Here is a 72,089-nt window from a genome sequence, read left to right as displayed (position 1 = left end):
AAAACACCCCAAACATCTAGGACAGACTCCTAATTCTAGGGGAAGATCTTTTTGAAAAAATATTTTGGAGAAGTTTTGTATTTTTGAAAGGTTTGAAAAGTTTATTTTTAAAGGTTTGGCTGGACTTGGGATGTGGATCCCTAGCTGCACTACGTACCCTGTGGAAAGGGATCAAGCCAACGTAGTTCGGAATCAGAACTTCCTAGCCCTTATGATAATATGACAGACTCCTAAACTGACGGACCGACTCCTATGCTAAAGACTAACTCTCTAACTAAGGATAAAAACTCCTATGCTAAGGATAGACTCATATACGAAATGACTTACTCCTAGTGCTAATGGACTGATTCCTAAACTGGTGACCCTAAGAGGAGGGGTTATCTATACAAAGCATGTCTTCTAGAGAAAAGGAAGATAGGGAAATATGCTAATGAGACTGGGCAAGTCTCCTAAAAGAGAGGTGGGCTCCAAGTGCCCTTATCATTGCTCATGCAATGATACGAGGAGAGGCAACTAATAGACCGAGTTGATCTTCTAGTATAAGATGTTCTATTTGAGACTTAGACAATCTCCTATGGGCAGACTCACCAATGAGACAAGGCATGTCTCAAAAGGGTACAACTTTCTGCACAAGACATAGCTTGTCTTTTTAAAAGAGTTGGGCTCTAGATATCTCCTCCATCGCCTGTGCAATGATAAGGCTCCTAATGTTCAAGGGTATACATCTAAAAAGACTGGGCAAGTCTTCTAAATGAGAGGGGAATGCTATCGAAACTAGGTAAGTCCCCTAAGGATGGACTTGGGCTATTGCCTTCATTGCCCTTGCAATGAATGGATTACCTAAAGTGTAAGGGCACCTAAAAGATCGAGAACTCTCTACCTAAAAAAGAGGGAAGAAGAGAAAATAGGGTACTACCATGACTTGTTATAATATGGGGTAATCTAAACCCACAAATCGTTTAGCAAGAACACAGGAATTGTAGCCACACACATCCTCTTATGGATTTAACAAATAGCAAATGATCTATTCTTCAAAAAAAAAAAAACATATGTCGTCAAACCAATGAGAATATAATATCTCAAATGTCAGGAATCCTGATGGAAGAATACTACACTATGCACACCAACTGCCACTCAAGGTTGCATAAATGAAACACAAAATCACAAGTCAAATATAAGAACAAATGTAAGAATTTCTAGAGACAACAAGTATGACAAATGTAGCTTAAACAAAACGAAAATAGAAAGAATGACACATAGAGGTTATAGAGTTACACTAGAAACTTTGGGTCTAATCCTGTACCAACCATGACTCCAGATAAGCATAATATGAACGACAATTGACAGAAGTAATGAGGTGAGAGTTGATAAATATGATAGATACATTGCCTCACCAAATCAATGCAAATCAAGATACAAAACTGAATTATTTATTGTGCTGTCCAATTATACCCTTAAAAGCTTAATACCATAATGGAATTAGAATCCGTAGACTAGAGAGTTTTCTCCTTTGGAATTGCTTAACAAACAACACCCTGTCATCTTTATCACATGATTATTCCTGTATCTCGGATTTATATCCGTTCTGCTGGCTGTCAGATTGAGGCCTACTTTCTACTGAGGTTTTCTGGTCTATTATCACCGATTAGAGTTTGTTCACTACTTCAGTCTTGGATCCGACTGATGGTTCTTGTTCACCACCTTTTGTGACCATGGTCCATTTCTTGATTCCTTGTCATCCGCTTCATTTAAATCTGTAAACCTAATCGCTCCTTGTGATAGCTGTTAGACCAGGACTTATCCATCAGTAAAGTTTTCGGGTCTAACTATTAGCTATATTCTTTCACCCTCCAGTCCTCTAACTAGGTCGGTAATTTTCCTCGGTCATTATTAATCATGGTCTACGTTCTGCTTCTTTAGTGTACAGTTGTGTTGTTCCTTTGTGCATGTTTTATTTGCTGAGTCAGCTCACAGTTTTTGCCATCATTTTGTACCTATCCTATTGGATGAATCGACTGTTTAGATTAGGACCCATTCCCAGTGGGTATTCCTGGTCTAATTCATTCTATTTACATTCTTTCGATATGGTTGGTGGCATTTCTATTGCCATTATTGTGGCCATAACCTGTCTTTTCATTCTCGGATTGTACAGATTCCTTGTGTATATATGATTCTGTCGGTTGATTAGATTATGATCCATTTCTAGTGGGATATCCTTGGTTTAGTCAATCACATTTCACATTCTTTCAGGTTTACCTGATTGGTGGCCTGTACCTTTCGTTCTCAGGGCCACGGTATATATTACCCTCCGATTGTGTACCCATTCTATTGTAGTGTCATATCCATATTGTGTATATTACCCATTAGGTTAGATCCTGGCTTGTCTGTTTGCTTTGTCTTAGATCTGGTCGATGGCTTACTCGCTGTCTTTATGGCCATGGTCTATAATTACCGATCTCCTTGATCATACAGTTATTGGTATCCATCGTCAGATTTAGATCCGGTCTATGACCTACTATTTTCATTTTGTGGCCATGGTCTACTTCTCTGATCTACTGATCATCTTTGATCATTGATGAAAATCCAGGGTCATTAATCGTATCATTTTCATATAATTGATTGCTAAGTTATCCTTGTCATTTGTCTATGCCAAGTTATCTCTGTTCCCTCATGATCTTTGTCTTATCTGAATGTTAGGTCTGATCATGGCGAACAATTTGTTAGACAAATGGATAGCTGAGACTATTAAATCTTTTCCGCTAAGGTGTGAAGAAAGGTGTAAGGTTGAGCATTTCATCAGTTCGTTTACCCATCAGAATAGTCGCGGTATAAATTGGAAGTTGATATGAAATGCTCTTGCAAGATGTTGAAAATATTGAAATACATGCTATTCAGATTTGTATTTGCGCTTTTTCGTTAAATTTCGGTTAGAATTTGTAAAAGTTATACAATTAAAAGTTGTAGACCTTTTCAAGACCTTCGATTTGACACATTTTAAGCTAAAATCGAGTAAGAAATGAAAAGGTTATGGGGATTTTACAATTTCATCTATTTTCAATGGCTCAAATGAGAAATCTCCTTGATTTTTCTCATTTCTATCATCTTAAGCTTGGAATTTGAGCCTAATATTCATTAATTCAAGTCTAGAAACATATGTAATGCAAATGTTTAGAGCTAGGCTTCTTAGATGTAGATTTTGGCTTTAAAATTTTTTGAAAAACCTCAAAATTACATGCTGTCCAGATTTATTGTCATTTTCATAATTTTTGGTTAAATATAAAAAGAATGGACCACATAGCCATTCTGAGATCTTCAATTTAGCATATTATGGCCCTAATTTGGCCAAAGGATGAGAGAGTTCTGCTCATTTTAAGTTTCAGCCATTCAATTTAAAAATTTATCGCGTCAAGTAACTTCTGGGCTGCTTCTGGGCGAATTCGGCCGGAGCCATAGAAGACAAAGTTGTTCTTCATGAGATTTCCTAAAACTTTGTCAATATGTGCATTTTTTCAGAAATAATGTCTGGTGTGTCAAAAATCACTTTCAAAATTTCTGTTTCTGGTAAAACTGTGTTTGCTGTAACAACAGAATGTCAGCCATTTTTTGGGTACTCCCGGCAAGATTTGGCCGGATTCGAAGAATAAAAAGTTGTTCCTTGGATGATTTTCTAAAATTTTGTCTTTGAGCAAATGTTTTCAAAAATGATGTTTTGAGTGTCAAAACTGAACATAAACTCAGCTAAAACACTAATGTCCTTTTTAATGGAGATGAGCCGGAAATCACCATTTTTCGGCCACTTCCGGCTCGAACAAGACGAAGTTGTTAACTGAGAATGTCACTCATGCTGAGATCTACAATTTTGATTAGTAGGGTTTTTTATGGTTTTGATGTTTGAGGGGTCCGAAATTTAATTCAAAGTTGCATTTTTCACACTATATTACATAACTATGCAATTTCTTGAAAATCATGGACAACATGAGCTCTAATCATTTTTAATGGTTTTTTTTTATGTTTTGAGCTTAGTAGCAAGTCATGAATAATCTTTTGGATGTTTTTCACGATTTACTTGTCATTTTTGGGATATTTTTGTGAAAATTGCATATTTAGTTGTGATTTTGCCTTTTATTGCTTTTCAAGGCTATTTTGGGCTTAAATCATTTTTAATGGTTATAGTTGGATATGATGAACATGCTAACAAGTTTTAAATCATATATTGAGTAATTTACATGAATTGTTTGGCATTTTTTACCCTTTTTAGAAAAAATTGCATGTTTGGTGAAATTTTTTGCCTTTTCTTCCTTCTTAAGGTTGTTTTGAGCTTAGATTAATTCAAATAGATGCTTTTTAATATGCTGAGCATGCTAGCAGATATAAATCATATATAGAGTAATTCTAATGATTTATTTTGAATTTTTGTGCATTTTTAACGAAATTGGCATGTTGTGTTGCGTGCTTTCAATACATTTTCAATACTAAGTGATTGAAATCAATAATATATGCAAACAAACGATTTAATCATGATCAAACCTGAATAAAACATGCTGAAAATATCTAAAAGAAGCTGAAATTAAGCATTAAAAGATGCTAGGACTTTTCTAGAGACGCACCACGAACAAGCTTGCTCCATTCTTCCGGTTCTTAAACTAAATGACAACTTAGCATATGAAACTCATAGGTTCACTTCTAAAACATGTTAAACCTTTCAAATCTGGTGAGTTTCATTCTTAGAGACATGCCATGTCTCATTCCGTCTTTAAGATCCATTGCTTACATCTCTTGCATCTCGGTTGCATTATTGCCTATTTATTACGTCTTTTGCACACATCATCCATTGATTGCCTCACATCTTTCACTCACTTCTTGATTACATCTAATGGGACACCCACTGCCTTAAGCTCATCCTATCTCATCAATTCCTAGAATTCTTTTCTAGCTTAGTTTGTCATTTCTCCGTGAGGGAGCCTACATGTGTTTCACATGTTTGGTGAGTCTTCCAATTTCATGGCAAATGACATGTACTCACACGTTTGCTTTGATTCCACCCTTAGGGGGTATGGTTATCCTTCATTTTGATCATGTTCTCTTGAGTCTCCTCCCCTCCGTGAGGGAACCGATCATGTCAAGGGCAATGAAGGTGTCAACCCAAGCCCATCCTTAGGGGACATGTTCAGTCTAAGTAGCACTCCCTTCTTTATTTAGTAAACTAACTCAGTCTTTTAGATACTTATAGATATTAGAGTCATTTCTCATTATAAGGGCAATAAAAGAGTCATCTAGAGCCCTCCATTTAGGAGACCATTGTGGTCTCATTCGAGAGTTACACTAGGAGACTGCTCGAGTCTCACATGTAGCTACACCCCCAATTAGTTTAAGACTAACTTAGTCTGTTAGTTGTCTATTCCTATTTATCATTGTAAGGGCAATGATAGGGATACTTGGAGCCCACCTTTGTGTCTAGGAGACTTGCTCAGTCTCACTAGTACCCTTGTATATTTTCTTCCAGTAGAGAGTCTTTGACTTTTTGCCCCTCATTTTCTTTAGTAGCGTTATTAGCAAGTCTTTGACTTATTTGCCCTCACCTTGGTAGCGTTATTAGAGAGTCTTTGACTTATTTGCCCTCTCCTTGGTGTTGTTAGCTAGGAGTTTCTCTTTTAGAGTTGTCACTACTCCCCTTGGTTAAAGACTAGCTCAGTCTTATTAGAGCTTACCTACTTGGGATCTTAGATCATTTTCATGTTCCTGGGATACTAGTTTGTTTGTTTAGGGATTTTTCCTTTTAGCCCTCGGGGCGGGTTTGGCCCTAGTGTGCTGCTTTGTTTGTTCCCTTTGTCCCTTGACCAAAAGGGTGAACATTTTAAAACTCAAAAACATTACAAATTTGAAACTTAAAAATATTCAGAAATTTTAAAATCTAAAAAAATATTTGAAATCTTGAAACTCAAAAACAGTGAAAACTGAAAATTTAAAAACATTGAGACATCTTAAAGTTTCTAAATCATAAAAATCTGAAAGTAAAAAGTTTTAGGAGAGTAGATAGGAAAGTTTTTTTCCGAACTACATTGGCTTGATCCTCTCCCACGAGGTACGTAGGCAACTTGGGATCTTTATCCCAAGTCCAGTCAAACCTTCAAAAATAAATCATTGAAACATTTTAAAAACACACAAAAAGCTTTTGAAGCTTCTAAATAAACTTGTTTTCGAAAAGATCTTCCTCTAGAGTTAGGATTTTGTCCTAGATGTGTTGAGTGTTTTGGGTTTGTGTTAGAATTAGGAGTTTGTCCTAGCTAGGAGTCTGTTACGCCTTTGTCCGGTCAGTTGGTGTGAAACTCGATCCCGAGGAAGGCAGGGGACGGATCCCCCTCACATCCTTTAGATCTCCACACGTGAAGGAGGGCTCTACCATGGAACTCTTGAAAGAATGCCCCTCACAGTATGAGTGACGATGTAAAATGAGATACCTCTTGATCCGAAGACAAAAGCCTTGAAACCAAGAAGTACCTAAAATAACTCAGAGTCGCCATCATGGGAAGTCGGCCCTAGAACCCATACAATACTCTATCGCAACGGATAACCAGAGATACAAAAGGCCTGTGCCTGGTGACGAATGAGGAAGGTCCAAAGAGCACCCCATCCGCCCGAGTGTAAGCACTCGGTCTCTTATGCCATTCTCATTAACTTTGAAGAATTTTAGGCGAAAATCAAATGAAATGGGAACAGATATCCCCGAGAAGACGTCTACCTAAACATGCATGTCCCGGGGAGGAAATAATAAATACACACAAATTAAATGAAAGAAGTGTCACCTAAGCATAGTTAGGTTATGAGTGTCATGCCTCATTGGTGTCTAAGTTCTTGTGGACAAACACATGCATACTACATCTAAAGGTATAAGGTATGTACAGGAAAATAAGAAAACACACACCACGACTCGACACCACACTTGATACAACAAATGTGAAATTTGACTCGGACCAAGATGGCATCCCGACTGCTCTACGTATCCCGGCCCCGGGAAGAATAAGAGTCAACGTAGTTCGGTGGCCTTTGTGGAGAGAGAGAGAGAGAGAGAGAGAGAGAGAGAGAGAGTTCAGTGAAATAACTATCTCAGCATAAGGTGCAATAATAGAGCGCGCCAAGACTTATAATTGAAAGCTTAGCGTGGTGGAAAGCTTATAATTCACTCAACTTTGTTGGTTTCACATTCATGCGGATATGCATGTAAAAAGCAAGGTTGAAGGTCTAAAATTGACGGCCGCCTCATGTGGGTATTTCGTGGCACAAGTGCAATTGATCCATATGGAAATGATGATGATGTCCTGGGAGACAGAGGATGAAGGTTGGGACCTATCAAAGTTGATTGAGAGAGAGAGAGAGGACAACTTTGAGGAAGTTTCAAAAACTAATACAAATCAACATAGTCTAATGCAGGTGGGCCCTACATCCTATGTGTAATTAGACTGTATGTCCTAAGGAAAACAATGGGCTAACTAAGTGCATTCTAATCTAGCCATCGGCTCGACTAAGTGTCTAATCGACCACGACTCGAGGCCTCCTAACTCTAGGGACACTCACACGAAACACGCAAAGCATCAACATAACCAGGACATACTCCTAACTTTAAGACACCCCAAACATCTAGGACATACTCCTAAATATAGGGGAAGATCTTTTCGAAAACTGGGTATAAAAGATTTGTTTGAAGAATTGTTGCATTTTGAAAAGATTTGAATGATTTATTTTTGAAGGTTTGAACATATTTATTTTGAGAGGTTTGAAAGATTTTTTAGAAAAGTTTGACTAGACTTGGGATGTCAGTCCCAAGCTGCCTACGTACCCTATGGAAGGGGATCAAGCCAACGTAGTTCGAAACACCTTTTCGAAAAATATTTTTAGTATTTTTTAAGTTTTTTGTATTGATTTCGGATGTTTGTTATTTGATTTTTACGTGTTTTTGTTTATCCGTTTTGATTGAAAAAATGGGGGTTTTGGCTCAGGAGGTCACCGTCCGTCGTCGCTAAACCCGACAAAGTGTTCCCAAAATCGATGGAATTCCGAAGTCGAAGAGGACCTCGAGGAACATGCAAAGACTGACTCGAAAAGAGAAGAGAACCCGAACCCTGAAAGAAGTAATAAACCTAAAGAGGAGTAAACTCTTAAGCCCCGTAAGAAATGGTGAATAGAAGAAGAAGGAAACCCCTCAAGCCCCATAAGAAGTGGTAATTTCGAAGTAATAGGGACCATTAAGTCTCATAAGAAATCCTAGATAGGGAGAAGAGACATGAAGGGCAAGGGATTTGCTGCTGACTTGTTCCACATGAAACAAAGTCAACCAAGCCTATGACAGAAAAATGTACCACAATGATTAACTTGTTCTACAAGGAATGGAGCCAATTAAGCCCCAAATGCACAATCATGTACAACAAGTAAATTTTTTAAACTTTAGGCATTTCGACAAGGCTCTTACCATATGCACTACATCTCAACGGTTGCATTATATTTATCCAAAGATTAATCAAAGTTTTCATTTTTCTCAAATGGCTATCACTGATTCATTCAACTGAATGAGAGAAAGATAAATGAGATTACAGTGCAATCAATGTCTAGATAAAGAAGTCATTCGACTGATCCAGAACAATTTTAATAAACGAAGATCATGATAGGTGAATAGCAATATGAACACAAGTTTTCATGAGAAAAAGAGAAAATGACAGACTTGAGAATAAATGAGCAACGAGGGGATCCAAGCTAAATTCATTCTCTTATCAAAATTTAGTGATGATTTCCTTAGTGACTTAAGGTAATAAGAGAGCCATGGGTTGATTTTAGCAAACATACCAGAACCATTTCAACTCGTATCATCAGATGAACTCAAGATTGGGAATTAGGCCCTAAAAAGAATCAGATTTTGAAATAACTTCTCTATGTGTTCAGAAATTCAGCAATTCTATGATCCAAACTCACCTAAAGGATTCAAAACTAAGAATGAACACGCACGGCACAAAAGCAAGTAGACAGTCATAATCATAAAACTCTGAAAGTGTAACCTCAAAGACCTTACAATCCACTCGGGCTGAGCTTCAACATGAGTATAATCGCAAAGCAAAAATAGTATTGTTTATCATTGCAAACTTTCAACAAATCTCATGACCAGCGTAAAAGAACCAAAACCGGCACCATGTTAGAACAGATAACAATAGGATAATATCGCTAGCTGAACCCATGTACAAAAAGTGAAAATCTCAATCACATTATAAATGCCCAAACACTCTTGAATTCATATATACCATAGAGAGATATGCTAGAAAATATGAAAAATGAAGTCTCAGTTGGTTTGTAGATAACTAATTCCCCAAAATCTATCATAGAATTATCATTTCCCCATCAAGCACAAATCAAGGAAAATATAAATCTTAAAGCTATTAAAAATCCTGACAACAACCCTCTACTTAAGTAGCAACTTTTCACTCTTGGAAGGACCATAAATCGGAAGGACTGTATCATTACAAAATAATAAATGGAAGTTTTAAACACCAAATGAAATTTGCTTTTCTCTGATCCTTATTTTTCTTATAGAAAATCCACTGATAAGATATAGGAAGATTAAATCATACAAGACAAAGAATGAACATCACACAATCATAATCAAAACATGAAGTTCAGATTGTAGTGTTGAGGAGAAATAACAAGGGCTTTACCTTCTTCTTCGACAAGGTTCAATAGAGATAATCGATTTGTGTTTGCCAGAGGAAATGGTGCTCGCCAAAAATGATGGAGGGAAGCTGATGGTGGAGCTCGGACCGATCATAGTGGATTGGAGATAGAAATCAAAGAGGGTTAGTGAATTCCGGTGGGTATAATGAGATAGGTTTGCTGAAATGAATGAGGTTACAGATGGGGGAAAAATGGCATTCAGATCTGGATGGAAGTGATGATTGGAATCCATGGTGGTGGTGGTCGGATTCCGGTGGATAGGGACAAGCAAGGCCTGAGAAAAGGGTTTTAATGGGTGTGGATTTGGTAGGAGGGGTAGGGATGGATTTCAATGGCTGCAAAATGGGAGAGTATCAAAATGGGATTTAATGGTGGCTAGCAATAAAATGAAACAGATTGCAGAGGAGATGAAGATGGTGGTGGTGGAATGAATATGGGTTTAATGGCGGCAAGATCTAGATGAGGTTGATGTAGTGGAGGCAAATGGGGTGAATTTGGTGGCTATGACAAGCTAAATAGTGGTAGAGGAGGTGGTGGCTTGAAGGGATGGTGGTGGCTGGGAGCTTGACCAGAATCCATGGTGGAAATGTCAAGGGTTTGTGAAAAAAATGTAGTGTAAAAGGTGAAGATGCAGAGGTAGAAGATGGTGGTGAAATTGATGGAGAAAAATGATTGAGGCCGACGGTAACGGGTTGGCCGGAGATAGTGATTCAGTCCCCACTTCTCTCCCTTCCTCCCTCAGCCGTCTCTCTCTACTTCTCCTCTTTAGAGTGATGAAACCCCCTTTTTTTTTCTCTGTTCGGAGCAGCCAAATGAATAAAACCCCCTCTAAGCCCTAGTTCAATCGGTCTTAAGGGAAATGACATATTTTGGCCCCCATTTTCCATGGACAGCCCTCTCAAGGTATATGTATGATTACTCTTTTATACTACAAAAGGGTGGCTGGGTTGAAAATGGGGTATAGACCCAAAAAAAATGATAGATCACACCCGTTTCCTCTCTTGGAACAACCCCCCTCATAGTGTATTTAGGGCTGCTCTTTTAGTGGAGGTGTGGTTTGGGCAATAAAAAGGGAAATTAAAGTAAAGGATAAACTTGTACCCCTCCTTCCTTCCTTGGACAGCCCCTAAGTGTATTTTGTGACTACTCTTTGATAAAAAAGGGGGTCTTGGCTAGGGAATATACTCTATTCTCCTTTGGAAATGATATCAGCACAACCATTATTTGATAATTGCACCAACTCATCTGTCTTTACTTCTTTAATTAGCTTGCAAGAGCTACTTTGGGAAATGTGATAACCCTTTAATAGCTCTGTAAATATTAAAACTATGTGAGATAGTGTAAATATCAAAATATGGTGTGCGGAGAATCGTTAAGACTCTGGGGGACTCAAATAGAATGCTAATACCAAAACTCAGGGGTATTTTGGTAGGCTTCTGTTTTTTTTTTTTCTTAAAAATGAGGGAAGAGACCGGGACAACTAGATGAAAGGACCTAATGGGGTTTGGGGGATCATCCGGGTTTCAAAAGACTTAAAAAAAATGATCTACAAAATGGTACTTTCGGGTTCTTTTGCATTTTACGGCTCAATACTTCAGAAATTTTGGGCTTGAGTTTCAGAATTTCGGAATTCGGATTTGATAGTTTATTTGACTTCGGGAATTCAATCGATTTCAGGAATTTATTTTATTTTGGGATTTTGGGGGTCCGGTCAAAATGGGGTGTCTACAGTTGGCGATACTCTTCGCCGACTGATGACTAGAATAGGGTGCGTTAGATAGCCATTGTTTTTTCTAGGACATAGAGCCTAGTTACACATAGGATGTAGGGCCCACCTGCATTAGCTTATGGCTAAACTTGCATCTAGTTAGGACATATAGGGAGTCTCAAAAGCTACAATTCACATGAACTTAAATAATCACTAAATAAGCTTTAATAACAAGTCAAGTCTAGTTGATCGAGTATAAGATAGAAGTCCTAGATGTGTTAAGCATCATAGTTTAGAATAAGCGCGTAAGAACTACGTGGCCTTGATTCCTATAGAGGCGGGGATACGTAGGCGGCTTGGATGGATGTTAGGTTGTCCAAGATTCGAGCCCGAAAAGTATTTAAAGTTTAGGGTTTGTTTCTAGTATTTTGGGATTTGAGTCTGTTATTCTGTACCATTTCTTGCATAGGATCATGCTAGTGTGCTTTCATTCTTTGATTTGATTGATGGTGATTTTTCCTTCACATGTTTTAGTTATAGTCTTTACTTGTTCATCGTATACTTGCTTAGATGTAGCTTCACCATGTTTAGTTGTAGCTCTTATAGTTTTTTATAGTTTTTCTTATTGCTTATACTCATGTTTAGTTATAGCCTTTTACCACTTTCTTTATTATTATTCACATGCTAGATGTAGCTCTTTACTGCTTTACTATTCATCATATCTTATATGACCTGCTTAGCTGTAGCTACGCATTCGCATGTTTATCGCTTTCTAGATGTGTTGAGTTAGAGCTAGATGTGTTGTGTTAGAACTTGGATGTTTATTTTTCTTTATCCCTGACTCATGTATGCTTAGGTAGGTATTTTCTCGGGGATGTTTGTTCCCATTTCACATGATTTTTGCCCAAAACTCTTCAAAGTTAATAAAAAATGGCATAAGAGACCGAGTGCGCTTGGGTGAGTTGGATGCCTAATACCTTCCCAACTCATAATCAGGCACGAACCCTTTCTTCTTTGGTTATCCGTTACAAACAGAGCATTTATTTTTTGTTCCATGGCATATCCATGGATGGCGACTCTTTGTCATTTTAGGTATGTCTTAGTTTCAAGCCTTAGCTCCGGATTAAGAGGTATCTCTTTTATCACCATAGGGCATTTCGTTTCGAGAGTTCCCTTTTCATGTGGAGATCTAAAAGGACCGACTCTCCTTTTCATGTGGAGATCTAAAAGGACCCGTCCCTCGCCGCCTCCTCAGGATCAGGGTCCGCAGGCTACAAGCGAGAAAGTTTCTTCATAATCAATTCCAACATTCTTACTATATCCATTCGCCACTAGCCTAGTTTTGAATTCTTTTACCTTCCATCACGTCACCCACTTCTCTTATAGATTAACTTGCATCTAATTTTATTAATCTCATCGGGTAGATCCACAAGATTCGAAGTTTAGTTGAATACATCGAGCCAATCTCTTATCGTGTGGTGTCAAGTGATTTACTTGTATCAATCTCAGACACTGCGTCCTTGTACGTACTTGAATAATTCTCATACTCTATAAAATTCATAGACTAAACATCTTCTAAGAAGGCTAACCTCTGAAGAGCTCTAATGATCCTAGTACTACAACGAATAGAAGGAGTACTAGTAGTTTCGAAGGTTACATGTTTTTGCCTATCATTGGTCATGTGCGCTTCTCCTATTGAATCATTGGATTGCTCTTCAAGAGCACTTCTATCTCTATTACCATGTTTAAGGGTGTAATCCTCTTCCAACAACATGGCATTCCTACTAATGAAACATTATTGTTCTCCGAGGAGATAAACATAATTTCTCAATGTTTATTTAGAATATCCAATAAAGAAGAATTTCTCAATCCGTGTTTCTAGCTTATATGTGCTTACCTTTTTTAACATTAATAGTGTAGGAAACAAGGATCAAAGCATAAAGCTTTGATACCACTTGTTGAAACAAATATACAAGCAACAAGGGCAACAAGTCTCGCCTTGAACCTTTCTATCAATCCATCTGCTTTGGAAGACTTGCTCTATTCATGAGACTTCTATTTGCCAATTGAGGGGGTATAGAAGAAGCCAAAATCCATAACCATTGTGACTAAAAGAAATTGGATCAGAAAGCCAACTCGGGTCGGGTTGAGGCCAACCCTAACCCAACCCGAGATAGCATTCCCTCAACCCTAACCCAACCTGAGCCTCAGGTTGAGGATTGTCAACCCTAACCCAACCCACCTCCAAATCGGGTTGGGTTGGGATCGGGTTCGTCTATGGCTAGACAGAAAAATACAAGAATGAAAAACATAATCCTGAGAAAATAATGATAAAATTAGAGGTCGGAGGTTGGGTTCAGGTCAGGTTGGGTTTCCAAGTTCTCAACCCTAACCCAACCTGAATTTAAATCGGGTTGACTTTTCCCAACCCAACCCAAAATTGGGTTGAACCCGTCGGGCTTGGGTTGAGCCCAACCCAAGTTGCACCTCTAATCCGACAATATGGTTGGGATTATGTTTGTTACGCCATATAGCAGCAAAAACCAATGCAGGTTCATTATGGAAGAAGCCGCAAGATTTGTATGAGAGAAAGATGGCTGGTAATAAGGTGTCCTTGATTCAAAGGATCGTAAACTTGAAGTTTAAGGACAACGGGTCAGTTGTAGAGCACCTAAATGAGATGCAAAGCATGGTAAATCAGTTGGAAGGTATGAAGATGGTGCTTGAATATGAGCTACAAGCATTGTTATTGCTAAGCTCTATGCTTGATAGTTGGGAGACCCTAGTTGTATCCCTTACCAACTCAGCGCATTATGGTATCGTTACCATGAGCCAAGTTACAAGCAATTTGTTGAATAAAGAAGTTACAAGAAAGTCTTCAGACTCCTCACACTCCCAAGCTTTAGTCGCTAAAGAAGGGGGGAGGGGGTCAAAGAACAAAGAAAATCATAGACATAGCAAATTTAGAGGAAGATCCAAGTTAAAAGTGGATTGACTTGTTTTCATTGCAAGAAGCTTGGACACATGAAGAGGGATTGCCACAAGTTTAAAAGTGAGCAATAATAGAAAGGAAAATAATCAAGGAAGTAGAGACTTAAGAAACTACCACAGTAGTATCGAGTGAAGTTGTGATCTTCTTGATATGTGGTGAAGGCTGCATTTATACAATGTCTGATGGGTCGAATTAGATGATCGACTCAGGAGCCTCCTTCCATGCCACCTCTCATAAGGATTTCTTTGTCACATACAAGTCCGGAGAATTTAGTTCGGTAAGATGAGAGATGTTGGCGTATCAAAGATTGTTCGCACTAGTACGTTTGTATTACCACCAATGTTGGTTGCAAGTTGATACACAAAGATTGTAAGAGACCCTTGTTGGTCTGTTTCTTATAAGTTTATGCAGACCCAATCAGACAACCCATCTCAACTCAAAATCATAATCACATAGATGAAAAGCAGTCAACTTCATTATATTTCTTTTCGAACCATCCTTAATCACTCACAGAGGAAAGGAAATGGAAGCTTTACATTCACAAGCTTCATAAATAACAGGAATAAGACTGGTTGTTGCAACATGGACAACACCTAACTGAGATGAACACCCTTGGAATGTTGATGGAAGGATGATTCAAAAACTTCACTATGGTTGGTGAGCAATGGAAGATGGGCAAGGTAAAAATGCTCACTACATTTGTATGCAAGGAGAAGATGCACTATCCTCTTCTCGGATGGCTTTACTAGCCCAAGATACTCACACGAACAAACTTCATCGAAACTCAGAATGACATAAAAATATAACTTCTTTCCCACTTATCCCCTTCTTATAAAATGATTGCAAGATGCCCTCCCAAAGCCCATGTGAGTGTCCATATCATTTCAGCCCCTTCATGAGAATATCATTTCAGCACCTTCATGAGAATGGCTAAAGGGGCCTTCCTTGAACGAGTGCTTCTTGACTCAAATCAACAAAACCTTCCCACCCACCCATGCATGGGGTGCCAATATCATTCCAATGCACAAATAAAATGACAAAAAGAGCTCTTTGCATGAACAACCTCCCTTGGCCCCACGCCTAAGAGTGATACTCCCACTTTATTGGCCCCAAAAATGAGCTATTTCCACACAAGACGGCCCCACAGATGATGCCCAAACACACAAAAAGGGGCCCCCACACAAAGACAGTACATGGATTGCCCTCACATTAACACCGTACAGTGCGCCCTCTTGTGAATGACAAAACGAGTGGACCATGGACAACGAACCTCGATCAATGTTCCTAAAAAGTAACATTACAAATCCCCCTTCTAGAATTGCTTGCCCCCAAGCAATTGCAAGAGGAATGGTACTAATAAGTCGTTGTATCGTCCTCAATCGAAAGGGAATCTGGGCGGTAAGTTGGGGTCATGCGCTTGATGACGTCCATGAGCATTGAGCAAATACCAACGACAACATTGTTGATTAATGTTGGTGTTCCAAGGGTCCCATGCTCGTTCCTCGAAATTGAGAATTAACAGAGCTTGTAGCACCCTTTATAATGTTGGATGCCAATAAATTTTGACCTGTGCCAACAATGGGATGGGAAACCTCTCTGTCTTGTGAAAATGAATAAAATGATGTCCAGTTCTCTAACAGGGCTGTGAAGAACCGAACTAATTCAATTGAAAACATCTCTGTTTCGAATAGTTGATTCAACACAAGAAGACAAATGTTACAACGATGCATAGTTCTCTTCTCTGATGATTGCTCTATGACGATCCTCTATGTGGTGCTCTGATGCAATGTATGAATGCTCAGATGTATGCCGATGATGATCAATGTTAAATGCAAAGGAAGAGGGTGAGGAAAGAGCTCGGAGACAATTCCAATAATCACTCAAATGGGGTACAGTGGCAGAGGGACTACTCCTCCCAATAGGGGGCTTTCAGTTGTGTGTTTTCCAAATGTAACATTTCACAAATAAAGGGATTAGCTCATATACTCCCTTACCCATAACCTTTCCAATCCAATGGCCAATAACACACCAATATGGTTTTACAAAAGTCCCACAGATTTGGTTCTTTTAATCTCTTGTTTTTGAAATAATTTGAAATCCCAAAGTTTTGTGAGAACTTTTTAGAAAATCAAATTAATATCCTCATTAGAACCAAATCTGATAAGGATTGTCGAGTCGCCACCTAGGGTTGGGCCTAATTGACTATGTAAAAGCTTTAGATCTAACTAAAGCACTAGGTTGTGCTAGGTAGTGGAAGGTGTTAGGCATCACTCACGCCCAGGGAACCCTGCTCTTATGAATCAAATCTACAAATTTTGAAAGAATCTGCTGAAATTTTCCTCTGTTCTGAAATTTCGTACAGGATCATTTCTATTCTGTAATTTCATACAGAATAGAACATCATTTCGTACAAAATTTCGTGCGATTTTGAATTTGAAATATTTCCTGGAAAATTGAATTTTTTAACGGAAATTGATGAATTTTTCATACTAAATTACAAATCCTGAGAATTTTTATATATTTATCTGGGAATTCCAGATACGTTATCTCTTATGATTATTAGGGACTACTAAAACCTAAATTCTACCAGATTACCTACCGGAACTCTTTAAATTTCAAATTACATTGAGTATCCTTTGAGGAACTTGGGAATTATAAAAAGTTTTCTATAACTGTCAAGATGCACCTCTAGATCTCATGGTAATTTGAATTTCAAACTAGAATCTAGCTAAAATATGAAAATATTAAGCTATATCTACTAGATTTGAGAGAAAATCTTGAGAATTAGGGCTAGAAACCCTTAATTCACTAGGTTCTCTCTATATCTAGTTTAACTCAAAACATGTATTGAAAATAAACCAAAATCAATTTAAAAACCAGTTTTGAATAGAACTCAATGAATTGGTGATGTGCTCTGGCGAGAATTCCGGCGAACTTTTGGTGGCGCTCTAATTCCTCAATTTATCTTCACGGCCAATTCGACGAAGAATTCGAATGAGGGGATCGGACAAGGCCTTTAGAACCTTGATCTCCCTCTTAAATCTCTCCGGCGGATTTTTCGATTGGATTCCGATCGGCTCTGGTGAGAGTTCTTTTTCTTTTTCTCACAAAAGGAACGAATTTCCCAAATTTAGGAGGAAAATTGAATTGAAAATCCCAAAAAAATCTAAAAGTACTTTTTCCAAAAGTCCTTGAATGAATAGAGCTAAGGCCTATTTATAGGCACAAATGAGGGGGCAAATCCCGCGCAAATTTCAAAAAGTGGTTACAGATCTGGTTTTCGCACGATTGGGATTTCATATAGATATTTCGTACACTTTGAGGGTGTATGAATACAAATTTCGTACAAACTGAATTCCATCAAACTTATAGAATTTCATACATTTTAGATATGTACAAAATTATTTTCGTACACAATTGTACGAAAATTACATCAAATGTTGACTGGGCTCAGAAATTGGCTAGCTTTCTACTGTTTTGCTAGTTTTTGGTCTCAATCTCAGGGATCTCAGTAGGGCTGGCAACGAGGCAGGTCAGGTCCGGATGTTGCATCCCTCGTCCCCCTCCCCTCTGTGAGGAAGTTTTCCAGTTCCCACCCCTCCCAGCTACGGGGATGGCATGGAATTCCCGTCCTCTCCCTGCGGGGAATATCTAATCCCCTTCCCCTCCCCATCCCCGCCCCATCCCCGCCCTAAAATTGATGTTGGCACTCCCATGTTTTGATATTTTCAGCTAACTCGTCTTTTCTTTTAATTTTTGAACAGTGTCAATGTTAATACTACTATACGAAGAAAAGACAAGCTATATTTGTGCACTTATCAAAATATGGTAGTGCTAGTATCACTAGCCTATAAAAAATATATTCCTGGTTCTAAAAACAAATAGTAAAACACTTGAAAATAATAATAAAATAAATTAATGATTGGATATTGAACGGGACGGGGCAGGGCCAAATCTATCCCCATCCCCTCCCCTCCCCGTCCCAGCTGTGAGGAGTTTTTTAAATCCCCGTCCCCGCTCAAATCAGGGAATCCCAACCCCGGACCGAATCCCCATTTTCAAAGGTGAAATTGCCAGCCCTAGATCTCAGGTGTGCAAGCTCAGGACTATAATTACAAACTGGTTTGGGTCAAATTTGTGCTGAGTTTGGATGATATTTGGGATCAAGCAAAGGTTTTGAGCTGGGAATTCTCCCACTCTTTGTGCCTACAATAGAATTCTCCCACTCTTTGTGTCTACAATAGATAATAATTCTACCATACTGTGAATGCCAAAACTTTCTGGTTCTCATGCTGGAGATACAATATCACAAGGATAAGCATTACTTCCCCAAACATGGATTCATCATTGGAATCATCATCGTGCCAAACTATCGTCAGTCCAATCTTGGAAAAATGGGGTGTCTACAGAGCTCCTCTGGAGGTCACATCTACAGGTGACCCTCCCAATGAGAGGGTAAGCAAGAGAGGGGCATCCAAGGCCATATCCCCATCATGGGGCATGGACTGGATTGGTAAACAATGCACCTTGATTATCTCCACCGCATATGTAGCCACATTGGTGATCTACACCAAAAGGCTTTGCCCCCCATCCATAGTGCCATCCCTATTATCATTGTCATCATCAACAACCTCTTCACACTCGACCTCTAATTTGGAACCAATGATATCAATATGTGTTGGCCTCGGATGTGTTGGCGGAGGTGGTATGAGTGTAGGAGTGCAAGTCAATAGGGGTGGTGTTAGTGTACGAGTGAAAGTCACCAGCGCACTCATTTCGTTCTTTACCGATGTCGTAGTATCCTCCTGAGCTATTGGAAGATGTGGATAAGGGTTGATATATCTATGGAAAGGGATGTAGAAATGGTTCTATCTAAATCAGGGTGTCAGTTACCGCTTTGAAATTGTCACTCCTCCTTGAGTGAGCTGCCAAGGGTAGGCTCGAGTACTTACTCTTACGACAACTTATGAGGAGGTAAAATTAGGTTCCTAACAAGTTTTAACCTTTTGAAAACTTCTAACCCAATTTTGAAGATTAAGAGATCAGAGATGAAAATTAAGCACAACAAGTTAAATCCTAAGTACAATGCAAATGTAGAGCAAGAGAAAAGAGAGAGAGCACCCGAGATTTAAAGTAGTTCGGTCCTCAAAACGCGAGGCCGACTCCACTCCACCAACCAAACTCGTTGATGACTTCACTATTTGATCTTCTTAACTTCTGCGAAGATCGGTGCCGATTACAATTCCAACCGCCTTTAACCTTGGTGGCGATCCTCACCACGGAGAGTGTGCTCCGCTTCTCCGAACACTCACTCGAATACAATGTTCTTGATAAAGAAAGAAAGAACAAAAAATTCCTCACAAGGGTTTACAAACTTTGAATAAGATGTACAAATTTGTGCCTATGATCCAAATCCTAAATCTTGAGGATGAGAGGCATAAACAAGCTTGAATCACTCTTAGGATATTCCAATAGGTTTTAGGGTGTTAGGATTGATGATTGGGAAGATTAGAAAGCCCATATATATAGAAAAACCAAATATGACCGTTTGAGGGGCATAGTCATAATTCTGGCAAAGTCCCAACAACTATATTTTTCTTCCCGTTATAGTGGTCTCGGAGTTCCGAGAAATTCCTCGGAGTTCCGAGAATTTATCTCGAAGTTCCGGGAATACAAACAGACGTTGGGAAAAAGCTACTAGACCAAATCTCGGAGCTCCGAGGATTTCTCGGAGTTCCGAGAAGCCTATATGCAACAGATTTTCAATTCTGTTTATTGGGCTTCCAACTTTACACCAAGTTGGGATTGTTATGAGGGTTCCAAAGTGTTGGAACACCACAAGGACAATCTCTTAAACATTTAGGGTGTGTGAGATTAACTTAATTTATGCCTATAAAAACCTAAACTAGGATTGGATCGTTACATTCTAAAATGACTTCGATCTTCAATTGCGATGCTTCAAGTCTTCATGCATCTTGGATCTCCGATGTCTTTGGCCTTCCTAATGTGGTCCAATGAGAGCTTCTTGGCCTTAATCCAAGCAATCTTGTCTTAGCGCAATTATAATCTACAACTTAGACATTTAAACACATTAGTGATATAAAATCACCTGTGTATTGGAATCATCAAAAGAAGATGGGAATGCCAAGGTGGGAACCATTGGTCTTACAATCTCCCCCTTTTTTATGATGACAAGCACAAGAGATTTTTCAATAAAAGCATGCATATATTTCCTTACACTAGATTTCTCTCCCCCTTTGGCATCAATCAAATAGATTGGGGTAAAAGAAAAACAAAGGGATGAAATTTACAATTTTAAGCTCCCCTTTTTTCAAGGAAAAATACAATCATACAACTCCCCCTATTTAGAGTTTTTATTCAACACAAGAGGGGATATTTAAATAACAAAAAAAAGATATTCAATTTTAAGAGCAAGCCCCTAATCTAAGCACATATGAAGAGAATCATATGGGGGCTTTGGGAACCCAAGCCTTCTTGGTTCCACCACAATCCCTAATTTTAGATGCACATTGCAATTGGTAATGACCATTGATTCCACAATAATGACATCTAACATGAGGGTTAGATAGACTAGTTCTATCATAAAATGCATGATTAGGTCTATGACTAGTCTTCTTCAAGATTATGTCAATAATTTTGTCACCATTTAGGAATCCATGGAGACATAATCTTAACCTTTCATTTTCATTATGAAGATGTGTTATTTGATTTAAAAAATCATTAAATTCATCTTCATAAGATTTGGAAGAGCTTGCCATATTTGAAATTGTGCTAATTGGCAAGATTTCTCATCCAAAATACCCTTAAGGGTTTCAATCTCAAGTTTAAAATTTTCAAGTTGTGCTTGAGATTTAGATATGGAAGAAGATGACTTATTTTTCAAAACATTAAGTTCATTTTCTAATTTTGAAATAGATTTTTTAAGAACTTTATTTTTTGAAATTTGAGAATGCAAGGTAGTGCACAATTCATCATAAGATATGTTTCCACTATCACTACTTGATGAATTACACGGAGGGTTAGAATTTACCTCATCTTCATGGGTGAATGTCATAAAGCAAAGATCATCCTTATTAGCTTCCCCTTCACTTGAGCTCTTTCCCGAGGTGCTAGAAGCATCCCAAGTAGCTACAAGACCCTTGTTCTTCTTCCAATCCCTCTTTCTCTTGTACTTCGAGGAAGATGACTTGAGAAGTGGACACTCCGGTCTCTTATGTCCCGTCTTTTTACAATTGTAACACATTATTCCTCATACTTCATTTTCTTCTTTCTTCTTCTTTTTATCCTTTTTATGCTTCTTTCTCCATAAGCTTTTAAATTTTCTTAACGCTTCTTCCTCATCGCTATCCGCATCACTTGAGGATGATGAGTCCGTCTTGGAGGCCTTTAGAGCTAGAGACCGACTTTCTTTTTCTTTCTCATTCGGCTTCTTCTCTTCTTGACGGCTAGTGAGGAGCATCTCATGAGTGATAAGAGATCCTACAAGCTCCTCCATAGTTAGCACCTTGAGATCCTTTGATTCTTGTATTGCGGTGACCTTTGGATCCCAATGTGGAGGAAGAGACCTAAGCAACTTACTCACAAGCTCATCAGTAGGATAAGATTTACCAAGATTAGCTAATTCATTTGAAATTTTAGAAAATCGGGTGTACATTTCAGAAATACTTTCATTTTGACTCATTCTAAACATTTCATATTTGCTCTTTAACAAGTTTATTTTGGAATCCTCGACTTGTGATGTTCCCTCATGGGTAACGGCAAGAGTATCCCAAATAACCTTGGCGGAATAAAAAAAGAGCTACTCTATTAAACTCCTCCGTAGATAAGGCGCAAAACAAAGAGTTTATAGCTTTGTAATTTAAATTTGCATGTCTTTTCTCTACAACATTCCATTCTTCAAATGGTTTGGAAGGCAAAGTGTATTCATTTTCCACAATATGCCAAAGCTCCACATCTATCGAAAGAAGATAGATGCGCATCCTTGTCTTCCAATGTCCATAGTTGGACCCATCAAAGAAAGGAGGTCTAGTTGTGGAATGGCCTTCCGGAAGTCCGGTTCCATTTGTGTTTGCCATTTCACAATTAGAAAGTTGCCAAAGATCTTATGATCTTTCCCTTGTTAAAATTTTTTTTAAAAATTTACCAAAGATTTTAAGAAAAGAAAATCTTTTAAGAGCCTAGGCTCTGATACCAAGTGAAATTCCAAGGGTAGGCCCGAGTACTTACTCTTACGCCAACTTATGAGGAGGTAAAATTAGGTTCCTAACAAGTTTTAACCTTTTGGAAACTTCTAACCCAATTTTGAAGATTAAGAGATCAGAGATGAAAATTAAGCACAACAAGTTAAATCCTAAGTGCAATGTAAATGTAGAGCAAGAGAAAAGAGAGAGTGCACCCGAGATTTAAAGTGATTCGGTGCTCAAAACGTGAGGCCTACTCCACTCCACCAACCAAACCCGTTGATGGCTTCACTATTTGATCTCTTCGGCGAAGATCGGTGCGGATTACAATTCCAACCGCCTTTAACCTTGGTGGCGATCCTCACCACGAAGAGTGGGCTCCGCTTCTCCAAACACTCGCCTGAATACAATGTTCTTGATAAAGAAAGAAAGAACAAAAAATCCCTCACAAGGGTTTACAAACTTTGAATAAGATTTACAAATTTGAGGTTATGATCCAAATCCTAAATCTAGAGGATGAGAGGCATAAACAAGCTTGAATCACTCTTAGGATATTCCAATAGGTTTTTGAGTGTTAGGATTGATGATTGGGAAGATTAGAAAGCCCATATATATAGAAAAACCAAATATGACCGTTTGAGGGGCATAGTCGTAATTCTGGCAAAGTCCCAACGGCTATATTTTTCTTCCCGTTATAGTGGTCTCGGAGTTCCGAGAAATTTCTCGGAGTTCCGGGAATACAAACAAACGTTGGAAAAAAGCTACTGGACCAAATCTCGGAGCTCCGAGGATTTCTCGGAGTTCCGAGCTCAGTTCTCTGAGAATTCTCTCGGAGTTTCGAGAAGCCTATATGCAGCAGATTTTCAATTCTGTTTATTGGGCTTCCAACTCTACACCAAGTTGGGATTGTTATGAGGGTTCCAAAGTGTTAGAACACCACAAGGACAATCTCTTAAACATTTAGGGTGTGTGAGATTAACTTAATTTATGCCTCTAAACACCTAAACTAGGATTAGATCGTTACATTCTAAAATGACTTCGATCTTCAATTACGATGCTTCAAGTCTTCATGCATCTTGGATCTCCGATGTCTTTGGCCTTCCTAATGTGGTCCAATGAGAGCTTCTTGGCCTTAATCCAAGCAATCTTGTCTTAGCGCAATTATAATCTACAACTTAGACATTCAAACACATTAGTGATATAAAATCACTTGTGTATTGGAATCATCAAAAGAAGATGGGAATGCCAAGGTGGGAACCATTGGGCTTACAGTATCCTCCTGAGCTATTGGAAGATGTGGATAAGGGTTGATATATCTATGGAAAGGGATGTAGAAATGGTTCTATCTAAATCAGGGTGTCAGTTACCTCTTTGAAATTGTCACCCCTCCTTGAGTGAGCTGCCAACCATTCCATAGCTTTGAGTAGGGTGTGCTCAAGGCAAGTAAAGGGTGTATCGATAGCAGCTGCAGAGCATGCTACCAACCGTGCCTCTACATCATCATACTTAGCCCCCGTCCGAAGGGGCTCCATGAGAGCTTCGCAAATCAATCCACTTATGGTGGATGCAGTCCTTCTAATAGCTCTAGCTACCTCACGGGCCACCCAACAAATAGTTGGTGTGCACTTCTGAATCAGTCGTATAGTCCCTCATAGACCAGTCAATGAATTGTTGGTGTGCATATCAAAAGACCTTAATATCTCCTTGTAGTTGTTTCTATACAACACCCGAGATAGTAATATCCAGTGCTTACAGTCATCGCTTGAAGGACTAATGCTTGACACTTCATAAGAGAGTGACACGCTCTATGCTTCAATCAAACCACCCAACAACAGTGGAGTACAGATGCATTGGCTGCCCGTGTTACATAAGTCCCCCTCACAAGTGGTAGGTGCACCACTTGATGCTTTAGCTTGGCATGCTTCGCAGGCTACGCAACAAACATATAGCATACAACCTCATGGGCAGGCCTCAACGCAACATAGACCACCTAACAATGAGGGTGTGCAATCTTTCTAATAAATCCCAGTATGTCACAGACAAACAAACAAGCAATTGGTGTGAGAACCTTTTAGACGTTTCAGAAGACACCCAACAAACACTTGGAGTGCAGGTTGGAGCAAACAAGCCTTGTTGATTGAGGTGTGTTTGTTTGAGGTCTGCCTCTTCCTAGTATAGGTCACATAGCACTTTCTTCAAACACCTGGGGCGCACCTCGATTGAGTGTTGTCCCTTTGTAGAATGGTTCTTGTATACCTTTCTTCAAACACCTGGGAGTGCCACAACTAGAACGTCACTGCAACCCACAACTGGCCGTTCTCACTGGCATATTTTGTCAAATACTTGGGGATGTCATGGATAAAAGCTTTTGCAACACAACAGTTGGACAATCTCACTCGTGCATTTTGTCAAACATTGAGGGGGATTCATTGGCAGGGTATTCCTGCAGCCCAAAACAAGCCAGAACAGTGTACTTGTCTTGGGCCTTTCTTCAAATAGTTGATGGAAGTTGTGTCCGGAGCAATCCGATCACTCAATGCCAATGAGACATGGCTCTGATACCACTGTAAGAGACCCTCGTTGATCTCTTTCTTATAAATTTATGTATACCAATCATATAACCCATCTCAACTCAACATCATAATCACATAGATCAAAAGCATCCACCTTCATTACATTTCTTTCAAACCATCCATAATCACTCACATAGGAAAGGAAATGAAAGCTTTACATTCACAAGCTATATAAATAACAAAAATAAGACTGGTTGTAGCAACATTGACAACACCTAACTGAGATAAACACCCTTGGAATGTTGATGGAAGGACTCAAAAACTTCACTATGGTTGGAGGGCAGTGGGAGATTGTAGACACCCCATTTTGACCGTACCCTAAAATCCTCCATGTTTATGCACAACCTCATCAAACCAATGATTTAGGGCCTCACATTTCACCCTAAGCTAAGTTAGGGTCCTACCAAGGTCCCTGAGAAATTTCGTCGAAATCCGAGAGCGTTTGCCTAGCGAACGAGTCAAGCAATGTCGTAGTGCAAATACAGAAAAGGGGGGTGAATTATCTTGGAGGAGGTCGACCCAGATCCATATAGGACATGATTGATTGTTCGCCTATCAATTTTTGTGCAACCGCACCCCAATCAAAAGCAGTAGTGCAAATACCAATTTTCCTGTTACCTATAAATATCATTTAATCTTCTCATGTTAGATTTGGAATAAAAGGTTTTCTTTTAATTAGAGAGAGAGAGAGAGGGAAAAGAGAGAGGGAAAAGAAGAGTGAGAAAATAGATCTCGTATAAAACCCTAAATCTCCGGTCAAATTCTCCGGTCAAATTTTCTTTTCTCCGGCGAGTCTCCAGCAAGTTTTTTGGTCAGATTTTCACTTTGATCATCTCGTTCTCCTCATTTGCTAACCTCAGTTCTCATTCTCTATCTTCTTTCACCCTATTAGCTACAAACCCTAACTTTTTCCAAGCTAAAACCCTAACTCTAAACCCTTAGGTTTTAGATTTGTCTTGTAAAAAAATAATAATTTAGATCTGTATCTTAGAACCTCAAATTCAAGCTTTATATTACCAATTTCGTCAAGATCAGTTAGAATTTGAAAGGCTTTCACAGATCAGAGATCATTCACATGCTTTGAGACATCATCAAGATCCGAGTAATCTTTGTTCCTCTCAGTGACTTCCGCTCATAAAAATCAAGAAAAGAAGAAGAAGAAGAAGGATTCAATCGGTGGAAAATCAGATCCAATTTAGCATTTCAGCCTAAAGATTAACGTTTGACAGAGGTAAGTTTCTTTCCTCTGTTTGTTTATACACTATTTTTCATTGAGAATGTGAGTATTCTTAAATTTGTGGCTTAAATTTTTGAGTAAATGATATATATATATATATATATATATATATATATATATATTTGTTCGTTAATTATTTGAATTTTTTTGTTTTTAGACTAGAATTTTATTGCATATGAGTGTATTAACCTGATACGAATTAACTAAGCAAGGTAAAAGTATATTAGAAGATAATCTAGGTAATTGCTCTCTTTCATGCAAATGGTTGAATATGAAATGCATCTTCTCGAAATTTCTTGGCAAAACTCAATTATGTCATGCATATAATCATGACTGAATATTATATGTGGTTCTGGAATGTGTTGTAGGTCACTTTTTTTTTTTGATTCGCTTTTTTTTTAGTTGGCTACGTGTATGTGAATATATGCTTTTTTTAGAGGCATTTAAAATTGTGGCACTCATAGGTAATAGATGATTTTGTTTGGAGGGATAAGAAATGGGATCTTGTCTCTTATTTTCTGCTTTATTTTGATTCAAGGTCTCTAATGATGTACATATACATTGCATAGAGATAAGGATCTTAGTTGCTACATTTATTGGCAAATTCCTTCACCTACTTTTCCCCCTGACATTACACTCATGTTTATTCACTTTATATTATATGCTATGTCATTTTATAAGTAATCTGGCTTCAAAATAGATTTTTTGTATTGTAATATTATTTAGGATAAAATATTTTTGTATGAATATATATATATATATATATATACTTTGAATGAGACACAATTATAAGTAATTATTTGAGCAGGTTATGTTTAAAGGCCTTTTAATAAGGCCAGTCCCTCTAATATCTTTAGGACATGTAATTCAGGATCTGTTACGGAAGATTGTCTTACCTTCTAGCTTTATCATGTTAGGTTATCATTGCTAGATTGTCATGGCATAACTTTATTTTGTTATTTAATACAGTTTTAATAGGTCTGGTATTATTTATTCATAGGAAATGATTTCGACTTCATCATATTTTGATAATTGCATAAAGTCATTTTGACTGTACCATTATTTGGCTCAAATGATCTCATTTACACTGTTTTGATGAAAGACAAGATGGCTTTATGCAATTGTCAAGAGCGTGTTCATATTAACACCATGAACCCCATCTCATTCTTCAGATCTCATTTTTTTACCATTGACTACCTTTGATCCCCTTCATTTTCTACCATCTCCTCAACCATTCTCCTCTCAGCCATTACCCTTTGAGACCCCACTCAATTTGGTCATCTTTTCCTCAATCTCTCAAACCCCTCCATGTCTCCAGCCATTATCTCCCTGATCATATTTCCAAACCCAAACCCAAACCCATCTTGTCCTTACTTGTGAACCCAAAACCGATCCCTTTCCTCTTCTTTTTCTCACCATATGCACATTGTCCATAGAATATATATGCTTGACTGTTTTGAAGAGTTTTATTTCAGACATATAGTAGTAGGGATTCAGCCCCTAATATTCGTAGAACTTTTGGGTAAACAGTTCTTGCATGACTACTTGGTTGCTTCATGTACTGTTTGGAAGCATTAAATATACGAGTATAAACATGATAAGTAATAGTGCATAATCAGTTTTTTCTTGTGTTCAAACTATACATGCATAATCTTGGTTTTGTCACATACAGTGACATACCCTTATATGTTTCTCATATTTGAAATTCAATTTCTTATTACTTTAATCCCTTGAATGCATCAATCTATGATAAGGATAATCACATATTTTTCTTTAAACCAATTACGAGCTTAAATTTGAAAAGTTAAGATTGATAGCTTAGTTTATGAAGTATTCACTTTTGTTTTGGAACCTTATATTTATAGGATTGAGTTATTAAATTGGATCTCCCCATTTTTTTTATGCACAGTTAATTGATGTATTGTTGAACTAATTGAGAAAATTCTCTTCTTTGAATCACAAAATGGTGTTACATTAATATGCATCATTTTTTCTTTTGATATGGTTTATATTGATAGAGCTCTTTAGTGTTGGTTAATCAATTCATTGAGCCTAATTAGACTGTACAGGAATTACATGCAGGCTGAATGATTGAGCACTAAGATAATTTACAATTAGAAAAGCCATTACTAGATTCTTTTCCTTATTAGAATTTAGCTACTTGATGGTGTTATGGATAAAAATGGTTTTAAAGCAAACTATTGAAATCATCTAATAATTTTTGTTTATACCTTAAGCCATTCAGAAATTTGGTCATTTTATTATGTCATTAACTATTTACTTTGTCTTTGGTATTGGATACTTGTGTTAATAAATTCAGAAAATTTGCATGAAATTAGTTGATGTTGACAAAATCTTGAAGAAAATGATCTTAAGAAATTTTTATCTTTGTGTAAATTGATTCCTAAGTGTTTATATTTATTGTACTGGTTATCTTGAGATCATTGGTTTAACTAGCTAAGTCTATTTAGACATTAGTAATGAAGGCTAAGAAGTGTTCATTTTTTTTTTGGGCTCCAGGCAGTTAGCACAAGAGTAGACTGTGTCATGTTTATTCTTTAAAATTAGTTCCACGTATTAGCTCTGTTGCATATCTTACATCTTATAAAAAGTTGGTTGTAAACTTTTGACCTTGAATGAAGTCTTTTATCCATGCCTTTAAATAAACTTTGGGTTTAAATTTTAATTATAAGGTAAAGGTATTACATCATTATTGTTTTGCTCTTTCATTTTGCTGAACCAAATCCCCACACACTATTCCTTATTTCACTCACAGAGTACTTTTATTTTTAACCTCATTATATACACACGCATATTTAGGCCCATTCCTTCCATTTTACCTCATGCCTATGAACCCAAAAGGCCATTCACATGACTCATTTTGATTTCCTCTATTCATTAAACCCATCTCCACTATTACTTCAACTAAATTCATCACCATCTTCACTACTATGTTCTAAGTAATTGTGTTAACGCAATTTGTTTTTGCCCTTCTCTTGCTAGTTACCAGTAATTTAAAAGTCATACTTATTATCTGTGGAATATTGAAAAAAAAGAAGGATGAATTACCAGTTAATAGAGTAAAGTAGTGTTCATGTTATTTCTCTGTCTTATCTGTTTATTTTTTAGATGAGCCCTGTTATGGTCTGCTAGTCACACCATTTTTAGTTTGTTTTCTTCAATGGGTCTGTGAGATTTTAAGAAAATGTTTTTATTAATGCTCTTAGGATCATGGCATCTGTGGTGACAAGCTTTAACACAAAAGTGGTTTGTTCTTTTTATTTAACTTGGATCAATAGAGCTCATGCTTAAGGTATAATGATAATCTTTAGAAGCTCTGTTTAGGTTTATTTTGTGGTTGTGTCTTAAATAAGGAGAGTGGTTATAGTGCTATCATCAGGTGAGTATTTGACTAGCTTCACATTTTTCTTTGTTTTTTTTAACTATAGCATTTGCACTATAAATGGAATTCATTAGATATTTGATTGGCTTTAAATTGTTTTATAGGTGACCCACTCGAATATCAAATCAAATTAGAATATTGATTCTCTGATTTTTCTAGCTCTCAATGCATTGACTGGGAATTACCCTCTGTTCAAGGTCTGATGATATACCACACTTGATGCATGTTCTAAATATTTTGTATTCGTAGAGTTACTAGCTTCATTCATTACATGTGTGTCCCATACTATCAGAAGGATTAGACATGGGAATTTAGCTTATAAACTGTTTAGATTTGAGGGAATAGCAAGTTTTATGTTGGCCTTAATTTTCGTTCAGCTGAAGATCATTACATTTTGTTGAGTATGTACCTATGGTTGCTGTCCTACAGGTTTTAACTCCCATGGTTATATTTTTCTAAGTTTCTTATAGATGTATAGCTGTTGTCCTATATATTTTCACACCTCATGGTTATGTTTTGCTGTCCTACAGTATTTTTTTTACACTTATTGTTATACTTTGGGTACACTTCAAACCATATAGTTATTACTTCTAAAGGCTTTCATGATTTATATTCATTTAGAAGCTAAGAGTTGGCATCTTACAGGGTTTGTATATACACTACAATTGTGAGTTATGAGAAGTTTGTATTTACAAATAGCATTTTTCCCTTTATCTAGTAGATTAACCCTTTAAGAGACTATCCAAGTCTCACAAGTCGCGACCCTTATTATTGGAAGACCGACTTGGTCTGGTAGATACTCTATCCTTTCATCATTGCAATGGCAATGAAGGTGTTAGCCCAATCCCATCCTTGGAGGGACTTACCAGGTCATGGTAGTACCCTCTTCTTTCTCTTTCATTAGGAAAAGCCTAGTTCAGCCTTTAGACACCTTTTAGACATCAGGTTTCCCTTTTCATTGCACGGGCAATGAAAGAGTCATCTAGAGCCTTTAGGAGGCAGGTCGTGTCTCATTTATCCTAGTGGTCATCATCTTTTTAGGGAGACATGTTTTGTCTCATTAGATGATCATTTTCATTTAGGGAGACTCACCCAGTCATATCTTTTTCTTTATAAGAGACTCGCCCAGTCTCATTCTTTTGTCGATTCTTCTTTTTTAGGAGACAGGCTATGTCTCATTGATCCTAATGACCATTTTTATTTGAGAGACAAGCCTTGTCTCATCTACACACTCTTTCAGATTAGAGCAATTCAAGACTTCATTTCTGATTTAGTTCTTCTCTCCTTATCTTAGGGTCTAACTCAATTTTCTTAGGTTTTCACACATTGTTGGGATTCCTTCCATTCTATCATCTATTTGAGACACCGATTTGCTTATTTAGGACTACCCTTAGGCTAAAAGTGTTCTGTCTTTTCATCTGACACGTCTCCAGGCTATGGATCACATGAGTGTTCTTTTCTTTCTGATTGTCTCTTTGTTTCCCCTTTCGCTAGAAGAGAGAATCCTTTAAAAATTCAAAAAAAATTGAAACATATCAAAATTCAAAAAAATCAGAAAACATCAAAAGCATCTGAAAAATTTTGAGTCATTAGGAATAGTTAGGAAAGTCTGTTCCGAACTACATTGGCTTGATCCTCTTCCACGAGGTACGTAGTGCAGCTTGGGATACACATCCCAAGTCCAGCCAAACCTTTCAAAATAAACATTTAAAACCTTCTAAAAATACAAAAAAATCTTCAAAACCTTTTTAAAAAAGATCTTCCCCTAGAGTTAGGAGTCTGTTCTAGATATTTGGGGTGTCTTAGAGTTAGAAGTATGTCCTGATTAGGTTGATGTTTTGTGTGTCTTGTCGTGTGAGTGTCCCTAGAGTTAGGAGGCCTCGAGTCGTGATCAGTTAGACACTTAGTTGAGCCGATGACTAGACTAGGATGCACTTAGTTTGCCCATGGTTTTCCTTAGGACACACAGCCTAGTTACACATAGGATGTAGGAACCACCTGCATGAGCTTAAGGCTAACCAACTTGTATTAGTTAGGACATATAGAGAGTCCTAAAAATTTCAATTCACTTGAACTTAAGCGATTGTGTAAAAAACTTTAAAACTAGTCGGGTCTAATTGATCAAGTCTAGGATAACGGTCTTAGATGGTTAGGCATCATAGCTTAGAATAGGTCACCGAACTACGTCGACTCTGATTCTTCCAGAGACTAGGATACATAGAGCAGCCGGGATGGATGGCCATCTTGGTCTGAGTCAAGTATCACATTAGAGTTTAGGGTTTGTCGTGTCGAGTCGTGTGTGGAGTCGAGCTGTGCCGTGTGTTTTGTTGTGTTTTCTTACTTTCATGTACAGACCTTATACCTTTAGTTGTAGCATGCATGTGTTTGCCCATCAGAACTTAGACACTAATTAGGCACGACACTCATAACCTAGCTATTTTTATGTGACATTTCTTTCATTTCTTTTGTGTGTGCTTATTATTCATCTCCGAGACATGCATGATTAGATAGACGTCTTCTCGGAGATATATGTTTCCATTTCACATGACTTTCGCCCAAAACTCTTCAAAATCAATAAATAAATGGCATAAGAGACCAGGTGCTCGCACTTGGGAGGATGAGGTGCTCTTCGGACCTTCCAAATTCGTAACCAGGCACGAACCTTCTTTTATATCTCTGGTTATCCATTGCAACAGAGCATAGTATGGGATCCAGGGCCTACTTCCTTGAATGACGACTCTTCTTTGTTTAAGGTACGTCTCGAATCCAAGCTAGTCCCCGAATCAAGAGGTATCTCACTTTACATCGCCACTCATGCTGTGATGGGCAACCTTTTTTAGAGTTCCTTGGTAGAGCTCTATATTCACGTGGATGATCTAGAGACTTCCGGGGGCTTATCCCCCGCCTCTCTCGGATCGGGGTCTACAGAGATGGACAAGGTAAAAATTCTTAGTGCATTTGTATCCAACGAGAAGATGCACTATCCTCTTCTTGGATGGCTTCACTATCCCAAGATACTCAAATGAACAAACTTCATAAAACTCGGAATGGCATAAAAACTTAACTTCTTTCCCACTTATCCCCTTCTTATAAAATGATTGCAAGATGGCCACACAAAGCCCATGTGAGTGTCCATATCATTTCAGCCCCTTCATTAGAATATCATTTTAGCACCTTCATGAGAATGGCCAAAGGGGCCTTCCTTGAACGAGTGTTTCTTGGCTCAAATAAACAAAACCTTCCACTCACCCATACATGAGTACCAATATCATTTCAATGCACCAATAAAAGAACAAAAAGAGCCCTTTGCATGAACAAATTCCCTTGGCCCTACTCCTAAGAGTCATACTCACACTTTATTGGCCTCACAAGTGAACTACTTCTACACAAGGCAGCCCTAGAGATGATGCCCAAACACACAAAAAGGGGGCCCCACACGAAGACGGCACATGGATATTCCTCACATTAACAACGTACAGGGCACCCTCTTGTGAATGACAAAAAGAGTAGACCATGGACAACGACCCTCGATCAATGTTCCTTTTTAGGAACATTACAAAGATGTGGGGCATGTTCCTAACATTAGATTGAATCACGTCTCAATGGAAAAGCTTGATAATAAAGGATATATTTCAGAATTTGGCAATGGACTGTGGAAGTTAAGGAAGGGTTCTCTTGTTGTGGCAAAAGGCAAGAAACATTGCTCTCTTTATAAGACTGAAGTAGAGCTATCCAAGAGCTAGATAAATGCCTTCGAAGAATCTCAACCAAATATGTGGCATCAATGACTCGGGCACATGCATGAGAAATGCTTGTAGATGCCAGTGACGAAGAATTCCCTCCCAAATCTCAAAAGTGTGTCCTTAACCCCTTGTAGCTCATTGTGTAGTTGGTAAACATCACATGGTTTCTTTTTCGCATTCTAAAGCTAGCTAGAATACTAAAATTCTTGATTTATGCTATTTTGATGTGTGTGGCCCTATGACAAAAAAACACTTGGTGGAGTATTATATTTTATTTCTTTTATTGTTGATGCTTTTAGTAAAGTGTGGTGCTTTTCCTTGAAGAATAATGACGAAGTGCTCAAAATCTGGCAGATATTTCATGTGATGGTTGAGAGGTAAACATCGAGGGTGTTTAAATGCCTTCGCTTGGATAATGGAGGAGAGTATACCTTAAGAAGATTCAAGGATTAATGTGTAAAGCATTCCATCAGGCATAAGAAAATTGTTCCTTTCATGCCTCAGCACAACGACATTGTAGAAATGATGAATTGCATAATAGTCGAAATGACTATGTTGAGAAAATCTGCTAGGCAAACTAATCCAATCGTGCAAAAATTAAACTGAAAAGATAAAAGTAATCACAAGCCACAAGATGAACACCAAAATTTTACGTGGTTCGGACAAGCCTACGTTCACGGGCAAGAAACACGATCTTCCACTATGAGAAAACAATATACAAGGATTATAATGGATTTAATCACAAAAACCAAAACCCGCAACCCTTTCCTTACTTCTCTTAACCCAAGATCATACAAGAGAAAAACCCGAGAAAAGCCCCAAGAGAAAATCTCAAGAGAATACCCAAGAAGAAAACCTAAGAAAACTTCTCTTTGTCCCCCCTCCCCTCTCTTTCTCTATTTCCCTTTCTCTCTTTCTCTCACCTTGCAGCCCACTCTCTTGAGCAGTCGACGAACAACAAGAGAGAAAAATCAAGAGCCTCTCACCTTGCTGTTCTCCTTGCCGTCCAAAAGAGACTCACGTTGGTACTATTTTTATAGAAAGACTTTCCAATTTTGTCTTTGCCTTCCCACCCAAGCAGCCCATCCAGGTGGGAAATAAGGCAACTTTCCCAACATATTCGAAGCATGCTTATCAGCTAAGTTACCCAATGAGTTTTGGGGTGAAGCTAAGGGTACCACATGCTGCCTAATAAATAGATCTCCTTCAGCTCTATTAGAAGAAGAGGAGCCAGAAAGAATATGGACTGGCAGAGATGTGTCATACTCGTATTTGAGAGTGTTTTGATTCAAGGCTTTTATTCATGTACCTAAGGAGCAGCAGAGCAAGCTTGATGACAAAGCAACCCAATGCGTGATTTTGGGTTATGATGATGATAAATTTGGGTACAAGTTGTAGGGTTCCAATGCCAAGAAACTGCATAGAAGCTGCAATGTGGTTTTCTGCAAAGACCAAATGGTTACAGATTTTGATAAGGAAGAAATTCTAGAGGGGCAGGTAGATGAGTTGCCAGAGGCACAAAACCTTTTGCCTATACATGATGATGACGATCAACAAGCTGATGATGATGAATATCAGGCTTGGGTAGTGGGGCTCCTCAAATAGATGATGGTGTGCATGAGGATGTGCATGGTGATATTGAGCATGGGGGCAACCCTCTAAAAAAGAACCATATATGTTGAAAAGATCAGAAAGAGAAGGGAAGGCATCGACCATATACCCATCATCAGAGTATGCAACACTGACAGAGGGAATCTTGAAGCATCAAAGAATGAGCAAAATGAACAATGGCAAAAAGATATGCAGGAGGAACTGAATTCCTTATATAAGAACAAGACCTATGAGCTAGTCGAATTGCCTAAGCGTAGAAAAGCTACAAAGAACAAGTGAGTGTTTAGAGTGAAGAATAAAGATGACAAGAAGAATGTGAAATGCAAAGCAAGATTAGTTGAAAAAAGATTTGGACAGAAAAAAGGGCATCGATTTTGATGAGATTTTTTCTCATATGGTGAAGATGTCCTCGATTCAGACTATGCTAGATCTGGCTGCTAGTCCAGACTTAGAAGTTGACCAACTAGATGTTAAAACAACTTTCTTGAAATGAGACTTTAATGAAGAAATCTACATGGAGCAACCAGAAGGCTTTCATGTAAAGGGCAAGGAAGACATGAAGTGCAGAATAAAGAAGAGCTTGTATGGCTGGAAGCAAGCTCTAAGATAGTGGCACAAGAAGTTCAATTCATTTATAGTGGATCAGGGCATAAGAGAATAACTGCAGATCACTGTATGTAAGTAAGAAAGTTTTTCGATAGTAATTTCATTATTCTCTTGTTATATGTTGATGATATGCTCATTGTTGGTCAAAGTGCTAACTTAATTGGCAAGTTAAAGTGAGAGTTAAATTAGATCATTGGGATGAAGTGCCTGGGGCCTATAAAGCAAATTTTGGGTACGATAGTCAAGTGTGATAAGGAATAAGAAGTTGTGGCTATCACAGCAGAAGTACATTAAGAAAGTACTTGACAAGTTCCGCATGAATGATACCAAGCCCTTGAGTACACCACTAACTGGTCATTTCAAGTCGAGTTTGAAGTTGTCTCCAACCAACAGTGAAGAGAAGAAATAAATGGAGAAGATATCATTCACATCGCATAGGGAGCATAATGTATGCTATGGTTTGTACATGAGCCGACATAGCATATAAAACCGATGTAGTAAGAAGTATCTGACAAATCCTGGTGAGCAGCATTGGGAAGCTGTAAAGTGGATCTTGAGATATCTAAGAGGCAGTTCGAAATAGTGCTTATGCTTTCGAAACACATCACCCAAGGTTGAAGGCTATACTGATGTAGATATGGCAGGAGATATCGACAGTGGGAAGTCTGCATCATGCTACCTATTTACTTTTGCAGGGGAGCCATCTCATGGTAAGTGAAGCTGCAAGAGTGTGTTGCACTATGACTAAAGAGGCAGAGTACATTGGTGCCACAGAAGCTTGTAACGAAATGTTATGACTGAAGCATATTTTTATGGAGTTGGGTTAGGATATGATGGAGCATGTAATAAGATGTGTCGGCCAAAGCGCCATCAATCTGAGCAAGAATGCAACCTATCAGTTGAGGACCAAGCACATTGATGTGTGATACCACTGGATTAGAGATGTTTTGGAGAATGGGTTGATGGAGATCAACAAGATTCACACGGAACGGAACCTGTCAAACATGATGACGAAGACAGTGCCAAAGGAGAAGCATGAGCTATGCAGAGCATTGGTAGGCATGGGTGCCACGTGAGCATCCAGTTCGAAGACCCTCCTCTCATGGATTTGGAGGGGGGGTTTGTTGGGAATCTTGTGGCGTCTAGCCCCATGAGATTCTCTCGTCTGCAAGAGAGAAACAAGAATTTGAAGACCTTTCTCTTTCGTCGAAGTGCATTACGGTGCAAAGCTGTGTTTTAAGTGAGAGATTTTCCATTGTTTCCGTCTAAATGATCGAACCACATAAAGCTATGTTTGCTTCGAGGACCTCTTCTCTCCGAAAATGGGTGTTTCCGCCTAAAGTAAAAAGTGCATGGAGCACACAATTTTAGGTGGACTTTTCTGCCGTAGATGATTTTGCAGAAAGGCATGTGGGGTAGAAGATTGAAGGGATGATGACTGGTGTGGAAAAGTGTTGGAGGAATAGATAAATGATCAGAATACTACAATTCTTAAAGTGTTGAAATTGTTACCATAAAGAGGAAACAGTCTATGGCTTAATCGAACCCAAAATTTAGTAGGTCGAATCCAACTTGGTTACTCGGACTAAAAACTAATTACTTGAACGCAAGTTGGTTACTCGGTCCCAAATTAGTGCAACACAGCCCCAAAACTTATATAATGTTAAAATTTCAGAAATGAAATTAAACTTTGAAAAACATATTGCACTTATCTTTTTTGTTAAAAAACCTTTCTTAAATCAGATTGCATAGATAATAGCATATTTCATACTGAATTAAGTCTAAATGTCTTTCCTTTTCCTTTTCCTTTATTTAGTTTTTCCCAGTGGCCATAGATTAAGCGGCCCAAGTATTGAGAAAATGACAAGCCCATGTTATTTTTCTTGAGCAAGATTAGCATTTTGCCCAAGAAAGAAAATTAATATATTCTTATTCTTTCACTCCCAAGGGAGGTAAAGATAGAATATGAAGTAAAGAAAGTATAGATCCAAAGGAAAAGAAAAGAGATGAGATTTTCCTTATTCTTCAAAATAACTTGAGAAAAAATAAAAAATAAAAAGAGATAATGAAAAGTCATTCAATCACTTATCCTGGCCTCAAATTTAAGGGGAACCATTATGTAGATTCTATAACTTGAGAAACAATCAATGGCCGATAAATGGATGGTTGAGATCCACATTCAAGTTCTCTAAGTATGCGGTTAGGATCCTTCCATTAGTGTCGTATAAGATGAGGTTTCTCATGCTCGATCTTCTCTCACGTTCAAGTTCTCCAAGTAAAGAATGAAGCTTCTTATGCTCTTCTCTCACATTAATCTCTTCTCATAATATCATTGCCCTTTCTTTGGTTGTCTTACACGAGGAATTGGGGGTTGAATCTTCTAGACCGTTGGATCGTAAATTTTAGAATCTTATCAGAAAACCAGATACTATTACATACTCTACATCGTCGTCTATTAATTTGAATCTGGCTAGATCATTTACCTAATTTTAGCAAAACTTAGGGATATCATTCTATTTGTTCTCCTGCACCCCATAAATAATAGGAGCGGCCACATAGGCTCACTTTTCAACAGATTTTGTCTTGTTCATTTAATTCATTTGAGATGACTGCACTCTCATGCAACAGCTGGCCCGCTAAATGCCTTCTGCGATGGTCCCTAGCAATTCCCAATCTATACACGTGTAGAGGAATGCTAAAGTGGAGGTGTCCCGTGCAAAAACCAGCCACAAAGGGGGCCACGTTGGATACATGTCAGCCCTATTGGATCCAGATAACCCAACCACATTTATTATTTCTTTAATTTTACATTGTTGGTGCTGTTATTAAATGCAATTGGGCGACATGGATCACATATTCACATGGGAGCATTCTTGTTACTGGTTATTTGGAAGGGCACCTCTCTCTCTCTCTCTCTCATCTATAACACATACTTACCATGTTTCTTTCCATTGTCATTCGTTTTCTTTCCAATAATTTTGCTTAAGAAAACCTTTTCTATGGAGAATTTTAAATGGAATTTTTTCTATGGTAGCATAGCATGGGTGGGGCCCATCATTTTACAACACATGTTTGATGAGCTGAGGTCCATCGGGGTTGAGCCTTTAGCTTAATGGTTTAGACTTCGTTCTCCAACCCTGAGATTGGAGGTTAAATTCTGGCTTACCTGTAGAGAAAGGGTGAGGTCCATCATTTTATTCCCATGCATAGCATGGGTCCACCCTTTTACATCTCATATTTTGATATAGTAGGGCCCACCATCTTCACCCAAACCCATGCATATAGCGGAGCCACCATTTTACACCCATGAATGGACCCACCATCTCTGCCCAATCCATGCATAGGATACGGGCCCATCAATTTACACGGTGTTTTGATAGAGTGCGGCCCACAAACTCCACTGGAACACATGCATCAGTTGGGGCCTACTATTTACCTCATCTCACCATTTCCACCCAAGCCTATCCATTGGGCCCACTATTTTGCACGTCGTGTTTTAATGGGGTGGGCCCTGTTATTTTAAACCCAGCTGAGCTTTTGACTGCTTTCCGCCATATGATTAGAAAGTTGAATGAAGACTCCCTTGAAAAAAAACAGAGATTTTAAAATTTTTCCGGATATACTGTGATGTTTGGGTGAAGGAGCACACACAATTGATGCAAAAGGACATACATGTCTTTTTGGGTTGAAACATGCATATTGTATATACACCTCCAATCTCTTAGAATGTTAATGATAAAAAATACAATTTGTGAGATTGGGATATATGAATTTTGACGCCTGTTTTCTTTTTCTCCATTTTCATCTATTTTGTACGTACATATAATATTGTACGATACTTTGAACAACAATTCTAAAAAGGTAATCTCTTGTATCACATAACACTAGATTTTTGCGTTAACTATTAGAAATAAGAGAGAATATAAATTACCAATGTAGGAACAATGTTGGCAATATGGTATAAAGGATTATAAATTTATATAGCATTAAGTACTGGAACTCCAATTATATGTGTTAAGAGATAAAAGGGCCAAGGAAAATTGGAAAAAGGGGTAGCAAGAACAAAAATGGGATGAAAATATCTTTTTCCTTTAATATTACTTTTAAAATTAATTGCTTTGGATATTAGTCCGATAAATTATTAGAACAAAGATATTGGGAGAAGACTTTAATAGGAGAAGCATATGAGAGGCTCGATCTGTTCCAATTCAACTCAACAAGATGTCAAGGCCCATTTTGTTTTGCATTTCGAGATTTGATATTGAGTTCAAAACTGATTATTGGACCCAAAATTAAGGATTGATCATTTTAGATTTTGAGAATTGATTTTCATTCCAAGTCTAAACACAAGTTTGAGTCCAATAATCAGTTTTTGACTCAAAGTCAATTCTCAAGCTCTAAAACAAAAGGGACCTGTATAATATGAATCTTCCAATTTAGGACTTATTACATGAAAATGACTCAAGAAGGAAATCACTTTTGAAGGCAAATTGTCACCCATTTTTTCTTAACTCGCCATTTGTAAAGAAATTGGCACAACAGTTAAGATCATGTGAGAAATTTGATTTTTTTCATTTCCATGATTGAGTCTACCAAATGAAGGGTTTAGATCATACTAATGTGATTGAGGTTTCTCATGTCCTTCCCTGTTTGGATTGCAAGAATTTTCCAGAAAAGTTTGAAAAGGAAAAAAAAATTCTAAAATTTCTTACTTTTTCACCCGTACAAAAAGACGAAAAACAAACCCTATTCAATTTTTACTTATGAAGGGCCTTCAACTTATGTAGAAATTATATGGTGGCCGACCATGTGGTGAAAATGACAGAGAGAGGAAATCAACCATCCTTGATTTCTGATCCAAGGAAAAGTAAAAAAATAGGGGTTTTTTTTGGATAAAAAATCGAGGGAGGGAGGGTTTTCTCTTCCGACCTTTACATCACACGGTCAACCAGCATATAAAATCTCCAACTTATGATAATATCCTTCTATTATCCATAATCATATCATTTCCCTCTAAATTATAGAAATAAACAATTTTCATAAGCAGAATTTTTTTCTTGCAATCTAGGATTTTTCAAGAAAAGTTCGGAAAAGAAAAATATTCATAAAATTTCCAAGTTTTTATACATGGAAAATATAACTTGAACCAACTCTACTCAATTTTGGGGGCAAGGTTTCTGAGCTATAGCTCAGCCTGAGCAAGCCACTATAAACACACCATCTCCATGTTGTTTGACTCATCCTACACGGATAGGGTGTTCCTGACAAACCATCCCCATACCATAATCCTAATCATTTGATCTATAGGAGTCTAATTTGTAGCCAACCATTTTAAACCTCCACAAATCATAACCGTAACCATAACCTTTAATCCTAACTATAACCATAATCCTAACTATAACCTATAGAATGAATGGGTTGGATGAGTCAAACAACTATGACAGATGGTGTATTTAGAGGGCTGCTTAGGCTCCACGATACCTCAGAAACCTTTTCCTGTTCAATTTTTACTTTGAGGGACATTCAATTTATGTATTTGTAAATTAACCATAATCATATTATTTCCCTCTAAATCATGGATGGAAAAATTTTCCGGAGGGGGGGGGGAATTTCCATCAGCAATGTTTTTCTTGCAGACGAATAGTAAAGCCTCTCGTAATACCATCCCCAATTTATTAGACACAGAATAGAATTCCTTCCTGAGATTTTACTCTTAACAGTGTGGATTAGGAAATAGGAAAAGAGGAAAAACAAGGGTGCAGATAAATTCGCACCCCTGTAGGATAATTCGCGCCACCGTAACATGAATAGGTATTAAAAAGCGTTGAAGTCTGCCACATATGACATACCTTCCTTTAGAGGGTGTGAATTATCCTACTAGGGGTGCGAATTTATCATCGTCCAAAAACAAAAAGGTCGTAAAATAGAAATAAAGTAGAGTCCTTGCCTTCTTCTGCACGAAATTAGATTGGCTATAATTCTATAAATACAACTCATCTCATCAACAAACCCGCATCTAACGCTCTCACAAATCCTCTGTTTTTTTTCCAGTTTCTTCTCTTTACAATCACCACATCAAATCAAGATGACTCACCCAGCCGAGTCCTCAGATTCGTAAGAACTCTCTCTCCCTCTCTCTGATTTTTTGTGCAATCTATATAAAAAAGAGGTGATTTTTTTGGTGGGTTTTCAGGATTTTTTTTTAGCAATCTATGGAAAAAATAGGTGTTTTTTTGGTGGGTTTTCAGGAAATTTTATTTTTGTTGCAATCTATGGAAAAAAGAGGTGATTTTTTTGGTGGGCTTTTTCAGGAAGGGAACAAAAAGGGATTTTAGCACTGCGATCTTGGAAAGGAAAAAGGCGGCAAATCGATTGGTCGTTGATGATGCTATCAACGATGATAATTCTGTTGTATCATTGCATCCTGAAACTATGGAAAAATTGCAGCTCTTTCGTGGTGATACTATCCTTATTAAGGTATAATTTTCATATGGTTCTTGAAAACTAGGGTTTTGATTTACTTAATTTTCATATGATGGTTGAAAACCTAGGGTTCTTGAAAATTAGGGCTTCTGATCTACTTAATTTTCATATTGTTCTTGAAGATTAGGGTTAGTTATTGAAAACTAGGGTTTCTGATTTACTTAATTTCATATTGTTCTTGAAGACTAGGGTTAGGTATTGAAAACTAGGGTTTCTGATTTACGTAATTTTCATATGGTTCTTGAAGACTAGGGTTAGTTATTGAAAACTAGGGTTTCTGATTTACTTGATTTTCATATTGTTCTTGAAGACTAGGGTTTGTCTTGAAAAACCAGGGTTTCTGACTTACTTAATTTTCATATTGTTCTTGAAGGCCAGGGTTTGTCTTGAAAACTAGGGTTTCTGACTTACTTAATTTTCATATTGTTCTTGAAGACTAGGGTTCGTCTTGAAAAACTAGGGTTTCTGATTTACTTAATTTTCATATTGTTCTTCAAGACTGGGGTTCGTTCTTGAAAAAACTAGGGTTTGTGATTTACTTAATTTTCATATGGTTCTTTAAAACTAGGTTTCTTTACGGAATGTATTTTATTTCTAAAAAAGAGGGTTTGGAGGTGCATTGTTTTTCTAGGGTCATTTTGAAAGACTAGGGTTTCTTATTTACTTACTTTTTATATGGTACTTGAGCACTAGAGTTATTGAAGGAAGGTAATTTATTTATTTATTTATTATTTTTTTTGTAAAAAAAGAGGTTTTGGAGGTGGGGTGTTTTCCTAGGGTTCTTTTGAAAAACTAGGGTTTCTGATAATCTGATCTACTTATTTTGGTTTGCGAAAAATTGGGTTTATGAGGAAGATTAATGTTTAAGGGTTGTTGAATTGGGGTTTTGAGCTCTGTTAGGTGTTCTTTTTTGTTTTGTTTTCACCCTTTTTGTTAATCTTTGGTTTGGTTTTCTTAATCTGTTGGAGACTTTAAGGACAGGGGTTTCTAAGGGGGTTTGTGTAGGGATCTTAGAAGCTAAATTTGTAAAGGTGGCTCTTTTCAAGTACAGTTCCAGGAATATTAGGGTTAACATGGGCGATGAAATTCTTTGGTTTCCTGATTATTTATTTATTTTTTTAGATGAGGGCTTTCAGGGTTCTTGCAGGGTAGGATTCCTTCTAGATGCTTTGGGTTTTAGAAACATAGATCTTTGAAGATCCTTTTTAGTTTTTTTGCTTATTGTTACTTTTTCGATGTTTAGGGCAAGAAGAGGAAGGACACTATTTGTATTGCGCTTGCCGATGATACATGTGATGAGCCGAAAATTCGTATGAACAAGGTTGTCCGGTCGAATCTCCGTGTTCGGCTCGGTGATGTGGTGTCTGTGCACCAATGTCCAGATGTCAAATATGGGAAACGGGTTCATATACTGCCGGTAGATGACACCATTGAAGGTGTCACAGGGAATCTATTTGATGCATACTTAAAACGTGAGTCTGTTACATTTTTCATTTTGTTACTTGATGGATTTATGTCACTAACTATTCTTGTGTGCACCTTTTCTCTTTGTGGGTCACTAACAAATTATTGAATTTTTTTTTTCCATATGGCATTATGATTAGTCTTTGTTATATTATGAACTTAGAACTTTTTTTTAAATGATAATTATGAACTTAAAACTTGACCAGATCAGTGATTTTTTTTGCTTTTCGGTGATATGATTTCATTAGGAAGCATTGGTAATATGCTTTTTTCATTGGGTTTGTTGTCTTTGCTCAGATATTTATTTATTTATTATTTTTTTGAATGGTAAAATTCATTAAAAAGACCGAGATGGTCAAAGGATACAAAGGAGAATTACATATAGAAATCAGAGGAAAACAACATCAAGGAGGAAGGAAATCATATTTCTCCACCAACTCCAAACCAAACCCTCTCCTAGCTAGAGAATCCGCCACTTCATTAGCCAACCTTCTAGCATGCTTGAAAGCCACACGATTCTCTCTGATAATATCATAAATCTCATTAAAAAAGTCCACGAATCTCCATGGAAACTTATGAGAGCCCGATAACCACCGGATAACATTAATGGAGTCACCTTCCACCACTACATTATTAAGATGATCCCCAACATGAAGCTTAATTCCTTGATGAGCTGCCCTCACTTCCGCCTCATTTGAATTGGCAATCCCAATAGGACCGGCAAATGACCAAATAACCTCACCTTTGTCATCTCCAATACCCGCCTGACCGGGATTACCTAAGCTTGATATTTATTGGTTGTGGGTTCTCTTTTCTTTTTTGACTATCCATTTAAGAGTTCAAGGCCAACCTCTACATTGGTGGTGTCCTTACATATGCTGTACTTAGTATCACTTTTAAGTGTTACATCTATGTTTGCTAGTTAACTACATCTTAGTTCTAGGCTTCTAGCTTGTTTAATGGAAATTGTTGCCTTCTTCTTGATACATCTTCAGGTTTCTTCAATATTTTCCAGGCTCAAATTTTATGTTTTTTATTCTAACTGCCTAGCTTCCTTTCAAAAATTAGTTTAGCTATGAAATGTCTTTGTTTTGGATCCTTGATTGGAAGCTGCCAGGATCATATTTATCTTGTGACCATTACTAATGATCTTAGGAAATAGTGTTCTGATTTGATCTACAAATTTCAAATGCCTAAATGATTGTATATGAGTAACATATTCAAAGTGATTTCTTATGTGATATGTGAGTTGCATGTATGTGTTCTTGGATCCAACACCATACGGTGACGAAAGAACAAAACTTCTTTAGTAATTAAAGTACCTTATACATCAACCTGATTAGCAGTCCCTAACTTCTATGTTGAATAAATTCCTTTTTTTAATTACCAGTCCTTAACTTCCATGTTGAATAAGTTTCTTTTCTTTTTCTTTATTTGAACATATACATCAACCTTATTAGCAGTCCCTAACTTCCATGCTGATTTAATTCCTGTTTTTTTCTTTATTCGAATGTATACAATACATCAATCTGATTAGCAGTCCCTAACTTCCATGCTGAATAAATTCCTTTTTTTTCCTTTATTCAAACATACGCAAAGAAAAGCTTGGGATGAGAAAAGCCTATAAACAATGTGAATTACACCCTCCAACCATTTTCAAATTCTAATATCATGGTTTGTAATAATCAGTGATTGTGAAAGAGGCTGAGTAAAGAGAGTTGTAAATGAAGGTTCTGTAACTAATTTACTCGGCTTATAAATTTATAGTACATTACTGAAACATTACAATTTTATTAACAATTAACAAAAGAAAAATGCAGAATATGATCCTACATTATCTAGTAATAAACAAAATAGAAGAAAAACACAGAGAAGATCCAGAAAGGTTTAGCTAGAAACAAAATACATATTGAAAGTCATATATGTGGTTCCAACTCATTTACTAGTAACTAGGCTAGATAGTTCCATGCTGAACTTGCGAGCTTGATTTGCTTAAGTTTCCTTTCCTCTAGATTGTGAAATGCATCCACATTTGCTTTGGGAGTGGGAAGAGGATCTGTGTGTTCTCTTAGAAATTAACAAAAAAGCCATGACTGCTGGTGGCAAGCTTTTTTTTAACTAACCAATTGATGTGATCCAAAAAGTCTCCTAAATAGTGATGGTCAAAACTGGATCCAATAACCTATGGATGCTTCGAGTGGATCACCCTCATATGGTCGACCTTTCATGTTCATATCGTGTTATAAAGCTAAAGCTTCAGTTTTGACTGATGCTTGCCATGGTAGAAGGTTCTTTCTTGGAGAATTCTCACATATCATGCACAAGGATGCACTAGGTGTTCGTTTTCAAAAAAAGAAAAAGAGAAAAGGATGCACTAGGTGTTCATTTACTTTGGCTTTCCTTTAGACTCTGTTTGGATGGCACATGCAATGCATCCTCAAGCAATCCCTAAGCAAAAGAATACATTTTTCTTCAACTCTATGGTGCTTGGTTGCCAATGTGGCATCAAAATCCTTGGAGATTACCAGACAAAACAGGTGTGATAATTGCATGTCTGGCATCACTTGGATTTCCATATGAAATAATCCAAAAAAGAAGAAATTTCTAGGTAATCCTTCCCTCTGCTCTCTCTCTAACTCTCCCTCTCCTTCTCCCTCTGCCGGTTAACTTGCATCCAAACAGAATAAAGCACATGGCTTTGCCAGGGTTTTTATTTCATCCAAAATCCTGCCCCCTCCATGGAAAAGACTTGCCCAACAAATGCTTAAGCATCCAAACAGAGCCTTAATGTTATAAACTTTAATCAGTTTCATTAGGAATATGTCATTAGCGATAATAATAAGACAAAAGCCAATAGAGGACTCTGACCAGAACTTTGGCATCAGTGATGCTAGTGCTAAAAAAGTTCAACTAAGGGTGCTTAAGAGGAGATTGGAAATGGGAGCAGGAGTGCACAATGGCTAGACTAGAACCCTACCAAACGTTTGGCAAGGAGCTTAAGTATCACAATATCAGATTGTTTGTGATTGTAGATTGGATACACGTCCAAAAACTTTAAAAGTTTATATTACACTAGTTTATATGTTTGACTTTGTATTTTATAACGTTTGATGTTTAACATGGCCATTGGTGGTTCATACTAAACTTTTAACATTTCTCTGTCAAGCATCTTAGCAATTTACAATTTATGGATTAGAAGTAATGGGTATGTCCAAAATTTTTTTACGATTTTTACGGTGAGAGAAACCTCATTTTATTCTTTTGATTGTCAAGTATTATTAGGAACAATAATTTTTTTGAATGGTATTATTAGGAAAAATAATGTAAAATAATAGTAAACAAAAAATAAGGAAAATAAAATCAAATAAAAAAGGTTTTTTATTATTTAAATTATGCAAAAACATCGTGATTGAATCTATATAGTGTCGGATTTTGAAAATCTCGCAATGTTATGGTATATTTGTTGAGGGACCATCCTGGGTTTCCTAAAGTCTATCAATTATCCTTATCATTTTAGAGATATTATCAAAGGGGATGTCATTTTCAGGCAAGGTTTTCATTGTCATTTATTGACATCATTATTGATGGTCGCCATTATCATCAATGTACCTAATCCATTATACACTTGTGATATAAGGAGTATTTTTTTTTTTTTTTTTTTGAATGGCGTTACATAAGGTGACATCTTGTCACTTAAGTTACAAAGGGCTCACTGTTTGTTTTTAGTGTTGAGACGTTCAATAAGTGAAGTGCATGTGTCATCATACTATTGGTAGGTTATAGGATTTTGAGTTGAATTAGGAGTTTTATTTCAAAAAGGAAAGTGGTTTCTTTGCAATAGGATTAGATAGAGTCCATGTAAAGGGAGAATAAGAGTCCTAATAGTAGGGTAACTAGTCTAATTAAAAGCATTTTATTTAATGCCATGTGGCGTCTTTTTATTTGGCTTTTACTAGCAATGGGCAAGTAGGACTAGGTTTTTGCTCACTTCCTTTGATTTTTATGGGAAGTATTTTGCCAATACATTGTAAAGGCCGACGGCTTTGGCTCCCATGCTTTATGAATTGAATTAACTGAGTTTACATTCCCAAGCTTGGTGATACATTGCAAAGGTGATCATGATTAGTAATTGCCGTCTATTTCTTTACATTGTCTCTCTCTCTCTCTCTCTCTGCATTTTTTCCCCAAAAGTTTGCGACCACGAACCATTTTATAAATCTTCCACCATCGATCTCCATTCCCTTAACTTCTTTTGTTTTAATACTTTTATTTTAAACCTCCATCTTTTTAAACCATCATTACCCATGCTTTCAACCTTAATCCCTACTCTCATGGCTTTTTACGTACCCACGGCAACCTTGCCTTAAACCCTTCCTCACCTATGACTGTCCAAGAACCTATTCCTTCAACTGGTAAACCTTAGTTCTATTCCTTAACCAGCCAATTACCGTAGCCACCTGAAACTGCCCAGGAAATTTAACCCAGGTCTTAGAACAATTTTTACTTACCTGAAATTCCCACATGTCACAGTTTTGTCACAGATCTGTTGCAGATTTTATTTCGGGCTTTACTGCATATTTTTATTACCCACTTTTCTTCTGTTTTTTTATACCTTTTACCAACCTGCTACAAACTGGTCGAAACCTGCATACATGTCCTTAATTAGACCTGCCACTGACCATATGACCTGAACCAGTCCTAAAACTTTACCAGAGACCAAGGTTTTAAATTTCAGTTTGGTTTTGATTTCGGTTGTGGGCATGGAAACGGAAACATTTTGGTATCGGTTGAATTCACGAAAACATATGGAAACATATGTAAATGGTAAAATTTTAAGATGAAACTTTGGGAAATGATAGAATAAGCACAAATACATCACATAAGTAAGAAAGCAATCCATAATGTCTTAATTACATCGAACACCTAGTGACATGTGTTGTTTCACATGTTTGGAACAATAAAGTCAATAAAGAAGTACAATGTAATATAGTATAACAAAGTACAATGACCGGTCTCCCCTCCAAGGGCTCCTACTCTATGTCAATACCACATAGAGTACAAGGTATTATTGATCCCATGCCGATTTGACATCCCTTGTAAGCTACGGTACTTTGCTATGTAGTGATGTTGCCTACCAAATATCATTATTTACATTAATAAAATGAAATGCAAGTTATAACATCTTTCCAATTTTGTCTTTCTGACCATTTCGCTCGAATTTCGGGAATTTTGGTCTGAAATTTCGACCGAAATACTGAGGTGGAAGAAATTCATTGAGATTTCCTTTCGGCGGGGATGGAAAAGGAAACCTTCCGGTCGTTTCGGAAAAATTTCAGGAAATTAAAAACCATGCTCGAGGCCTCATGACCATTGACCTAATTAAACCTGTAGCCTCTTAAAATTTCTGCACTTTCACAGTGCAGTTGCAGTATACTTCCATGGGCTGTTCAACCTGTAAAAATTCAGGCTAGTCCCATATTCTTTAAAAACCCTTTAATCCTCCCATACTTCTCTTGAGCCGATCCAATAACCTTGTCCAACAACTTTTATACAGTTCTCTCAACCAAAATCCTATAACTGTCCCTTTCAGAGCCTGCAACTTTTCCCATATCCTTCTGTATTAACTGCATGTAATCTACATTTAGTTTCTATTTACCAGCGTCCCAGAATTTTACATCAAATCTACTATCCCGTGCTGAAGTTCCTCAGACTGTCAATTCTTTTCCCTTGAACCGACCCCATATACTTTCCCATCAACATTAAGATAGTTCTATCACTCAAAGACTTTTAACTGTCCCTTTTAGAGCCTGCTACAATTCGCATAACCTTTCCTATTAACTGCATGTTATCTATATTAATTCCCAATTTCCCAGCGAACCAGAATTTTATTTCTGATCTACCATCTTGCACTGAAGTTCCTCAGACTTGTCCAGATCTGCCATAGGTATTAAACCTATCACAACAGTAGTGTTTCATAACGTGGATGTGGGTCAAAATGTGGTCGAAGAAATTCCTAGTCGACTTGGCGCAGCGCGGTTGGGTACTCGGTTGACGTGGCTGACTACTCGGGAGAGTCAAAAGAGTTTTTATTGACTCTGTAGGGCAAAACACGGCGGTAAAATGCGGAACGCAGCCAAGGGAAAAGGGAGTCGACTTGGGGGGGGGGGGGGGGGGGGGGGGGGCATGATGGCGCGGGGAGTTTTAAAACTATGCAAAGAGACCAACTGGCTTTGATGGCATTCCTGATTTAAAGGGCAACAATTCCAACCCACCAGTCCCAATAACTGTAACTACTTTTCCTATTTATTTCGTTAGGAGTTTGAAGACCTGAGAGCCAACAGCCTAGATGCGAGTTCATTAATTAGTAGTCCTGATTGCTTTATATGTGCATTATTTCAAGAGTTTTGGGGTACCCTGGAAGAGGATTAACATGTAGCTCATGTATGAATTTTCTATTTTCATAAATCAAGCTAAGCTTGCAACAACTTCTTTAGAATTGGAAAAGCCAGAGCAATTTTTCAGTAAAGAAAATATGATGACATATTACGATGTAAGTGCATATGTTACTTACATTGCTACTATCTATTGGCTGTAGTTTGTCACCCTTAGTTTGATATTTGGTCTTTTTCTCAATTTGTGAGACTCTTGATTGGTTGTACAAATATGACAAACAATGCCAAGATACTCAAGCCGGAGAAGGGAGAATCCAGGTATTGTAGCTCTTGTACCAATTGACGTAGGAAATCTAACTGAAACAATTGAAATCTAGATCAAATAGTTTATAGAAATAAACTAGGTTTTTGGGAACAAGCAACATGAGTTTTGGGGAACAGACTTGGGTAAATTTAAGAACAAAAAATTAGGGACTATATAAAACGTATAGGCAAATCAAACAAGTCAAATTGATATGGTTGGAAATTCCTAAAGTTTTGGGCGGGCAGCCTATATAGCTATAAATTTGTAAGTTCGTGTTTATAATTAATATATTGCCATCTGTATATTGGCATTTGAGCTTCAGCATATCATATGTATATGGGATGAGAGATAACTTTTTTTTTGAACGGCTAGAAAATTTCATAAAAGGACCGAGGTGGTCAAAATACAAGCAAGAGAAAAGCAAAAAGAATAGACAAAGGAGATCGCAAAAAGTGAGAACCAATAAAGGAAAATGAAGAATCAAGAGGGGAGGAAGTCAAACATCTCAAGAGCTTCTACCCTCCAACCTCGCAAGCTTATCCGCCTCTCCATTGGCGGATCTCCGAATGCGACGATAAGATATGCTTGAATTACCAACAATATCCCTAATCTCATCAAAATAATGAACAAATCTCCAAGGGAAGATATGAGAGACTTCTAACAAGCTGGACCCGGATTACCAATACTAGAGCCATCAAAATTAAGCTTTAGAAAACCGCTAGGAGGGGGCTCCCAATTCTCAAACCTGGACAATCATATGATTCATCTCTGACTCCACCCCTTCCATAAATCAAAAGCAGAAGTAAATTGGAATCTCGGAAGAGACTTCACCCAAAAGATAGTTAGAGCTTAGAGGATAAATAAGGGACACTTTTGGCATAACCCTTGAAGACTTCCTTTCCTTCCACAAAACCCACTAGGTATGAGAGAAGCTAAGCACCTTCTCATTTTCCACCTTTGCATGTGGACAACAACACATGGTGAGGAATTTGTTTCTCGCCTTAGCAAAATGTTTGTGTTTGTAGTTCGCATGGGAATTCCCACCTAAGCCCATACACGTTGTCCTCCTCCATCTTCGGTAGCTATACTCTCGACATCCGTCTAACCCTTGCCCTGTCCCCTACTAGAAGCGATGTTGACCTGCCTTAAAGGGTTGTTTTCTTATTTTCCCTTGGATAGGTAAGGGGAGAATCTATATGATTCATTTAGTCTTCAAAATATTGTTAAATAATCTAGTTAACCAAACCAGCCCCACATCACCTAAGCATCTCCAAGTCTCAATCGGAGGAAGAGGACATTAGTACCTATTAGAAGCTATAATGTCACGCCCCAAACTGATATCATGGCTTGGCACTTGACAACGCTGCATACCCATGGGCTCAAATTCCATATGCACGCAAGGCTAACTATCCTTACATTTGCATACAGAGCATTCTAAACATTTTCACAAATAAATAAATCATTCCACTAGAAATTAATTCTCTTTAAAATTCCAAATCACAAATTTGTCTGGCAATACCTGAATAAAAATCCCCACTGCAAGTCTTTCATAGACAAATAACTTAGAGTCAAAATCCTAATCAGTCAATCCACTCACTCCCTGAGGTCCCGCGACGTAATCGGAAATTATTTCTCGGTATTTGAAACAGGAAGAAACAGAGTCAGCTCAATGGCTCAGCAAGTAACTAGCACTATAACAGTTGGATCAAGCATGTGTATACATACAATAGAAAAGAAAACATTTGAAAATGTAGTACGGGTGGAATACAGTTCCGTTAATTTCTGTATGTAGTGCTTTCTTTAATTACTGCTAAAAAAAGTGTTGAAGTCTGGTTTTTTGGATAGATGGTCAATTATGGTTCTGTCATACGATTTGTGCCAAATTTTTGTTTGTAATTCTAGGTAATTGTTGGGTGATGCTGTTTATAATGGTATCATGCTACCTATATTAAAAAAAATGGTATCATGCTGTTTATAATTCGTGTTGTGATGTTGAGCATGAGTTTCCTTTTATCTTGTTGAATATGCAGCTTACTTTCTGGAGGCATATCGCCCTGTAAGGAAAGGAGACCTTTTCCTTGTTAGAGGTGGTATGAGGAGTGTAGAATTCAAAGTTATCGAGACCGACCCAGCAGAGTACTGCGTGGTTTCTCCGGATACTGAGATCTTCTGTGAGGGGGAGCCTGTGAGAAGGGAGGATGAGGATAGATTGGATGAAGTTGGTTATGATGATGTTGGTGGTGTGAGGAAGCAGATGGCTCAGATCCGAGAGTTAGTCGAGCTTCCGCTCAGACACCCACAGCTTTTTAAATCGATTGGCGTTAAACCGCCAAAGGGAATTTTACTCTATGGACCCCCTGGTTCGGGGAAGACATTAATAGCCCGAGCTGTTGCCAATGAGACCGGTGCTTTTTTCTTCTGTATCAATGGCCCAGAGATCATGTCTAAACTAGCTGGAGAAAGTGAGAGCAACCTCAGAAAGGCTTTTGAAGAGGCGGAGAAGAATGCACCATCAATTATTTTCATTGATGAGATTGACTCTATAGCTCCCAAGCGAGAGAAGACACATGGAGAAGTTGAGAGGCGAATTGTTTCCCAACTCTTGACGCTTATGGATGGATTAAAATCACGAGCTCATGTTATTGTTATTGGAGCTACAAATAGGCCCAACAGCATTGACCCGGCTCTAAGAAGGTTTGGGAGGTTTGATCGGGAAATTGACATTGGGGTTCCAGATGAAGTTGGACGGCTTGAGGTCCTTCGTATTCATACGAAGAACATGAAACTATCAGAAGATGTGAGCGAACAATTATGCATAACTCTTTATATGTTTTTTTCCTAAATTGCATCATTCTTTATTTTAATTTTTTAATTTAGTCAAGTGGGTGATTTTGTTCATACATTACAGGTCAATTTAGAAAGAATTGCGAAGGACACCCATGGGTATGTTGGTGCCGATCTTGCAGCTCTCTGCACTGAGGCTGCCCTTCAGTGCATCCGTGAAAAAATGGATGTCATTGACTTGGAAGATGAATCCATAGACGCTGAGATACTTAACTCTATGGCTGTGACAGATGAGCATTTTAAGACTGCTCTTGGGACGAGCAATCCATCTGCTCTACGTGAAACAGTGAGTAAATTTGCGTACTCCTTGTTCATTTTAACTCCGTAACTGAAAATCTCTCGCCTTAAATGAAGGACACTTTCATAATAATCTGAATCCTTGTGTTTGGTGAGCAGGTGGTTGAAGTACCCAATGTTAGCTGGGAAGATATTGGTGGGCTTGAAAATGTGAAGAGGGAACTTCAAGAGGTAATGAATGAAATGGAGACAGGCTTTCACAATCCCATGCTATGTTGCATGATTACGGGTATGAGTATCGGAATCCAACATGGATACCGAGTGTTGGGTTCGGCTAACCTCAGAAAACAGGATTCATGGATTCACAAATATATTTTAATCAATTCTAATTTTAATTGTTTTATATGATAACATGGTTTTAACAGGTAATATATTGGGAATTTTGGTAGCTTAAGTAAAGTATAATGTTTTATTTTCATATAAAATACTTACATTTTTTTTGAAGGGTAAATGAAAAAAATGTGAGTTTTATCTATTCTAATTTATGTATATATATATGTATATTTTATAAAAAAAACCTTACTATTAGAATAGATAAAACTTAAAACATGTGATAATTGTAAATCTGTTATAATATTATTTAGAAAAAGTAGATAAAAGAGATCTAGAAGTGTCCCAGTAAATTCTCAAGTAATAGAATCCAACACTTCCATTTAGAAGAATCCATGTAACATAGATTTTGCTGTGCTGAGGCTCCATAGGCTGTTCTGACTTTTTTTTTCTTGTTATTTTCATAGACCGTTCAATATCCTGTGGAGCATCCAGAAAAGTTTGAGAAGTTTGGTATGTCTCCATCAAAAGGAGTACTTTTCTATGGGCCTCCTGGCTGTGGGAAAACCCTACTAGCCAAGGCAATTGCTAATGAATGCCAGGCGAACTTCATCAGCATCAAGGGTCCCGAGTTGCTTACTATGTGGTTTGGAGAAAGTGAAGCCAATGTCCGCGAGATCTTTGATAAAGCTCGCGGGTCTGCGCCCTGTGTCCTCTTTTTTGATGAACTCGACTCAATTGCTACTCAGGTTTGTTTCTGAATGCACTCGATACCCTAGGTTTAAAATTTCAGCCCTGTTCCAAAATTTTGTAACCCAAAAATTTCGGAAAAATAAAATAAAAATAGAAATAGCCAAAATTTCGGCCGAAATCTGGGCTCGACACTGAAGTCATGTACTTTTGGTGTCGGCGGATTTCGGCTGAAATTTTAAACCTGCCGATACCTTTCTCTTCGCTCGATTAGCCTTGGCTCGTACTTACATTTTTATTTCTTGTGGCAGAGAGGGAGCAGTGTTGGCGATGCGGGTGGTGCTGCTGATAGGGTTCTTAACCAGCTCCTGACTGAAATGGATGGAATGTCGGCAAAGAAAACAGTTTTTATAATCGGGGCTACCAACAGGCCCGATATAATTGATCCTGCATTGCTGAGGCCGGGACGTCTTGATCAATTGATTTACATTCCTCTACCAGATGAGAGCTCACGTTATCAGATCTTTAAAGCAGCCTTGAGGAAATCTCCTGTTTCGAAAGATGTTGTTCTGGGGGCTCTAGCAAAATATACTCAGGGGTTTAGTGGCGCTGATATAACAGAGATCTGCCAGCGCGCCTGCAAGTATGCTATTAGAGAAAACATCGAGAAGGTAAGCTATACTCCTTGCTTTTTATAACTCATAAAATTCCTACTAAAGTTCTTCTATTACCTTTAGTTTTCTTACATGCATTATACTATATTTTCGTAGCTCTGTAAAATTTTCAGTTCAAATCATGAAAAGTTAGGCCATGTCTGGAGAAAGTTTTTTTTTGTTTTGAAAATTAAAAATGCAGTCTGCGTTTGTTTAAAGACCATGTTTGGCAACCATGAAAAGTTTTTCATGATAAATTAGTTTCTCCAAATGGTGAGAGTGGGGTAGTGCGAGTGGGAGAGTCAGGGACTTGACCGGACACAAATGAGTAGAGGGTGAGAAGTGGCTAAAAAATCAGGAAAAGTCCGTCAAAGTTTGGGCAGAGGTTTTTGTTTCCTGGTTTTTCAGGCTGTTCTCACTGTCTCCTTGCTCAGTCCCTGTCATTTCTATCCCTCGCCTAGCCTCCCTCATCAGTGGGTAAGCTAATATTCGTGTCATATATTGCTTTGCCCAAATCGACTGGACTTTATTTAGAAACTCCATGGGTCAGTCATGGATTTGCCCAGTCGACTGGGTTTTACCTTGACAGATTTCCCATCAGTCTTGAGTTTTGTCCTACGAAGTCAATCAAAATGTCCTTCGACTCTCCCTTGAATTAATGAAAAATTGTTTGTCAATTATTTTCTCACCAAAATCACTCCTTTTTTTTTTCTTCTATGGTCGAGTTTCATTTATCATTTGCAGGGTAACACTGATATTTGTAGTTATGGCCTTATGGGTAATTTTGATCTGTTATAAATAAAGGCAACATTGATTGCCTGACCGTCTTGCAACCATGGAAGTGCAAATTGTGCCTGGTGAAGGGTCACGAATATTCATGCCTCGATGAATTATGGGTTGCCTAAATGTCTAGACCCCGTATGTGCCCCTGCCCATTACCACCGTATTCTGTTTGAAGTGGTCAGTGGTTGGAATCAGTCTCTTAGTAGGGTCCACCATTGATGGCCACAGTTCAAAAATTTGTAGCAATTGTGATACTAGCCAACTGATGATTGGCCTACAAATCTACGTTTAATTTTGTCGATAAATGCAAACTAGCTGTTCTTGCACAACATATCGGTCACTCCTGGGCATGAGTGTCTTACAAAAACGACCTTGGTGTACACACACTATGTACAATATAAACTAAGATTATGTTTTTCCATTTGCAGGATATAGAGAGGGAGAAGAGGAGGCAGGAGAATCCTGAAGCCATGGAAGAAGACGATGCCGAGGAAGTTGCAGAGATCAAAGCTGCCCATTTCGAAGAGTCGATGAAGTTTGCACGCAGGAGTGTCAGTGATGCAGACATCAGGAAGTACCAGGCATTTGCGCAGACTTTGCAGCAGTCTCGGGGATTTGGAAGCGAGTTTCGATTCTCTGAGCGATCGGAGAGTGGAGCAGGAGCGGCGGCTGGGTCGGACCCATTTGCGGCATCTGCTGGTGGAGCAGATGATGATGATTTGTATAGTTAAGTTATTTTTAAGTTGTTGGCGTTATGAAGTTACATTTACTCTAATCTTATTGCTTCCATGCATGACAGTTAATTTTATGCCCAAAAAACTCATGCGAGGGTGGATGACCCAAAATCTTTTTGCGGCCATTTTCCTCTCAAAACCATCCAAAAAATTATCTGGTTGAAATGTTATTGGTTTCATAACTTGGTTGTAGTATTTATTACATTTGGATCTGCAATGCCATCTTTTGTTTCTTCCTCTCTCTCTCCTCTTTCTAGTAATTCCTTGTGGCTCATCTGGACTGCTGATCGCCTCTCTCTCTCTCTCTCTCTCTCTCTCTCTCTCTGTGTCGAAAAATTGAAGGGTTTAAAATTCACTAATAGGCGTGTATTTTGCTCGATGAAATAAATGGTTTGAGTTAGGGCTGCAACAGGGTTGGGTTGGGCAGGGGTTTTCAAAACCCTAGCCCAACCCAGGATCCCACTATCTTAGCCTTGACCTGCTCTGACCTTGAATCAGGCCTAAAATCCTCAACCCAATGCCCGCCCTGCAGGGCTGCTCAGCCCTTGCCTGCCTTGATTGGGCCGAGCCGGGCTGAGCTGGCCCTGATTGACCCTAGTGAAAGCCATTTTGCGGCTGGCTTTTGAATGTGAGAAAAGCCACAATCTGCCACATGAGGTGAATTAAATGAATGAGACAATCTGCTAAGAAATCAGCCTGTGTGGCTGCTCTCTCACATTGAAAAGCCAGCTTTTGGGAAAACATGGTACTGTTTTGGGAAGTATATATCTTCATAAAACAGTACCTTTGTAAAGAGTTTAGCCCTATCTTCATAAAACAGTACCTGCGTAAGGAGTTCTGCCCTGTTTTGGGAAATATATATCTTCATAAAGTGTAAACAGGGTTGGATTGGGCCGGGTCAGGCTGGCCTGAGTTATGAACCTTGAGCCCGACCCGATCCTGAGTCAGGGCCTAAAAAATGAACCCAAGCCCGCACTCAGGGTTGGAAAATCCAGCTCAGACCCTGTTCGGGCTTGGGACGGGTCACTGTTCACAGGGCCAAACTTGCACCCCTAGTTTGAATCAAGGTGTTAAATTTCGGTCCGAAATTTGGTATTAAGCTTCGAAATTCCGAAATTTTGGACAAAATTTTGGCCAAAATTTTGTAACATTTAATTTTTTTTTTAAAAAAAATGCCATTTTCTCGGACCGAAATTCCAAAATTTCAAGAAATATCAAATTTTGGGAAATTTCGGTTTCGGTCCCCACAGAAATCTGAAATTTAAAACCATGATTTGAATCATTGAGCAGGTGGCTACAACTTGCTCAATTTTTTCCTTGGAAGAATACGTGGATTCATCAAATAAGACCCAGGATAACTCGTTCTGAGTTTGGGTTCATGGATTGAAGTTCACAACTTTCATATGTTCCTGGGTCCGGCAGCAGTAATAGTTCAGGTTTCTCAGTCTGAGTTTGGTTTGCTATAATAACCAAGATTTTAGGTTTTGTTTCAATATGCGTTTCAGTCATGATGAAAATAAAAATATTTTAGGTTTTGCTTGAATTTTTGAAATTATGAAAATTATGAAAACATAAAATATCACATAAGCTGAAAAATCACAAAGTACTTTAACAACATCGTACACTTAATGACATGCGCGACATCCTTAAAACCATGGTTATGACTCCAATATAAGGCTTATGATAACCATTCAAAATTTCCTCGGATCCTAATGGGTCTGTTGGCTTGGGGTCTTAGTTTTACCCAGGGTAGGGTCGTGAGGAAAGAATAGAAGAGAAGAAATAGGGAGAAGCGGGGATGTGGTATAGGTTGAATATCAGTTTAAAAGTACTCTCCACTCCGCCCTTCCCTTCCCTTCTACTCCACCCTATTCGAGGTAAATTAATCCACTAAAGAGAACATACCCAATATATAATGAAGGTGGGAAGTGGAGATTTTACTGTAGAAAGTCGAAAATATATATAGGCGTTCGAAATAATATAGTCGAATGTCGAAAATGGGCGAAGATGTTGGACATTTCCTCATATTTGGGTTTCCAAATATAAAGTTTCCTTTTAAGATTGGAATTCTAAGGTTGTGGCTTTGCATTCATCAATATTTCATCATGTTTTGGCAACCCTTCATGTTTAGCAATGTTTGAAAAGGAAAGTAACTCAAAATATACTTTCTATATTCATGGGAAAGAGCCAAAACGAATTGGGTAAATTTAGGAAGTTCTATGGGGACTTTTTACTTATATAAGGAGACCTTTGGTCCCTCTTACAACACACCTTGACCTTGAGATCTCATAGAAAGAGAGTTCTTCTTTGAGAGGTTTCCCATAGACCATTTGGCGTGGAGGTAAGAGAAGAATCAAAGGGCGTTTCTGAGCCTCTCACCGTGCTCGAAAAAGCTACAAGGATCGTCGGATTACACGCCTTCAAGAACAAGCCATGGCACAAGGTACTACAAACCCATCTTGTTTAATTTCGAGTTTTTCTTTGTTTTCAATGCCAAAGACCCAAAGGGATCACTAAAGTAATGTTATAAAATAACAGAAGAATCACTTAGCTTTCATGTCAGTTTGTAATACACTATTTTTCGCAAATTCTCACGAACGTTGTTGCGATCCAGTTCACAATACGGTATGTCATCGAGTGAACTACGACACCACGTGTTGGGGGTAAAAATTGGCATTCACGGTACCGACCCTCAAACCCCTTCTCCATTACTCAACTGGATAAATACAACCCCCGCAACAACACTCAGTAACGAGCATTGATTGAACCTCCTTGATACTTCTCCCTTGACCGGTACCGAGCTACCAGGGAAATCAAATGCAATGGTGGGGATCTCGCCCCCAAGCGACTAATCCGGACGGCCGTTACATGTAAGGCGCGGCTTTTGAATTCAAAACATCCCGCCTAAGTCACTATCTAGGATCTCCGCCCAGAATCATCGGAAATCATATCTCCACGATTTTATTCTCCGGCCATCACGCTCCATGTGGGCTAAATCAAAGGTATGATTGATATCTTCACAATTTGAATCTCCAGCCATCACGCTCCACGTAGGCTAAATCAAAGGTATGATTGATATCTCCAAGATCGTGGATCTCCTCCCCTATAAAAGGGGGCTACGCACTCAAGAAAAAGGATTCCCTTCTCCCTCTTCTCCTTTGGTCTGGTAACTTGGCTTAAACTCTCTCCCATTCCCCGTCCATTGTCTGTGATCGCCCATCTCTGACTTGAGTGTCGAAGTGGCCGTCCGGAGCCACAACTCCGGGCCCACTGATGCTTTTTCTGTGAGCGCAGGATTACAGGTTCTGCGAAGCTAGTTCATGCAGTCCGATTTTAGGCGTCATTAGATTGGCGCCATCCGAGGGACCCGACTATGCCAAAGTTGAAAGCTACCTCCTAACTTAACGGTGGAATGGTTACGAGAAGCCAAGCAAGTCAACGAGACCGCGAGCCACCGGAAGAGATGGGAGAGATGGTTACTTCCGGCGACACTCCGGTAACAATGACCGTCTTTAACCAACTCACGCAACAACTGGGAAGCGTCGCGGCCGCCCTCCAACAAGTACTCCAAAGGATCCCTCCCCAACCGGCAGCGCCACCTCCGCCTGTAAACCCGACCTCCGCCTGTAAACCCGTAGGGCAAAGGAATTCATCCCGTCGATATTTCAGAGGAGCATGGATCCTCAGAAGGACGAAATCCCCGGAGTTAAAGACCTCGCCAACGTCAACAAGGGTCTGCCTCAATCACCAGCCCGCCACATGACCATCGTCGTGATGATTGGCATCGAAGGGGTGACAGCTCGATGATGGAATCAGCGAATCTAGCCCATCGAAACGACAATCAAATACCTCCGCAAATAAGAAGCCCGACGAAAAACATCTAGGCAGAAGAAAACCCTACCATCATGACTGATCTCCAGCGTCAGATAAAAGAATTTCAACAACAAATGAAGGCACCATGTGATCCGGACCTCATGGGGGAATGGGATAGTGAGATCGCTTCCCCGTTCATCCCAAGAATCGCCAATGCCATCATCGCTACAAATTCGGATATGCCTCGGTTAGACCTCTACGACGGGTCATCTGACCCTCTTGAGTTTCTCCGAACCTACCGCTGTGCGATGGTAATCAGGAATGCTTCAAACGCCATGATGTGCAAAGCCTTTTCCGCCTACCTAAAGAAAGACGCTAGCAATTGGTACAACCGATTAAAGCCCAACTTCATCGAGTCATTTCACGAGCTGGGAAAGGAGTTCTTCGCTTACTTCATTAACAGTCGGCCCCAAAAGAAACCGCCCGACGCTCTTCTGGCTTTACGACAAGGAAAGGACGAAACATTACGAAAGTTCATCGGTCGGTTCCGAGTGGAACTTATGGTTTGCGCCGCACTCCGCCATGCCATCCGAGACAGAGACATGAAAGTCGCCTTGAGCGTAAATCCCCCTCGCGACCTCCAAGAACTTATGGCCACTGCGGATAGATACATAATTAATGAAGAGGGAGTTGGAAACCACCCGAGGAACCAAAAAATGAAAAGATGACTCTAGGGCGCTACAGAGTCATAAGCAGGCAAGACACAATGATCGACAGAATCGTTGCGCCCCAAATCCCCAGTTTGACAGGGTCAACTACACTCCATTGAACAACACCATCTCAAATATCCTATAAGAAATCCGTGATAGAGAACCCATAAACTGCCCCGATAGAAGGAGAAACTCGGGAAAAGGTAAAAGCTCTAACAAATATTGTCGTTTTCACCAAGATCATGGGCACACCACCGACAATTGCTACCATATGAGGAATGAAATCGAAAGACTCGCGGGAGTGGGTCGGATTGACTGTTACCTTCAAAATCCCCCATGGAGCCAGCAACGACCCTGATCCGAAATACACCGGCCGGACGAACATCGTCGCTCACCAAACCACCTTGCAGAAAGCAGTAAGCAAAGAGCTTCGGATCAGGAGGAAGCACCTAAGATCACCAGAAATATTGAAACCATCTATGGAGGTCCGGCGTCCGGAGGACCGACCGACGAAGGACGCGCCTTTTATGCGGGACAAATCAACTCCATAGAAAACCCCTCCAAGAAGTCAAGAATGGACCCAACTACCAGTGTGCCTATCACCTTTACCGAGGCAGATTATGGAACGATAGATCGACAAATTGATAACGCGGTGGTAGTCCGACTCACCATCGCCAACTTTAACGTGGGACGGATCTTGATAGACACTGGAAGCTCAGTCAATGTCCTCCATCAAGACGCCTTCGCCAAAATGGACATCAGCAGTGATAGGCTGGAGCCTATTGACTGGTCCATCTACGGATTCTCCGGAGGAGAAGTTTAGGTGCTAGGAAAAATCACACTCCCCGTAACATTTGGGGCTCACCCGACCCAACGCACCATCATGCAAACCTTCGTAATAGTTCGCGTCCATTCCACTTATAATGGAATCATCGGAAGGCCAGCGCTGAATGAACTAGGGAGCAGTGGTTTCCACTGCCCACTTGAAAATAAAGTTTCCCACAAAACTTGGCGTAGGAGAGGTTATCGGCGACCAAGAGAAAGCCCGCGAGTGCTACGCCGCTCTGTTGAAAAAGAAAAAGGCCTCCAAAGAAACCTTCTCCATAGGCGGTACTAATCCTCGAGTTGAGGTAAAGCAAGGAGAGTCGGTCGAAGAACTCACGAAAATACCTCTGTTCCCAGGTGCCGACGAACAAACCGTCCAAATAGGTTCTCTCCTGTCAGGTAAGCTTAAAACTGACATCGTCAATTTCTTAAAGACTAATTCAGATATCTTGGCCTGGTCCGCCTCCGATATGCAGGGAATTCCCTCCGATGTAGAGGTCCACAAACTGAATGTGGACCCAAACTTCAAGCCGATCAAGCAAAAGAAACGCAATTTCACTGCCGAAAGACAAAAGTACATCAAGGAAGAAGTAGATAAACTCCTCGATGCTAAATTCATCAAAGAAATTCACTACCCGGAATGGCTGGCCAACGTTGTGATGGTCAGAAAATCCAACGGCAAATGGCGAATCCTCATAGATTTCACGGATCTCAACAAATCATGTCCCAAAGATTGTTACCCGTTACCGAGGATCGATCACCTCATTAATGCCACCGTCGGGCTTGAGATGTTGAGTTTCATGGATGCCTTCTCCGGATACAACCAGATCCAGATGTACGGTCCCGATATTCCAAAAACTTCCTTCGTCACTGATCAAGGGTTGTTTTGTTACGAAGTCATGCCTTTCAGCCTCAAAAACGCTGGCGCCACGTACCAACGTCTCGTCAATAAGATTTTTGCCGAACAAATAGGGAAGAACATGGAAGTATATGTCGACAACATGCTCGTTAAAAGCCTCAAAGCACATAACCACATCGCTGACCTTGAAGAAGCCTTCGCCGTACTCCGACAGAACCGAATGAAGTTGAACCCTGCCAAGTGTGCTTTTGGGGTTACCTCCGAAAAATTCTTGGGCTTCATGGTTAGTCAGCGAGGAATTGAGGCCAATCCCGAAAAAATAAAAGCACTGTTAGAAATGACATCGCCAAAGGAAGTCAGAGATGTACAAAGACTCACCGGCAGAATCGCGACCCTCAGCAGGTTCATGTCTAAATCTGTCGAAAGATGCCTGCCCTTCTTTAAAACTCTCTGAAACATGAAAGACTTTCGATGGACAGAGGAATGTCAGACGACATTCGACCAGCTAAAGGCATATCTCCAAGCGCTTTCGCTACTCTCAAAGCCGGTACCGGGGGAAGATCTGTACCTGTACTTAGCAGTCGGGCCCGCCGCGGTAAGTTCTGTACTCATTCGGCATGAAGGAAAAACAGAGCAACCTATTTACTATGTTAGTAGAGTGCTCCATGATGTCGAAACCCGATACAAGGAGATTGAAAAATTCGCCTTCGCTGTCGGCATATCTGCGAGAAAACTCCGTCCATATTTTCAGGCTCTTCCTGTTACCATACTCACCGACCAACCACTCCGAAAGATATTGCAGAAGCTCGACACTTCAGGGCGTCTAATTAATTGGGCAGTTGAATTGGGCGAATTCGACATCCAAATAAAGCCCCGTCCAGCGATTAAGTCACAGGTGCTGGCAAATTTTATTGTGGAACGTACGGTACCGATAGAGGAATCCGAAGAACCAGGTCTCCCAGCCGAAGAATCAACTCTGATCTAGCAAAGCCAAGATCCACTATGGATGTTGTACGTTGACGGCTCCTCCAATGCTGGGGGCAGTGGTGCCGGATTGGTCATAACAGGGCCGGACAATTTTATTGCTGAATACGCTCTGCGACTAGATTTCAAAGCATCCAATAACGAGGCCGAATACGAAGCTTTGATCGTAGGAATAGCTCTCGCCACCGAATTACGAGCCAATCGGATCAGAGTCCACAATGATTCACAATTGGTGGTCAGCCAAGTAAATGGCTTCAGCGAAGCTAAAGAAGAGCGGATGATCAAATACCTAGAAATGTTAAGAAAGAAAATCTCCACCTTTGAAGAATCCCAGATAGTGCAATTTCCCCGGACCTTAAATACCCGCGCTGACGCTCTCTCCAGGATGGCCTCGTCCGAAAAGTTTGAACCAAGAAAAATCTATACCGAGATCCTCCCTCAACCTAGTGTTGAAAGAGAAGAAATCCTACAACTCAACGAGGAACCTAGTTGGATGTATCCTATAGTACGATACTTGAAAGACGGTGTTGTACCCTCGAATAGAAAGGAAGCTCGATGCATGGTTGCCAAGGCCGCCCATTACATCTTCGATGGGCAGGAGCTGTATAAGAGGTCCTTTTCATGTCCTTTATTGAAATGTCTCCGACCCTCCGCTGCGGAACTCGCCATGAGAGAAGTCCACGAAGGAATCTGTGGCGATCACTCGGGCGGGAAGGTATTGGCTCACAAGATCCTTCGCCGAGGTTTTTTTTGGCCAACTCTCCAGCAAGAAGCATCTGATTTCGTCAGAAAATGCGAGCAATGCCAGAAGTTCACTACCGTACCTCGTCTTCCTGCAGTTCCTTACAAACCCATCTCCAATCCAGTCCCGTTCGCTATGTGGGGAATGGATTTGTTAGGGCCTTTTCCTAATTTGACCAAGGGCCACCGAATAATGTACGTTGCCATTGATTACTTCACCAAATGGGTCGAGGCCAAGGCAATAAAGAAGATTACTTCCAAAGAAACAAAAAACTTCTTCTATCATGATATCATTTGCAGGTTCGGTATTCCGCGGGTCCTTGTGACCGACAACGAGACCCAATTTGTGAGCCGACGGTTCAATGATTTTTGCGGAAAACTCAGTATCGACCAACTGTTCACCTCAGTCGGTCATCCACAAGCTAATGGACAAGTGGAAGTAACCAATCAAACTCTCTTACAGGGGTTGAAGAAGCGCGCAGAAAACGCCCGTGGCTTATGGTCGGACGAATTACCAAATATCCTCTGGGCCTATGGAACTACCCCCAGAACCGCAACAGGAGAATTACCATTCAGGCTCGCCTTTGGGGTAGACGCGGTCATACCCGTCGAGATTGGGGCCCACTCTCCGAGACTTGAAGCATACAATTAAAGGGCCAATCCCAACCACCTAAGGAGCAGTCTCGACCTCGTCGAAGAAACTAGAGAAAAAGCCGGAGTCAGGATGGCCACGTATCAACACAGAGTTGCCCGATACTACAACTCCAGGATGAAGGAAAGAGCAATAAGGATGGGCGACTTGGTACTACGACGATCCGAAGTCTCCGACCCTCGCAACTCAGGAAAATTGGCTCCCACCTGGGAGGGACCATACCGCTTATCCCGCACTCTCCAGCCTGGGTCATGCCAACTGGAAGACTTAGAGGGCAACCCCATTCCCCGCACTTGGCATATTTCGAATCTGAAGAAATTCTACTAGTAGGCAAGAGTGTAACTTGTTTTTATTTCCTTATTTCCAATAAATCTATGTGTTTGTTCTTTGTCATTGTGATATTGCAGACATGTAACCATTCTCCCCAAGTAATAAAATCTCCTTTTCGATTCTCCATCCGCAAGAGCGATTACATCGACGAATATCCAAACTAGACAAGCTACAAACGAAGGATAAAAGATATGACCCATAAACCGGTGCCCAAATAGACCCGGTAGAGAGTCTATCTATTTGAAAGATACGACCCATAAACCGGTGCCCGAAGAGGCCCGGTAGAGAGTCTATCTACTTAAAAGATATGACCCATAAACCAGTGCCCAAAGAGACCCGATAGACAATCTATCTATTTGAAAGATACGACCCATAAATCGGTGCCCGAAGAGGCCTGGTAAAGAGTCTATCTACTTAAAAGATATGACCCATAAACTGGTGCCCAAAGAGGCCCGGTAGAGAGTATATCTATTTGAAAGATACGTCCCATAAACCGGTGCCCGAAGAGGCCCGGTAGAGAGTCTATCTACTTAAAAGATATGACCCATAAACAGGTGCCCAAAGAGGCCCTATAGAGAGTCTATCTATTTGAAAGATTGTAAGCCCAAGGGTGCACATGGGTTCAATCATTCACCTTACCTTCTTGTTTTAATGCTAGCAAACACAAACTGATTAGCATTGACAGACTAATGTGTTGCTTTGAGATGTTGTGTTGTATACAGAACTTTCATGTCATAATCGCCATTACACAACTTTTCACAACACATGACTTGTGGATCAAGGATCAAAGGAACCAAGAGCTTGCACCTACAGTGAAGACATCCTCATTTGAAGATGTTCAAGTAAAGAAGCTCATCATGAAGAAGATCCCACAAGTTCCCCAAGCAAGTGTCAAGAAGAAGCTTGGTGTTGAACAAGTCATTGGTGACACCTCATGCACCTTACAACATGCAGTGAAGATTGGAGGATGTCACAAGAGCCAAGACAAAGTCAAGATGTTCACCCAAGCCGAAAAAGTCCAAGAAAGTGCAAAGGAGCCAAGACATTCCAAGAAGACTCAAGGTTCTTATTTTTAAAATGTATTTGGAGTCCTCTTGATTTTATATAAAATGCACCTTCAAAAGATTTTCAAAATAGTTTTTATACTTAACATTTTACATCTTTGAAAACCATCAACACACCCAAAAATGTGTTTGAAGACCCTGAACTAAAGCCCAAAGACCATAGCCCAAAAGCCCCTGAATTTTAAAGTTAAAATAGAATTTTACTGAGGGCCGGTCGACCGCGGGATGGAACCTGGAAATCCAGGCCATCTCGAATTCTATCGGGCAGGTCGACTGGGGCAAGCCGGGCGTCAACGGATACGTTTCTGTTTCAAACAGAAACAATCTAGTATGGTGTGGGCGGTCGACCTCCATGGGTTCGGTCGACCGCGATAGTGTTTTGAGCGAAAATTTAATTCAAACAGTAAGCCCTCGCCGGGCGACCGCCATTGGGCCGATCGACTGCGCCGGTATGAATTTTGAATTTCAAAAGAAAAGCCCGATAAGGGCAGGCGACCGCGGTGCCTCGGCCGACCGCCGCGATTGGGAAATAGATCCGTTGGGGGTTTCACAGGTTGACTTTTTCAACCCTATAAATTACAGTTTTACCCCCAACGGTCATATTTCTTTGTGGGCTATATGTACACTATAAAAAACCTTTCTACATAACCTTTTTCAAGATTAAATTCCATCTTCTTGAACCTAAACTTTTATATGAAACGTTAAACCTCTTTGAACCTGATTTTTACATTCTATCAAGAGGATCTCCATAGGCTTTACATTTGTATATATATTCCTTGGAGAGTTTGTGACCTTTGAAAGTTGTAATCAGCCTATCAAGAGGCATTAAGAGTTCTTTCATTTTATTTCTTCATTCTATGTTTGAGGGTCTCCGATTTGGCCCGAAAATAAAGGTAAATCAATTGTATGAGGAAGGTGTCATCGGAAAGGCTTCGTGCAGAAAAGGGTGTGATCCCTTTGAAGAAGGAGTTGGTGTAAGGCTTTGAGATTCGCCCTTTGAAGAATCTTATTAGTTAGTGAAGAATCCCAAGGAGGAAAACTTGGAAGAGTGGAGTAGGTTAAGTTATGACCGAACCACTATAAATCTTGTGCCTTGTAGATGCTTTCTTTTTCTCCTTCTCATTTGCACATTGTGGTGATTGGTAATCTCTAACCCAACTTATGTCTATGTTTTAATTGAACAAGGGTTAGTGAATGCATATTTAAAGTAACATCCAAACCCTAGCTCTTAATATCCTTATTGATTGATCAAGGGTTAAACTTTTTAAGGCTTAATGTGTAAATTGATTTTAGTAACTCAATTAATTAAGCCCAAAATTTTTAAGTAGCCAATTCACCCCCCTCTTGGGTTGTCACCTTGTATTTCACTTGGTATCAAAGCTAAGGCTCTTAAAGAGATTTTTAAATTCAAAATCTACAAGAGATAAAGACCTGTGACAATCCAATAGAATTTGAGCTTGGCCAATCCGCTAATGGAACAAATTTTAGAGGATGGAAAATTAGAATGCTTGCCTATCTCAAATCCATAGACTTTGACATCTTAGATGTCATTGAAAGGGGATTTTCTATTCCAAGAAAATGCACTAAAAATGATGCAAAATTATTTTCATTAAATTCAAAAGCTATTATTATAATATGTTGTGGACTATGTCCCAATGCTTTTAAGAAGATTTCATCATGTTCTAATGCAAAAGATATTTGGACCAATCTTGAAAATGTTTATGAGAAAAATGATATTCTCTTTTTAAATGATAATAATACTGTTGTTGAACAAAAAGAAGATCAACAAAAATCTTTTGCAAATGAGAATTCTTTCAAATATTCAATTTCTGATTTAGAAAAATAAATTAAAAATTTAAAATCAGAAGTTAATGATTGTTTGAAAAGAAATGAAAAATTAAGTCATTTGTACAAAATCTTGATAAACAAGATGATGACTTAATTAAACAATGCAATATCCTTGGAAAAGAAAAGGAAAGCCTTGAAACCACAAACAAGAATTTAAATGAAGAATATAAACTTGTTTGTGAGAATGAAGAAAAAGTAAAAGCTAATTTATCTCAACAAACAGATTGCTTTGAAAATCAATTGAATGCGATAAAATTAGTTAATAAAGAACTGTCTATGAAGAACCAAAGAATACAAGAAGAAAAGGACAAACATGTTTGTCATCATATGTATTCTTGTGGTTCTAGTTACTCTTCATCTACCCACACTTATTCATGTTCATATTGTGGTGGATTAGGGCATCAAATTTAGGTGTAGGCTTAGATTTGTGAAATAAAGCAAGTTTGTGTGGATAAGAAAAGATGAAATCAAGCAAGTTTGTGTGGATAAGAAAAGATACACTCCCACACACAAACTTGATTGGAACCAAATGGATTTGGGTTCCAAAATCCCCCACTCAAGTTATTATTTAAAATTATTAATATATGGGGTTATGCTTCAATTGCTATATCATATGAATTCTATCTAGATACTATTTCAATAGTGCGTTCATTGTATCTAGATCATTCGTGCTTTAATGACATATCATTCTATAATCAAGCATAGATACATATCATTAGTCATGTATTTAATAGAATGTATCCTTGCTTATTGAGCCTCATGATCACATCATATATCTCATAGTCTATGTAGAAAATAAGAAACTACTTTTCTAGACTATGCTTGTGCTTTATTGAAAATCCATCTAAGTGCAAAAATACACATATGCACTTCGCATCTACATCTAGATGAGCTAACATGTCAAACATTGCTAGATATAGATCAGCATGTATCATATTGTGTATCTAGCAAAATTCATCTAGTCCATCCACAAAGAACTTCATTGAAAACATATATCCATTCATTCATTCGAGCTTAAATGATAGAAAAATAGAAATGAATTTTTAAGAATCCTCACATACCCTAGGGATCGTGTTTACATGTTCATTAGAATCCCATGAATACGAGAAAAATAGGAGAAAATCGATTTGTCCACAAAGTCCCTTGAAAAATATCAAGAAATTGAAAACAGGGGTGTGGCGGTCGACTGAGCCTTGGAGGACGACCGCGGAAGACAATCTGGACAAAAATAAAAAGAAAAACAGATTTGTTTGGGCGGACGATCGCGGTAACCCGGACGACCGCGGATGGTCGCGAGTGAAAAATAAAAATGGACAGTAGCATCACGGCGGGCGACCGCGATAGCCCGGTCAACCGTGATGATCGAAAACTGCTTTTAAAGGGCTTCTGCCGTTTCATTTTTTCACTCCTGCCATTTGTTTTTCTCTTAGGATTTTTGCTCCTCTTCATCTCTAAATCAATTCTCAGTGCCAAAGCTTCAAGATTAAAGGGTTCTAGTGAATTATCTTCCATTTCCTCCTCTTATTCTCTCACTTTCTTTCTTCCATTTCTCATTCTCTTCCTTATTCTTCGTTTCTCTCCATTAAATCTCTCAATTGTTCTTGTTCTTTATTTTCCTTACCATATATCCATTAATCTCTCATCTTCATTTCATTTCATCTCTTCATTTCATTCTTCACCTCTCATCTCTCTCTCACAAAATCCTAACCCTAGAATGGAATCCTCAAGAACTAAGATGCTTGCGTATAGAGATAAGAGGCCAAGATGCAAATCAAAAGAAGAGGAATTTCCTGATAAATATTTCTTCAACCAACAAGCACAAGAAAAGTACAAGCTTCTCATGGATAGACCGATCATCTCAGGAAGGAAAGTCGAGATTAATGACCTTATGGAGTTTGATCTCTTCAATCTCTTTGCAGCACAATGATGGGTAACATTTCTAGAATCTAACTCCTTAATCTTCCTCGAGCTTGTAAAGTTTTTTTATGCAAATCTTTCAATATCACATGGAGGTGTAGTAATGAATAGCTACTGCAAATCACAGCTTGTATTGAATGTGGCAGAAATTTGTAATATTCTGGATGTCCCTAATAGTGGGAAGAGAATATTCTTTTGGAGAAAAGATGGGATTGAGAATCATATCTTCCCATGGAAGGATGTTTATGAAACTCTAGGAACCTTCCCCCCTACAGGTGAAAAATTTAATGTCATGTCTAATCAAATGAATCATCAGGCCAGAATAATCCATAAAGTTATGATTCACAATCTTACTCTAAGAGCCGAAAATCTTGACACAGTCAAGCCATTGGAAGCCTTTTTAACTTACTGTATTATTAAGAAGATTCGACTGAACCTCAGTACCATTATCTTAGGATTCATGGATAAGGCAGTCAAGAAAAGAAAAGGAGGTTTACCCTATGGAATGCCCATCACTATGCTACTAAAGTATAATGGAGTAGATTTGATGAAGGCACACTTCACACTTTCGGATCTTATAATCGATTCCTCTACCCTAATTCAAATAGGAATAAGAAATATCTCAGGAGGAGATAGCAGTAGAGTTAGTTCTAGTGAAGTACCAAGGGGTCAGACTGAAGATGAGCAAGGTCAAACTGCTCAGCCTCAGAGATCATATGAGCATCTTGTCAGACGAATTGACCAGATGAGCACAGAGATAGGGCGACTTGCTAGGGTTGAGACTCAGAGGGCTATTGAGTATTCTCAACTTATGGATACTGTAGCAACATACAGGAAAGCAAGAACTTGAGAGCATGACGAGCTATTAAAGGCTATATCAGGATCCCGTCCGCTTCGATATTACTCCTCGACTCCTCCCAGTGATCAACCTCCTTCAAAGACATGATGGACTCTCCAGTGCATTTTGTGTTAGCAGATGAACTGTAGTTAGTACACCAGAAATGATATACTATAATGCTGCTAGGATATCCTTCTCCAGTTCCTTCTTCCTGCCCAATTTAGGCTTTTGGACATTGTATTTTCATTTTCATCATGGATGTTGTTTATGCCCGATGTGGGCTTTTATTTTGATTTGTATGGATGTATAGGATATCTGCCAAGTAAGTAGCCTTTTATGGATTACTTTGTTTTTCATGTCTCAGAGATTGTGTGACAATATCTATTGGTGTGGTGATGAGCTCTTGTTCCTCACACCCATCATTTGTGTATCTCTGTCATGTAGTTGTGATGTGAAGAGGGTGTGTCTCTTCCATCATTCATTCATGTATATGGAAACTATTCTTATCTCATCTTATATATATATGAGTTCTTTTGGTTGCCATGGATATGTTCTTCTGTGATTGTTTATTATTTTGGTATCCATGTGTTTATTAGACTATAGTTGTTTCAACTTTATAATCCTATTTCTAATAATCATCCATTCTAATTCAAACTTTACTTCTCATTTGAATGGAGCAAAAATTGAAATGGGTAAGGTGATTAAAAATCATGAGCTTATGTGCTAGAGTCAATTACATGTAAATTAATTGCACATAATCAGGGGGAGCTTGTCACTTATAAATGTATAATCATTTAGGGTCAAACAAA

General features: G+C 38.8%; 2 protein-coding genes across 2 annotated transcripts; both read left to right on the top strand.

Annotated features, from left to right (window-relative positions):
• The first annotated feature begins 41,739 nt into the window (after positions 1-41,739).
• On the top strand, positions 41,740-56,940 carry LOC143855536 (cell division cycle protein 48 homolog). The gene is made up of 9 exons (XM_077365688.1): positions 41,740-41,899; positions 42,097-42,262; positions 43,512-43,740; positions 52,459-53,225; positions 53,337-53,558; positions 53,669-53,740; positions 54,307-54,588; positions 54,841-55,200; positions 56,394-56,940. The coding sequence occupies exons 1-9, from the start codon at positions 41,871-41,873 to the stop codon at positions 56,694-56,696; spliced, it is 2,430 nt and encodes an 809-aa protein (XP_077221803.1). The 5' UTR covers positions 41,740-41,870; the 3' UTR covers positions 56,697-56,940.
• Positions 56,941-60,604: 3,664 nt separating this feature from the next.
• Positions 60,605-61,240, top strand: LOC143855473 (uncharacterized). The gene has a single exon (XM_077365590.1). It carries the CDS (start codon positions 60,605-60,607, stop codon positions 61,238-61,240), a length of 636 nt encoding a protein of 211 aa, XP_077221705.1.
• The last annotated feature ends 10,849 nt before the right edge of the window (positions 61,241-72,089 follow it).

This window comes from Tasmannia lanceolata, unplaced genomic scaffold (assembly GCF_043159265.1).
Source record: "Tasmannia lanceolata isolate RefF3 unplaced genomic scaffold, GAP_Taslan_0.1 ptg000021l, whole genome shotgun sequence".
NCBI classification, from domain to species: domain Eukaryota; kingdom Viridiplantae; phylum Streptophyta; class Magnoliopsida; order Canellales; family Winteraceae; genus Tasmannia; species Tasmannia lanceolata.
This window is presented reverse-complemented; position numbering and strand designations above follow the sequence as displayed.

Excerpts from the sequence above, each read along its gene's own strand:
- LOC143855536 (XM_077365688.1), top strand. The coding sequence starts at position 41,871 with ATGACTCACCCAGCCGAGTCCTCAGATTC. Across the intron at positions 42,263-43,511 it reads GTGATACTATCCTTATTAAG|GGCAAGAAGAGGAAGGACAC; the intron begins GTATAATTTTCA and ends TTCGATGTTTAG. Across the intron at positions 43,741-52,458 it reads ATTTGATGCATACTTAAAAC|CTTACTTTCTGGAGGCATAT; the intron begins GTGAGTCTGTTA and ends TTGAATATGCAG.
- LOC143855473 (XM_077365590.1), top strand. The coding sequence starts at position 60,605 with ATGACTGATCTCCAGCGTCAGATAAAAGAATTTCAACAACAAATGAAG.